At 37.2% G+C, this 61,988-nt stretch overlaps 6 protein-coding genes across 7 annotated transcripts; 4 read left to right on the top strand and 2 right to left on the bottom strand.

Moving 5' to 3' along the window:
• Positions 1 to 3,200: 3,200 nt before the first annotated feature.
• On the bottom strand, positions 3,201 to 5,834 carry LOC117615191 (peptidyl-prolyl cis-trans isomerase CYP23-like). Its single transcript, XM_034344232.1, has 7 exons — positions 5,634 to 5,834; positions 5,266 to 5,528; positions 5,084 to 5,156; positions 4,884 to 4,973; positions 4,346 to 4,385; positions 3,717 to 3,799; positions 3,201 to 3,645 (listed from the first exon to the last, which is right to left on the bottom strand). Exons 1-7 carry the CDS (start codon positions 5,787 to 5,789, stop codon positions 3,625 to 3,627), a joined length of 726 nt encoding a protein of 241 aa, XP_034200123.1. The 5' UTR covers positions 5,790 to 5,834; the 3' UTR covers positions 3,201 to 3,624.
• Positions 5,835 to 19,741: 13,907 nt separating this feature from the next.
• Positions 19,742 to 22,653, top strand: LOC117615192 (F-box/kelch-repeat protein SKIP11-like). Its single transcript, XM_034344233.1, has 2 exons — positions 19,742 to 20,021; positions 20,703 to 22,653. The coding sequence occupies exon 2, from the start codon at positions 20,858 to 20,860 to the stop codon at positions 22,178 to 22,180; it is 1,323 nt and encodes a 440-aa protein (XP_034200124.1). The 5' UTR covers positions 19,742 to 20,021; positions 20,703 to 20,857; the 3' UTR covers positions 22,181 to 22,653.
• Positions 22,654 to 32,978: 10,325 nt separating this feature from the next.
• Positions 32,979 to 34,065, top strand: LOC117612562. The gene has a single exon (XM_034341251.1). It carries the CDS (start codon positions 33,209 to 33,211, stop codon positions 33,788 to 33,790), a length of 582 nt encoding a protein of 193 aa, XP_034197142.1. The 5' UTR covers positions 32,979 to 33,208; the 3' UTR covers positions 33,791 to 34,065.
• Positions 34,066 to 43,832: 9,767 nt separating this feature from the next.
• Positions 43,833 to 46,050, top strand: LOC117613873. Its single transcript, XM_034342479.1, has 3 exons — positions 43,833 to 44,588; positions 44,965 to 45,154; positions 45,614 to 46,050. Exons 1-3 carry the CDS (start codon positions 44,050 to 44,052, stop codon positions 45,821 to 45,823), a joined length of 939 nt encoding a protein of 312 aa, XP_034198370.1. The 5' UTR covers positions 43,833 to 44,049; the 3' UTR covers positions 45,824 to 46,050.
• A 542-nt stretch (positions 46,051 to 46,592) lies between these two features.
• Positions 46,593 to 48,521, top strand: LOC117614600 (pentatricopeptide repeat-containing protein At1g26900, mitochondrial). The gene has a single exon (XM_034343468.1). The coding sequence runs from the start codon at positions 46,649 to 46,651 to the stop codon at positions 48,416 to 48,418; it is 1,770 nt and encodes a 589-aa protein (XP_034199359.1). The 5' UTR covers positions 46,593 to 46,648; the 3' UTR covers positions 48,419 to 48,521.
• Positions 48,522 to 48,709: 188 nt separating this feature from the next.
• LOC117613921 (PH, RCC1 and FYVE domains-containing protein 1-like) lies at positions 48,710 to 55,709 on the bottom strand. Of its 2 annotated transcripts, XM_034342536.1 has the most exons (9): positions 54,892 to 55,709; positions 54,512 to 54,598; positions 54,348 to 54,437; positions 54,019 to 54,099; positions 53,619 to 53,783; positions 51,413 to 53,506; positions 50,377 to 50,523; positions 49,210 to 49,499; positions 48,710 to 49,067 (listed from the first exon to the last, which is right to left on the bottom strand). In XM_034342536.1, exons 1-9 carry the CDS (start codon positions 54,937 to 54,939, stop codon positions 48,974 to 48,976), a joined length of 3,096 nt encoding a protein of 1,031 aa, XP_034198427.1. In that variant the 5' UTR covers positions 54,940 to 55,709; the 3' UTR covers positions 48,710 to 48,973. The 2 variants fall into 2 exon arrangements, 1 of the variants encoding a protein (XP_034198427.1); XR_004583807.1 differs by lacking the exons at positions 48,710 to 49,067; positions 49,210 to 49,499 and adding an exon at positions 50,766 to 50,861 and having other exon boundaries at positions 50,418 to 50,523; positions 54,892 to 55,700.
• Between the last annotated feature and the right edge of the window lie 6,279 nt (positions 55,710 to 61,988).

Here is a 61,988-nt window from a genome sequence, read left to right on the forward strand (position 1 = left end):
TGTTGTTTGAAAGCTCCAAGATGGGTATGCAAGTGTGACATTGTTGAATGTTGACCAGTTCCATGTTTGGGTTTACCACACGGCACGTGTGGTCTCGTCTCTGTCAAATTGTACCGGATTCCTAGGCTACAATTTATCTAATTAACTACACTACTTATTCTAATTCATTCTTTAATTATTACACTTTAGCATGCTTCTTATCAATTTGAACCCCCATTATAAACAAAACAAAACAAAACAAACCGACGAACAAAAAGTGAAGTATGCTTTTTACACACGTTTAAAAAGCCTTTATGTAATTAGCAAATATTCAGAATATTATTTATCGTAATTAGTTATTAACCATACTAGTAATCAACAATCATGTATAAATACGTAATTGTCGACAATATAATATGGCTGGAGCCTGGCGGGTTCACAACACAAGCTGCAATTAAGCGGGATTTTCTACTTTTTCCAAGAAACAAATAATCGGGATGTGCTCAACCTTTTTTGTGGCGTGATTCCTGCTAATTAAGTTCCTCTGTCGATCGATGTTTAGCAGAGGCTTGGGGATCATCGCTGTAAATCCTGATTGCAGTTTTTACTGCACCTGTTTGCACGTAATTTGTACCCCAATACCAATACGTTGTTATTATTATTTTAAACATGAACAGAAGAGAAGGGTAAACAGAAGCATACAGTCGCCAAAGAAAACCAAGTCATGCGCAGGCATGTGAAGGAGTTGTAGATAGTGAGCAGCCAAAATTAATGACCCCCACATAGCACAGACCAGTCTTGGTGGCTTCTACACCTTTCAAATTTAACTAATATTTTATTGCATATGTATTGATTAAATATTAAATAGGAACAGAAATATTATTTGTTTTGAAAATTTTGAATTTACGAACCAAAAAGATCTGGTACCAACATCACACCCGGTCTCTATCTCTCAATATAATACAATTAATTATATTTTTATATATAGATTATATAATAATTAATGTATGTCCATCTCAAGTTGCTTGCTTGCTTCCATATAGACCTTAATTAATTCTACTTTCACGTGACATGAGGAAACCCTTGTACGATTGACAAATGTCCCATTTTTAGTTTTTCTTTTCATACATTGGAAATAATTTAGAACATCAACTTGTCAAAACAAAAACCTCATACACATTGCCAACATAAGAGCGGAGTAATTTGCATGCCGACGGCAAGTTGGAAGCCTGATATATATATATATATATATATATATATTCACATGCCTTTTCTTGCAAATTGCAAACAGCAAACAGCAAACAGCAATCATCATACTTTCTGCATACATTTACATGGTGATGAATAAGTGATTATGGTACGCATCAATCAAACATTTGGGATCGAATCTGACTTAACCCGCCTGAGGTTTTGCTTGGATTTTCACGTAACGCCAACTTTGTGGCCTGAAAACAACCAAAAATTTATTGTTTTTATTCTTGCAATGATCAAACACATCGCCAAGGCACCAACCAACAAAAGAAGAAAGCTGAAACTGCGGAATAGCACTGTGGTCGCCAAGGCTCCGGCCTCTAGAAAATTTAAGGCAATTTGGGTAACAAATTGTAGGACAGTAACGAGTTTGTGTTGGCAATCTACCAGCGTGGTGGGCTTTCGCTACTAATTTGTGACCCCACTCCACTCATATTAATTATCTCACACTTAACTACTTAAATGAAATGCAATATTATACATTAATTAATTGTTGACAATTAGAAAGATGTTTACCTTCAATTAATTATCTCTCGTCTTCATTTATTTTTTTCATAATAACATCAAGAATGATCCATAAACGAAGATTTGAAAATTAAACGATTCGAATCATTGCAACTTATTTTGTTTCCATTCAACTGTAGTTGAATTGTGAGAGCTCGGAAGAACTTGGATTGATATGGGACAGGGGCACAACAAAACAAAATTCATAAAAACGTTGGTTCTCCATGTGATAGGTCGAGTGAATTCCAAGAACAAGGAGGCAGAAACCGGAGCAGCAAAGGGCCAAAACATAAAAATTACATCATGGGGTTAAAGATTGACCCATGTTCCATAGACCTGTGCCTCGTCTCGTGTTGGCGTCTATAGCCATGTGGGCATGTTTTCCGCCCATCCGTTGAAGAAGACATAGCCATGTTTGTGAAACATCCTAAGACTTCATCGTCGTCCCCAAAAGTCAGCCCAGTTGATGGGATGGGACACAACACAACACAGCACACCGTTTAAATGCCAACCCTAAAATGCTGGAAACCGAATACAGCTGCTACCAAATTTACCATGTGCTCTAACTCTATCCTCCTAATTGTGTTCATACCAAAACCTTTTAATCCTTGATTAATTAGAGGGTACTAATCTAAATCCCATTTCGGCTTCATCAACGGCAGGGGCAGCACATGTTATGTTTCCAAGAAATTGAAATTTTGGAACACACGGGATGGGAGGAAATTGATATGACCCAAACATATTCAGACACGTGACGATGATCCCCCGTCACGTTCTAATGTTGTTGTTGATCATGCATGGTAAAGTAGGTTTTAACTTTTGACCATGTTTTGTTTTTGGTGGATAAATTTCACCATGCATGTAGCTGACTCATGACCTGCATGCTTGTCCGTAAGGCCAATGACACGTTTTAACCAAATTGACTGACAATTGAATAATGCAACTGTATGTTTTGTTCTCGTCTAAGTCTTTATGGTCAAGGGAGATGAACACTCATGGATCTTTCCCCCACACACTCTGTTGCAACCAAATTGACTTGATGTACTATAATTTTTACAATCTAGAAGCGTCAAGGTATTTCCAGTTCGTTAGATACGAGTTTGACATATTTCCTATTGCGAGTTTGACATATTTCCTATTGCAAGTAGAGGTAAGCAAGCACAGTCCAAGTTAGATCAGTTTTATCTCAAAATTACAGCCAAACCAACGGTTTGGTTCGGTTTGGCAATAGATATTGCATACTCAAACAGTGAAAACCAACGACTGTTAAGTTCAGTAATACTTCATATTTTTACCCACCCTCAAACACGTCTATATTTAAGGTTTTCTTTCGGGGGAAGGGGGGATGGTGGTAAAACTCTCCTACTTTCTTGGGTTATTACATTACAAATAGAAAGATACCTAGCAGCCCAGCCCCAACTGCCTGCAAACGAAATCATCGGCTGTTTACATGTGACGAATCAAAATTATAAAACAGATCCTTTCATTTAACGGTCCAAACTAAAGAGCCTCATATCGTTTGTATCTTAAATCTATTACGGGCTTACCCTTGCACGAAAAACACTTTTCACCAGTTTCACAGCTAACATTAGGTGAAGGTCTCCAAAAAAAAAATTACATGCGACCATTTATCAACTTCCAGTATAATAATTCACTCAGGTTTGGAGATTTATTTTACAGAAGCAGTGTTAGTTTCAGAGGAGTTCCAGTATAAATCTACTCAGTGACACCACAAATGTTGTCTGAGCTATTCACATGAAAGATAGTTGGGTTCTTGTCTACGAACTGGTCTTTAATATTTTCTCACCATTTCCCAACTTTTGTCTCACAAAATACAACGGGTATCTGGCTGGTTGAAGGCAACCGCAATGCTCATATTTACTTGCTATATCATGGGAAGCATTTCATTCTCTGCAAAATGACACTGGATAAGTCCATGTATAATGTCTGAAAATATCATGTTAAATGGAACTCCCTTTTACCTGTCTTTCAATTTCAATAGCAGATGCAGCGAGCCTCCGCTTCATAATTGACCTCTCATGTTCACAACTCTCCATCTCGGTATCTAAAAGTTACATAACCAAGCCATAAACACAATGTAAATTCAACCAATTCAAATGTGATAATCAACATCTCTAATGCAACAAACACCAGATCTGTCTTCATTTGGCGCCTGTAAGACATGTATTAACAAGGAACAAGTAATGAAGCAGAAAATTCAGCAATATACATGGTTCAGCCTTTGGTCTCAAACTATTCAAAAACCTACTGATGCTTCTTTATCCAGTCATTGAAGTTAATAGTGCCAAGACATATCTGGATATAGCCAAAATAGGTGAATAAGTAATTCCAAACAGAATACTGGAAGATATTTAAATGAAACCAGGCTTCTTTACAATTTGTATAGTCCTATATCCCCTCCGTCCCCACCCACCCCCCTTCACTTTTACTCCCTTCTCAAAGCCTCATTAAGTTTCTCAAGCACAGTACTAAACAAAGCAATTTTACAAAATGGTTCTATATGTATCATTCATGCACCACATTCCATCAAAATTATTTCATATGAAACTAGTACAGTCAAAGACAAAATTAACAAGTGCTTGATTCTCACCATAGTAGTATGATGACAGAATTGTAATGCGCTCAGTAGGCTGGGGAAAAAGAAAAGAAAAGAAATAAAGTTAGAAATAAAATAATAACCATTTCACAGCCAAGATTGCAGTGATGATAAATCTTCATCAAAATGATGTACAAGTGTTGAGACACAGAGCATATATGATAAAAGCATAACTGGATGCATAAATAGACCAGTAAGCTGGAGCAAGAAGTAAGGCTGATTAACCACATGCAACTAATGAGAACCCTGTATAAGGAAGGAAATACTAATATCAGAGACACTGGTCTTTATTGAACACTACCCTTGTTGCATAGAGTCAAAGTACAACAATCCAACAGTTACACAGTCCTATCCTATCCAAGCATGAAGATAAAGCATTCATACACCAGAGAATGATAATCAGATGACTCCACTAAATTCATTATGATTAAAGATTACCCATTGAAGGAAAAATTATAATTCTAAAGTTTGTAGGACTGATACAATACTATTGAAAACAGGAACTGGTGAAAGCACATGCATATGAGCATACCATCACAAAAATCCCCTCGCGGCGAGTAGGGAGTTCCTCAAGCGCTTTCAAGGTCTCATCACCCTTAGTAACTTTCCCAAATATTGCATACTGGAAAGGATTCGTTATGTGAACACATTATTAACAATCATGTGAGATGAAATGCAATGCTGAATTGGTGTGCTCGAATTGTGCTAGCAAAGTGTAGTTAGCATACAAACCTGACCATCAAGATGAGGGGAATCTCCAAGAAGCATTGAGAAAGAGGATGCGGCACTATTTGGGTCTTCATATCTACCCAAAACAAAAGCAAAATCAAAAGCAAACACAAATAATCACAACCCAGAAATTGAATTTGATATAGAACTTAAAAGCTAGAAACTTTAACAGTAGCAAGCATCACCTTCCCATTGAGAGAATGCCCCTGACGTGCTTAACTTGACTGAACTCACCGATCACCGTCTTCTCAGCTTCTCTTCTCTGCTCCTCGTTCATGGGAGCCAATCTTCCACTGGCCACGTCAGCCACTTGGGCAACGAAGCCCTTCTCAACCCTAAAGAAGTGGTTGGTGTTATAGCCTCCGAGACGAACCAGCTTGTAGATGTGCTCAACGGTTTTGGGGGCGACGCTCGGGTAGAACCCGAATTCGATGTCTCCATAATTGGTCTGCAAACACACACAAACCAAAATCTGAGTGCGTCATCATAAATTCAAAGCTCTTTTGACCATTTGCACTGCTTCTGCTTCATTTCAATGTTCTTTTCTTTGTACCTGAAAAACAACGCGAGCGGATCCGAGTAATGGGTCGTGAGGTGAAGCAGCAACAATACTACCACTGAGAAATGTGGAAGAAAAACAAAAGCAACTGATGAATCCGATCAATGCTGATCTACGGTTCAACATTTCCCCCCAAAATGTGCCCTTCATCGGATTTCAGCGTCAACTACCAAAACAAAATGGATCTCTTTTTTCTATTTTTTTTCAGAGTTTTAGGGTTATTTGGGCTTTAGAGCAAGTCCAGCAACCATGGCTGGACTCGGGTTTGGCGTCAACTACCAAAACAAAATGGATCTCTTTTTTCTATTTTTTTTTCAGAGTGTTAGGGTTATTTGGAAATTTGGAAATTTTTTTTCTAAACCAATACTCTTCACTTTTTACACCAAATCCTCATACATTTTCTTCTCCTTCTACTATTATTCACTTTCTACTCAATATTTTTTTCACTTTCAAGTTGTATTTTGGGAGAAAAAGACGTTTTTAGGGTTATTTGGAGAAAAAGATATTTCCAGCAATAAAAGGCAGCCTGTACAGGAGGTGGGGGCCACTAGACTGGGCTGGTCCAAGGTGGAGTTCGGCCTGAGTGAGAGCCCGACGGCTGTGATGTTATTGCTGACGCCAGGCTAGTGTCAGCCATTCATGTTTGAATTTTTTTTTACCGTCGCGCGCCAATGTTAAAAAAAAATTTTAAGCTCGAGCTACAGTAGCCACCAACAGCTAGCTTCCACGTGTCGGCGTCTTGGTTCTCCGATCTAATTTTTTCCTTCAATCCAACGGTAGCCAATTTTTTTGCAATAAAAAAAATTGGAAATTTTTTTTCTAAACCAACACTCTTCACTTTTAACACCAAATCCTCATACATTTTCTTCTCCTTCTACTATTATTCACTTTCTACTCAATATTTTTTTCACTTTCAAGTTGTATTTTTCTCTATCATATTATGGGTTATTCTAGTGAAACTGGAGGAGCATGGAGCATGATGGAAGATGTTAGCTTGTGTGAGGCTTTGGTCCAACTTAGTCATTGTCCCATAACAGGCAATGAGATGAAATTCTGTCATATGTGGAAAAAAAATTCATCATGAATTTTGTGAAAGGGCAATTGGTTTGACCCGTACGGAAATGACATTATCTAGTATGTGGAAAATTCTTAATAAAAAGTTGGCGAAATGGAGAAATGCCTTGGCAAAAGTGATGGACAACCATAGAAGCGGGGAAAACCTTATCAGTGAGGTAAATTATTTGTAATTTTCATTTTATTAATTTCTATGTCATATTAATTTTTATTTAAATGTTTCTTGCAATTTATATATTTTGTTAATATTTCTTGTATTTTCAATATTAATATGAATGTTTCTTGCAATATTTATATTTTGTATTTTGTTTTGCATTTCTAATAAATTGTTAAAATTTATTGCATTTCCATTATTTGTTTTTTTATATATATTGCATTTTTTTTTAAATTTATTGCATTTGCATTATTTTTTTTTATTTTTACATGTTGCATTGCCAATATTATTTAAAGTTTGTTGCATTTCCATTATTATTTTTTTTTTTTACTTGTTGCATTGCCAATATTTTTTAAAGTTTCTTGCATTTCCATTTCTTTTTCTTATAGATTATGCAAGCACAAATGTGGTTTGGTGCTACTGGGTAAGGCAAAAAAAGTTTCAACCATACCCTATGTTGGGAGGCAGTGAAGAATTGTAAGAGATTCCAAATTATTCCGAAAGGCCCGACGGTAATGTTGAATGAGACGCTACTCCATGAGACACTGGCATCGGATTCACCTATGGATTCCCTGATGAGTCAAGACTCACCCATCGAAAAGGAGCCAAGGCCTATTGGGAGGCAGGCGGCGAAGGCGAAGAGAGGGAGTAATTCTAGCAATAATGCATCTAAATTTTTGGAGGAAATTTAAAAGCACCAAGCCATAAGAATTGAAATGGACATGAAACAACAAGAGCACAATAGGGCAATTCAACTAGAATATGCACAAAAAAAAAGGAGTATGTACGCAATGAAAGGGAGTATGTACGCCAACAAAACATTGAAAAAAATGATCGGGAAACCATGGTCATGGATACAAGCCATATGTCCCCTGAAACAAAACAATTTTGGAAGCTAGAACGAAGGGATGTTATGAAACAAAGACTTTTTCGTGACGATGGACCTAGCAACATGGATTGGTTAAATGATGAAAACCATTAAAATAGTTTGGTTGCCTTTCATTTCATTGTATTTTTTGTTTTGTTTAAAAAAATGAATGGTAATTCATGTATTTTATTTTATTAATTGTATTGATTTTCTTTCAGTGAATAAAGAAAATATTTAACAAAATTCCTTTTTATTCAAAATATTCCATACATAAAAAGCAAACCACAACCAAAGCATAAAAAATAAACAAACCACAACTTAAGCATAAAAAAAACAAAGCATAACTAAAAATACAACATAAACATAATAAATTAAAAAAAAATCTTCACTTCACTTCATTCACCTTCATTGCCTTTCACCGCCCATAAATGCTCCATTAAGTCAACTTGACGGCGTTCATGAATATACGACAATTGCATCTCCGTATAGCGATCAATCATACAGGGCATGAAACAACCGTCTCTAACCAACGGTTCATGCTGCACTGGTTCCCCATTTGGCCCATGAGTTTTTCATAAATTCGTGTTAAGATCGTGTCCATGGGATCTAGTTCATACACTTCATCAGCATCGTAATCATACTTATCTTCCACAATAATGTTGTGGAGGATGATACAAGTCATCATTATACTCCTAAGCACCTCCTCGTCAAATAGACGCGCCGCGCCCCTAATAATAGCCCACCGGGCTTGACGGATACCAAAGCACCTCTCCACATCTTTTATGTACCCTTCTTGATAAGCAGTAAAAAAAAATTTCTTATGGGATCGGGGATGTGGAATTGATTTCACAAATGTTGTCCATCTCGGATAGATGCCATCAGCTAGATAATACCCGTTCTGGTTGACGGTATTGTTGATTTCATACGTGATATTTGGGGCTTCACCTCTCAAAACATCATTGAACACCGGAGATTGACCCAAGACGTTCAAATCGTTTTGAGATCCGGCAACTCCAAAGAAGGCGTGCCAAACTATGTATAAAAACCAGCAACTGCTTCAAGGATGATACTTTTCTGCCCTTTTCTATTTTCGTAATCCCTTGCCAAGCAGTTGGACAATTTTTTCATTGCCAGTACATGCAATCAATGCTACCAATCATTCCAAGAAATCCACGAGACTCAGCTTTTTGTAGAAGCCGTTGCAGGTCCCTGGGCGTAGGTCTGCGCATGTAGTTCCTGGTGTACAGAGTTTCCACTGCATAAAAAAATCGCACCAAACTCTCCTAAATAGTGGACTTTCCCATCCGGGTAACCTCATCCACCTGATCAGCAAATTACCCATATGCCAATATAAGTATCACAGCTGTGAACTTTTGCTTGGGAAGAAATCCCAAATTTCCAGCACAATTTTTCTTTTGAACAAAGTATTTATCATAATTGCAAATATCATGCATGACTTTATTGAACAAATAGGGTTACATTCTATATCTCGCTCGAAAATGAACATCAGAGTATACAGAATGTGGGATAAAATAATCTTCCAGAAGATTCTTACCCCGAGAATGTCTATGTCTGTCCACATTCGGGCCACGACCTTCTCGTGAACCACATCACTCTGGTTTTCTTCCTCCAGCAAAGCAACTGCTATGCCAAGTTGCTCATCTAGAGAAATGGAAATGTAGAGAAGATCTGGTGTTGGAGGTATGAGCTGAACCTCTAGTTTTAAAAAAAAAAATTAGGCAAATAGATATGACACGTGACGCAACCTTATAAGGTGAAAATCTTATCTGAAATTTGAAATTTATCTGAAATTTGAAATGTATTTGAAATTTGAAATTTATCTAAAATTTAAATTTTGAAATCGAAAATCTTATCCGATATGAATAGTATTAACACGTAGGAACCCAAAAATCTTATCCAAATTAATTATTTAAGTAAACAAAGTTGTGAAAAAAAAAAACAAAAACAAAATGAATAGTATTTGCCATGGCAAAGGGCAACTGCTGGAAACACACTTTGCTTGGGGGGTTAGGGCAGCCACTATTCATGTGAATAGTAGCTGTCCTAGGACTCCCCTTGCCATGACAAGAGGCTAACTGCTGGAAATGCTCTTAGACCCAAGTGTTGCTGGATTGAGCCAATGGTAAATCTCAGGTTTACGGGTGTTATTATCACTGGCTTTTTTAACCAAGGATGTGACCAATGCACTTTGCATAAATAAATAAAAATTCTAAAACCTTTTTTCATGCGTTTGGGTGTACTGATTAAATATCTTTAAAAAATAAAAGAATGTAAGAAATTTAAACTAAAGAAATAGGCAAGGTTAGCCATTTTGAGCTATTGGGTGTTGAAAGTCCTCCTTGCTTTTGTTGTTGGTCATGAGTTATTTTCCTTCTCTTCCAGTATCTCTTGTATTGAAAAGTTCCTTCATATTTTTCAGGCGGAAAAATTTAGTTGCGGATGGAAGCCATGGCCCACATCTTTGTTTCAACTAGGCCCGGCTGCATACTTTTGGTAGGTAAGCACTGGGCCCAACAAGTCTACGACGTTGAGCCTTCTTTTTCAAATGGTTAAAACCCAAAAGTTTCCTTGAGTTGTCAAACCACACATGGGCTTCTCTTATTGACTATACGGCCCACACCACAGGGCAGGAAGAATATCTGTCAATCACCTTTTGAGGCCTAACTTGTGTTTCAAATGCCAAGTCCTAGTCACCTCTCACCATAGTGGACTCTCAAACACTTCGATGAAATGTCAAATTTTACGACTTGAAATCAATTGGACCAAACCAATTAGTTTGTGAATGCATTTATTCTTTCGACGGCTTCTCTCTCTGTCTGTCTCTCTCTCTCTCTTAGGTAATGGATTCCTCTCTTTGATATCTCGTCAAAAAAAAAACTGCATCATTTGTCTGTCAATCAAAATCAATGAATTGAATTGGATCCCCCCACAGAATCCGATTCTTACGCTTCTTTCATAATCTCCAAAATTGGTTCAAAATCATTAGGCCCTAGCAGTCGTGCATGTTTTCTAGCCCAGCCCACTTTTGTTTTTTCACATTTGTTTAATCTGACGAGAAAAGAAAAGTTAATTAATAATTAAGAATAAATTAATAAAAGCACAGCACACACAGCTATCAGCTATTGGGCTATAGCCAAACTGTGAAAGTCTATATTGAAATTGGACCTATCTTTTTTTCTTTCTTCCACCTGTATAATCATGATTTCGGCTCCGTCCATGACACCTTTTGCTTACAGCCTGTGTTGTGGTGTTGTGGTGTTGTGTTGTTGTGTGTGTTTGGTGGATATAGATATCATCAAATGCCCTATTAAAATTATCATCTGTTTCTCATATGTCAATCTTCATATTGCCTGCCGACCATATGCATGTTCTAGAACCATAAACAATTTCAGAAAAAACTTAGGTATCCATGGGAATCTAGAAAAGAAAAGCATTCAACTCTCTCTCTCTCTCTCTCTCTCTCTCTGTGCATACACAATCAGGCAAGAACAGGAAGAGGTCCAAGCAGAATCAAAATTGTCTGCTCAATTTTCTAATACAAGTTACACAAACTTCTCAAAACCACATCCAATATCGATATTGGATGCAAGGACTTTGAAAAGAAGAGCTAACTTAAACTAACCATGCACAGGAAGAAAAATCAAACTTGACTAAAAAGAGTGGGTGCACTGTCTTAGCCAACTAACTGGAATTTGTTTCTTAATTAAAAGGGCATCTAATCAAAGAAATTGAAACCTCATCAACTAAAACACTAGCTATATAGCTGATCATATCAGGACCATGTGACAAGAAACTGCAGAAGATGCCCCACTTCTGCAATGAGGTAGACATTTAGAATGGATGCCATCTCACGTAAAAGTTTGGTAACATCCACACCATTAAATTGACCTAAAAAAAAACCAGAAACAAACAAAAGCAAGCAAAGAAAGAGAGAAAGACATAACCTAGACCTATACGCATATATAAAAATAATTGGCACTTTCAAGTTTCAACCACCAGTTATTCACACGCAAGTACTTCACTTTCTCAGCATTAAAGTTGCCGCAGAGCCTTTGATAAACTTGAATTCGATTGATAATGTAATTTATGATACATTTTCATATAGCGTGCTCATAAAATTAAAAAAATTAATGTATTTATATCTTTTCAGCTTTGAACATTAAAATTCAGTGTGGAAATATATCCACAGAGAGAGAGAGAGAGAGAGAGAGAGAGAGAGAGAGAGAGAGAGAGAGAGAGGGAGAGGGCTTAAATATATATGTATTTAAATGGGAGATCATCATCTTCATCATCAGCATAAAATTCTCCCACTAGAATCATGTACATGAAGAAAAAAATGCTAAAGAAAAAGTAATTGCAACATGGTTTGTCTCTCAACCCCACTTGATCTATCATTTTATGCAAATAATGCTTCTGGGACACTAGAATTCTTATAGTTTAATTCGAACCCATATACATATACAGGAAACCCAACTAATCTCGCATCTCCACCTGTCCTCCGGGCTTATTAAATTTGCAAGATTTCATTGACAAATTGCTCTCATAGGAACATGCAATATTCGCAAATTATTTAGCATATTATAAGCAAAAAAGGAATAATGCATTTACCAATATCACAAATATAATTAATAACTTGATTTATCAAATATATAAATGCGGTGCATGTCACAAGCCAGAATGATGCTCCTCCACTTATTATACGAGCAATCCATGATTGAGAGAGAGAGAGAGAGAGAGAGAGAGAGAGAGAGAGAGAGAGAGATGGGTTATTTGAGGCTACTCTATCCTTTTGAAAACCCCTAATTTGGAGAAAAATTTAGTTGCAACAAGAATGACACTATTTTACTATCATCGATCCATAATGTTATAACACATAAAAGTGTTATCACGTGTGTGATAAATTTATTGGCCAAAAATAGCAAAATAGTGTTATCCATGTTTCATAGAAGTGTTTGTCCCCAATTTGACACCAAAAAATACTTAAAACCAAAAACAAAAGGAAGGGCTTCGTTTGGTTTTGATAGGCAAATGTTCTTAGGCCCAGTTTGGGATTGTTGTGACTTTAAAAAAAAAAGTTGTTTCTATTGTGCTTTGACAATAATTAGATGTAAAGTAAAACAGCCCCATATTTGATAAACTATACTTTTGAAGTGGTGTTAGTACAAAAAACAGTGACAAAACCGTTTAGTAAATTTTAATATAAAACTGTTGTAACTGTGGATAATGACTAAAATATACATGATGTTGAAAGTGTTATGTGCTAATTATGTGGTTGTTGTGGGGTGGATGTGGTGGTGAAAGAGATGGAGGTGAAGGTGGTGGTGGTGATGAATATTTTTACCAAATACCTTAAACTGCTTAACTTTAAAATGAAGTAAGTTTTTGGTCAAAAAAAAAACAATCGCAAAGGAGACCTTGGTTATATGATTAGCTGAGGACAAGCAGCTAAATCTTTGGCTTTTTTTAACAAGTAATAAAAGGCAACTAAGGGAAATTTGTGTTAGGTAAAGTTTAAAAATGAAAAAGATTCTTGTTTTTTTTTTTTTTTTTCCTTTTTTCATAAATATATGTAAATGTTTTCCCGCTCCCTTAATGGACCCAAGTCATTGTCATGAATGTGGTCATTTTACATAGTATTTGGTTTTTTTTTTTTTGGGGGTAATGGAAGTCGGTTGCTTTGGTTTGGCGAAATTCACGGATTTTTTGTTCCCCTCTTTATTATGTGTGAATACGACATAAAGCTATCATATGCATCTACAAAGAGTATGTATAATGTATCAGAAAACGAAGATTGAGAGAAAACGAGAGATGAGGTTTTTGAGGGTGACGTTTGCCTAACAACAATGTTTTTCTTTTTCTTTTTATTTATGGATTATATTCATTCTTGTGGAAATGGGAGGAAGAACAACACGGGGAATACGTCTCTTCTGTTGACCTTTCCATTTGGCTTGTTATGCTCATTGTTGACTTAATTGCTCTCTATTTACAGATTAGAGAGAGAGAGAGAGAGCCCCATTAAACTTGTAATCTCTCTTTAATTAATAATTAAACACATCTCATCTTTGTATCCACCATCTTATTGATGGGATTGCAAACTGTGAGTAATAAATGTACAAAATCATATGTAACACGAGATTGTCACGTCATAATATGCAACTATATAATATATATACAAACTCCTTTTGCTCTAGAGTTTTGTTGATTTGAAATCGGTATACAGTTCGTTGTTTGTAAGGTAAAAAAAAGTACAAACTAAAATAGTAAGAGAAATACTTCACTATCAAATCAAAGTGAAGAACAAATTGAGAGAAAAGTTACTACACCAAAGTTTTTGTGTGTTGTTAATACTTGATATTTGCAGATTGCTTTATACACCATAAATGATGTGTTCTAGTGTAGTGAGTTTATTTCGTAAATGATGTGATTTTTCATCAAGCTGCATGCATTGATTTTAAAGCCCTTGCATATTTGAGATGTCGTTTGTTGTAAGGGGCCCTTCACATATAAATAACCCAAACTAACATGCATGCAAAGCTACATGTCTTGCAAACAGCCATACATGTCACATGGGTTAGCTTAGCCTCCTCCACAGTTGCACTACTTCTCTTCCGCTCCAGAGCAAAAGACTCTTAGCAGATTTGGGCTTAGTTAAGTTGGATAAAGTTGATGTGCTTCTCATTTTGCATTCGAGTTTTAATCCCTTTTTTATAATTTAGATTATAGTAAAATAGAATATCGCTTGTATAAAAATAAAAATAGAGCAAAAGACCCTTATTGATATTATTGCCTAAACCATTAATTGCAAATATCAATTACAAAGTCTTCCCTCTCAACAATTGGGTGAAATTAGTGAGTTTAATTAATTTGCATTGCCCTCCTAATTAGCCCCAACAGCTAGCTAAAACACCTCAGTGGTTACTAGATTGCGTGCTCAGCAACCCTACACATATAAAACCACAAGTAATATACAATATGCAAAGTTACAAATAAAACACATGTATTTATAAAATTATAAACGTTAAAATCAATCACCTAGACAAACATCATATTCTTGACATGAATTGAACAAGAGAATAAAATTATTTATTTATTTATCTGGCCGGGCCTGACCTAGGCATCATCTTTTGGAATGGAAAGGTGTATTTTCTTTTTCTTCATTTATTTTTTAAAAATGAATTAGTAGCTATTAAAATGTAATTAATTTGGTAATGAACAAGTTAAGTTAAGTTGGGGGCGCAGAGTGCGGAGTGCAGAGCACTTTTGAAGTTTGAGGTGTGTGTGAGTTGCGATTAGTGAGTGATTAAACAGCTTTCTCATCGTCCAATAATGCTCCACATGACCACACGTCTTTACACAAATGACCGACACGTGGTCGGGCCGCATTGGAGAAAAGACTTGCCTCGGTTCGTGAATATTATTATAATTTTTGTGAGTGCACGCCAGAATCTTTTTGTTTTTGTGGGTTCTTTCTTTGGAGGAGGAGGAGGAGGAGGAGGAGGAGAGATAGTGGAGTTGCTTGGTTTTGAAGTTTGTTTCTTTATCCCATTCCTATTCCTATTCGACACATACATTTAATTTTTATTCATTTATTTTTCCTCTTAAGATCCTTAAAGATGATGTTTGCACGTGGCCGTGTTTACACCACTTTTTCCTATGTTTAATTAATTAATTAAATAAGTAATTAACAAGTACGATATCTACTTGCAAATTACAATAACAAGGTTTAATTAATTGATAAATATATATACAGTACGATCTCTACTTAGCTATATATTCCACTTTCAACCACCTTTATCTTTTTATTCTTTTGCATATCTTATTTATCGTTTTCTGTTTTTTTTAATAAAAAGTTTCGAGCACATCCAAGAAAAACACAATTTCTTTATATTTTGTATTTTCCAAATCAATCGAAAATATAATCAATTACATTTTTTTTAAAGGCTGCCTACCCGACAATGAGGAGAGTTATTCAGGTTGGATTTTTGGGTTTTAATTTCTCTTACTTCCAAATGTAAAAAAACCATAAAACAAAATATTGGACACCTTGCGTTTTGTTGTTGTTTAATGTTGGTACATTCATGCGTTTATCAATTAATTTAAATTTCTGATTTGCCAAAATCGCCTTGGAAATCTCAATCTTTGCATAAAAGAAAACGAGTAAATAAAGCATTATATAAATAAAAAAAGTAGCTGAGCAAAAGCGGTGCAAAGTTTGACACTTGGATCTCAAGGGATAATGTTAATCTCCCAAAGGATTTAGAGACCAACACCTGGAAGAAAAAGTAGCAATGTTAGTCATAATTCCTAAACCACCAAAATCTCCACTTTCATAATCATGTGACTCATCATCATTATCACCGCCCATCATTTTCCTTCTTTTTTTTTATATTTTAAAAAATACAACTAAATTGCTTTGGAGAAATTAATTTTCAAACACAAATTAAGGCACAAATTACTCATAATTTTCTTCGTATAAAAAGACGCAATACGAAGTTTTGTGATTTAAAGGTGTATGAAAAGCAAAAGTCGGGCTAGGACTTATAACTTAAGTAATCGTCTAATAAGAAACATTTTGGTGGTTGAATATCCTTTCGTATAATATATATATTTATTTTGTAAGAAAAAATAGAAAAGAAAACACAAAACAAAAGCCGGTACAGGCGGACATTCTCCCACGTGTTTAGCTTGGTATTTTCCGGCTTGACCAATATAATAGAAGCGGCCGTATTAATTAAGTGGTAAATAACGTTAATTTAACAGAGAGAAAGATAAAGCATCGAGGCTTTTCGAACATTTTAGCGTCCACTAATAGCCACCCACGTGCTTTTCAAAAAAAAAAAAAAAAACAAAGAACCACCCACGTGCAAACGCCGACACGTGGCTCGTATTTTCATATCATTGTCTTTGGCCTCAAATAGGCGCGCGCAAAATCTATGGAAATATTCTTTACACAGCTTAGCCTATCGAGAAGAAACAAATAATTTTGTATATAATTTAATTAATTTTTTTGTTTTAACTTAATAAGAAGTAAAAGTGATTACTAAACTTAGAGCATTCCCCCGCACGTGCATCAGTGCGTGTTTCAGAACTACTGGATAAAAAATGTTTTACATCTCAATTTAAAAAAAAAACTTTTATTTTATTAATTTATTATTATTTTGGCATTACTCATAATATCGTGAAACTCATAAAATAAATTGAGAGAAGAAAAAAAAGGAACAAAATCTTTGCCATTCTTTACCCATGACAATACCATCAAGTCATACAAGCAAAACCCATGCATTCAGAATAAAAGCTTACCCACCCTATTAGAAATTTGTAACAACAAATATTTTGCTTAAACTCCCAAGTTACGTTTTTTGAATGGAGAAATTATTGTAAGATACCGAGTCTTTGTTTTGTCAAAATAAAACTACCCATCCACATACATTTAACTTTTATTTTTAAAAAAATCAAACTTAAATTTTTTTTAAATATTGTAAAGAGTCGATAATGACGGAATGATGAAAAGTCTGTGGGAGTCCATTAGGATTTGGAGCTACTTGTTCACATTCAGGTGATCAGCTCATAGGTGACTCAAAAATGTTTGTCACGCACACAGAGAGCACAGAAATGCTGCAAGTTTTTTGGTTGTGAAATGTGAAAGGTTTATAATGTAAGCTTACCTGTTTTTTGTTTGGTAGTCGGTGTGTGATTGATGTGAGAAGAAATTGAATGTGAGAAGAAATGAATGAGGGGGTTCATAATCAGATTATGACACGTCCAATCCAATCCATTTCACTATCCTCATCACAAGATAATCTAAACTAATCCAAACCCTACCCTTTTTTGGTTTACCTTGACGTGGTCAAATGAGGCTCTTTTTTCCTCTCTTTTTTTTAAATTTTTTTATAAAGAATTTTGGTTATCTCCAAGTTCTTATCCTATCCAAAGGGACAAAGGGCCCTTCTTTTTGGAGGTTGAAATTTGAGACTTAAAGACCAGTAACAAATGGCAGATGATGGTTTCCACCCTTCATGTGATTTGACTTAAGCTTGGCTACTTGGAGTTTTCCACCAAAAAGGCCAAAAAGCTTGTTTGGTTTTCAATTTTTATTTATCTTTTTTTTAATTTGCAAAAGTCTAAGACAGCTGCTGGAATTAAGAGGAAAAATAAAAATAAAATAAAAGGTACATATGATGATTAAGTTCATGGTTATAGCCTAGGTGGGAAAACTTCCTAAGCCTATTGGTCCTGAGATAGTTTATAAATAGTGAAAAACCCATAATTAAAATTTGAAAGTGATCATCCCGAATCTAGGCATAGTGAAAGTTGATCAAATGCAATGGATTGACCCGTCTCTCTACGTATGAATTGAATTGTTCTAATTTGAGCACGTCCACACGTAATTTTAAAGTGCAAGTGTCTAAAATCAAATTTCAAAGCTAAGGAATCAAAATTGATTGCAATGTTTGGAAGTAGGAGCGTTCATTGTCGGTGTCGCTGATTAGTAATGTCTCAATAATTATGCGGTTCTATTATTAATTGCCGTTTTAATTAATACTAAATAACTTTTTCTAACGCTCTTTCCGCCATTCGCTATTCCATCTATTGATGAAAATGTTAGTTAGGTTTTACCTAATTAACATAACAACAATCTAACCCTCATATATGGATCAAAATTTCCCTTTCTTGCTCAAATAAGTAACCATAATATACGTTTGGCAAAATACCCAAAAAAATGTAAATTTCATACCATTTATCTAGTGTGTGATTGATGGATCAAACATACTACTTTATCTGAAGAAAAATAAAAGAAGCAATCAATGCTATAACTTATACGTTACACAATTAAATCTAATAATAGAGCAACTAATTTGCCTAATTTAGATAGAATGCAAGAAAATGACACACTGATTTTGATATTAGGGGAAGAACATTGAATAAGAAATGCATCAAATGGCAAAGGACCCACTAGTATAGTGGTTTGGAGTATTTAATTCATCAGCAAGGTCCTGGGTTCCAGTTTTAGCATCCGTGTAGTGTGTGTGAATTTAGTATGATATCGCCTCCCTCAATAAAAAAAAGTTTTAAAAAAAAAAGCATCCAATGGGAGGACGTTTTAAAGGGCCACAAACCCAACAATTCTCTTTTCACATCAATGGATGGATCATGGCTCTGCCTGATAATTTTTTATTTAATTGAATTAATCGATTGTCCCCTCTATAAGTCTATGGCCGTATATACCTTAACACCCCCTTACCCCTTACCCCTTACCCCCCTTACCCCTTACCCCTTACCCTTGCCCCTTGTAAAAGAAAAAGAAAAAAAAGGGATTTTTTTAAATTAAAATGGGTCGAATCTCTCATAAATCTTGATGATTTAAAAGTGGCCCTATCATAGGTTTCCAAGTAATAATGAAATTAACAACCATGCATGAAACTGAAACCCAAAATTAAAAAGGGATTTGACCGGTCAAATATGGGATAATTACACCCGCCGTTTAAAACAACTCGTAACCACCAAAAAAGCAACGAGTGTAAGAAGCTCCTCATCCCATGCATCGCAGACTATCGCAGCCTCCAATACGAAAGCCGAAGAAGCAAACCGGAAAGTCCGAGAAATTGACTTAAACGCACACGAGAGAGCGAGAAATTGGATCTTTCGCGGGCTGCAAAAGACGTAAGAGCTACGGAGTCGTCTCACAGCCCGTAGACACCAGAGACAGACAGTCGCGAGTCTGCCCCCAGTCAACACGTGTCTCTACCGGCCTTAGCCTGTTGCCGGTTTCATAACGGCGACCTCAGCACAAAAAAGAGAACCTCTCAGGCTTTTAGAGGGCCCCACCTCCACCTCCACCTCCACCTTCTGCATCACATCTTCTTTCTCTCTCATCCCATCTATATTAACCAATACGATAATATTATTTTAGGATCTTAAAATTAACGTAGAAATATTAAAAACAGAGAAAAAAAAAACAAAAATTTGTTTTTATTTTTAAATTTTTTTATAAATGTTAAAAAGAATGGTTTAAGAGAGATAAAGAGGGGGCCTCACTAAAGATTTCGCTCCAACGCCGAAGCTCAGAGCTTTCTCTGATTTGCAGAGAGAATCCAAAGGACAACTAGAGAGACAGAACGCGAAGAACAGAAACAGCAAATACACACGACACAGAGTTTAAAGGGAGAAGTTAGGACTGGAGTTAGAGAGAGAGAGAGGGAGGGAGAGGGAGAGGTTGCTAAATTTTGAAAATTCCAACCGGCTTCTTTTTCTTCTTATCCAATCCGTAAGTCACTAAGTCCCTCGCATTTCTTTACTCATTTCCTTTTTTTTTTTTTTTTAATAAATAAATTTACTTGGCTTTGAGAAAATTTGTTGGATAAAAAAGTTTGTTATGAATCAGCAATTGTGAAGAGATCTAATTTGGGTTTTAGGTTGCTTATTGTTTTTGGTTGAATTGGAAGTTCAAAATTAGGTTCTGATATTGATAAATTTTTGCTACTTTGTATCACTGGATTAGGTTTACATAGCAACCCAATTTTCATTTTTTTTTCATATACAAAGGATAAGGATTTTTGTTTCTTATCCTGAAAAAAAAAAGTTGTCTCATTTTGTTCTTTAACCTTTGTCTTAGATTTTCTGGGAATTTCTTGTTTTGCGTTTGTTTCCCATTCCATGATTTTGGCTCCAATATAGGCAATTTGACTTTCTCACATATATAAAAAGGCAAAAAAGAAAAAAAATTCATTGAAAGATTAGGTTTTTTTTGTTATCCTGAATATAATTGAGCTTGATCGTTGGTTGATTGGATTCGGAAAGCTGAAAGTTTGACAGATAGTGCTGAAAAAGTTGGACTTTCTTCATTTAATTCAAGCAATCAGTGATAAACATTGTTTAAAAAAATATTTTTGAGAAAGAAAATCCAACATTCGTTTGAACTCAATTTGTTTCAATTCTGTCTGAATAGGTTGCCTCTGTATTTTGACCGAGTTTCCTGAGGGACTTGGGGGCTTGGATTGTTAGAATTTAGCTGTGGACTTTGTCATTTTTACCCAGAAAGAGGCTTTGGTTAGTATTGGGTCTGTGAATTTGGTGCCTTTCCATTGATTGTTTCACGGAGACATGTTGGAGGGTCGGTCCTGCTTGCTTTCGAGGGTGTTTTCGAGCTCTTGCCAGCCAGAAAGCAAGTGGCCTTACATGAGTTACCGTCGGCTCGAAGATTTTGCAAATGGCAAGCGTCCATTAGGATTTGATGGTGAAGATGACCAAGAGCGTCGAGAAAGGAAGTTGTGTAAGCTATTGAATTGTTGTGAGATGGTGGAGACGACCCAGTCTTCATCTGAGCAATCCGAGGACCAGCAACAAGCTGGGGTTCCTTCGGATTCAGATTCCCTTATACATCGGATTGGTCGGGACAACTCGATCAGCTGCCTGATTCGGTGCTCCAGGTCTGCTTATGGACTTATTGCCTGTTTGAACAAGAGCTTCCGCTCATTAGTTAGGACCGGGGAGCTCTATAAACTGAGGAGGCAGAATGATGTGATTGAGCACTGGATTTATTTTTCGTGCCACCTACTTGAATGGGAAGCCTTTGATCCCAATCAACGCCGGTGGATGCACTTGCCGAGAATGACGTCCAATGAATGTTTCATGTGTTCAGATAAGGAGTCTTTGGCTGTGGGAACTGAGCTTCTTGTATTTGGTAAGGAGGTGACTTCCCATGTAATCTTTAGGTATAGTGTTTTGACAAACTCTTGGTCTTCTGGAATGAGGATGAATGCCCCAAGATGCTTGTTTGGGTCTGCTAGCCTTAAGGAGATCGCAATTTTGGCAGGTGGTTGTGACTCACTGGGAAGCATACTTAGCTCCGCAGAGCTATATAATTCCGAGACCCAGACTTGGGAGACACTCCCGAGCATGAATAAACCCCGGAAGATGTGTTCTGGGGTTTTTATGGATGAAAAGTTTTATGTTATTGGTGGGATTGGGGGAAGTGATTCAAAGGTTCTTACATGTGGGGAAGAATATGACTTAAAGGCGAGAACATGGACAGAAATACCTAACATGTCTCCTGGACGTACTGGTGCAGCCGGAGAGCCTGATATGCCTGCAACAGGTGAGGCACCACCTCTGGTTGCAGTGGTAAATAATGAATTGTATGCGGCTGACTATGCTGACATGGAGGTGAGGAAATATGACAAAGAGAGAAGATTGTGGCTGACAGTAGGGAGATTGCCTGAGCGGGCAGTCTCAATGAATGGTTGGGGTCTTGCATTCAGGGCTTGCGGAGACCGGCTTATAGTTATTGGCGGGCCTAGGGCTCTAGGTGAAGGTTTCATCGAGATCAATGCATGGGTTCCCAGTGAAGGTCCTCCACAGTGGAACTTACTTGCGCGAAAGCAATCGGGTAACTTTGTCTATAATTGTGCTGTGATGGGATGCTGAAGACTGGGATGTATAAGATTGGTTTGTCCCTCAACACAGGAGTCTTGCTAATTGGTAATCCCCCCCTTTCTTTTTTGATTGTTAAATCCCTTTTGGGGTGGGGGAGAATGGGGAAGAATTTTGGATTTTACTCAAGATTCAAGTGAATGTTTTCTTGGAATGAAATCTTGAGTTTTTTTTTTTTTTTTTTTTTTTTTCCCTTTTTCAGTTTCATTTTCAAACTTCTATTGATTTTCCTCCGATGGAATTTGTCTTCCCCCATTTTTAGTGACATGAGAAATTTTAAAGGTTGGCATCATGTAGGATAGGAACAGGTTCAATAATATGTTGTACCAACACATTGGTAGGTTGTCAGTATATTGCTTGCTGAAGCTTTTTAAATACACACAAGTAGTTGTATGAGTTTCCCTTTCTTAATTGTATTTGTGTTGTCTTCCAAAGAGGAAATAAATCCTGATAGGTTTTTTATCTTTGATGCTGGCTTATGAACTGATTACATTACTTGATGAAATCGATAGGCGATATATATTTGCAACTTTCCGTTTTAAAATTTATGCGAGTATAAACGTTTATGGCAAGAAACAAAAAGTAATATGATGTAATGTGCCATATGTAAGCTTTGATTCTATCTGAAGAACAAAATAATTGAAGGTGTTTACGAATTGGAAGGCAAAGAAAGCCGTTGTCGAAAGATGTGATGATGTATGCAACATTTCCTGTTATTGGCAAAACCAAATTACTCCGTTGGGAAGTTAGACTGTCTCAAGTCAGCTAATTGTGGCCATTATGGATTCCGAGAAGCTGGAGGAGGAGGCTACATTGGAGTTCCTTGTATAAAATTTTAGTCGTGATAAGACTAAATTTTAAGAAACAGTTATTTTTCTTGTGTGTTAGTGTTACTGTTGCTTCTAAATATAGTTGTCTACATATCTTGTTCGATGCTCTTCTCAAAGAACAAAGAGTTATGGTTTGCGACTCTAAAACCAGACGTGTGGAATTATACAAACAAACAAGTTGCTATGATTTCATTTTCCTTGTATCTTCATCCAATTTTTATTTTGTTTCGTCCACGATAATCGTCTTACTTGAAGTTTCGCAAGAGGGAAAAATGGATTATGCTCGTCTTCTCTTCACCGAGTGTTGATTTTTGCAGTATGATTCAAAGTCGAAAACCCAGTTCTTCTCTTTTTGCTATGCATTTTTCTGATTTGATTGGTAGGTTTAGAATTTCCATGAAGTAGCACGCGTTGACTTGCTTTTTTTTTTTTAATCAGACAAGATATAGATGTGGTCATGTCTATGCACGTTTAACCTGCTTGACATGATAAGATAGTTATCTGTTTCTTCTGTGTTGATTAGGGAACTTCTGTGTTGATTGGGCTGCCATGGTCCCTCCCTTTATCTTTTGTCCTGTTTAGTGGACGATAAAGTAGGGTGGCGTCTAATCTATTTTTTTTATCCTTTTTCCCGGAACGTTGTTTTGAACAAACAACAAAACTACTTGCAAGCTTTAAGGTAAGACCAAAACACAAACAATTCGTGGGCTTTTATAATGTGTGTGCACTCCTAAAATTGACCATTACATTGCAACTTAGTCCAATAGCTCCAAAATGGGCTTGTCACCTTCTTATATGTTTATCATACAACCAGATACATGGCCTCTACTTTTACAGCCCATGGAAGCCTTCTAATCAGACTTGAAGCTTGGTTGGCTACCAAGCTTGGAATCTCAATAAAGCCCAATACGATTTGTGCCCCTACAAAAGATTACTATCAATGCTAAATGAAGTCCGGTGGTTCGTACTTGCCTAATATATAATTTAACTTTCACGGGAGAAACTTATATGAAATGGGAATAGCACTGTTTTGTTATCTCTGCTAATCACAGACTATTACGTGCAGCTAAGTTAGGGACAGACCCATGAATCTTGTGTCATAGGGTCATAGTGTAAAACTTCAACAAATTTTTTTTTTTGAGGTGGCGGCGCTAGTTGCGGTGGCAATAGAGGAGCTAGGACTTAAAGGTTTGATGGGGGAGAGGGTTAAAGGTTTTTGGGGAGGGGGGGTGGTGGTGGTGTGTGGTGGAGATTGAGAATTTAGGTTTGGGGGTTTTGGAGATGCTGAAGTTGGGGAGAAATTATAGAATAGTACGGATGTACCACGTTAGCGTATGATACTTCCATTCAAATTTTAACATGTGTCCATTTTTGAAAAGAAATTAATTATTTTATTACAGCTGGACTTACTTAACTTTTATCTTTTAAAATAAAACTAGAAAAGTCATAAAAAAGAAAATTAAAGAATTTTCCAACCCTCCGTCTCCAACTCAAACCTGCTCCACCCCTCTCCCTTGCCCTTCCTGTCAAATTCCTAGGGTGGCGTCTATAGCACGTTTCAGAGTATGCTTCACCTCAATCCACATCGGCTGTGCCTTCCATTGATTTTGTGTTGCAAAGTGAGAGTGTACTAGAGAGTGTTTGTTGCAAATTCAATGGTGCAAGTGAACAAAGATGTGTTGTGTTTGGGATTTGTGGATGCTGGGCTATGCCCAAGTAACCCAAGGTGCTGCCATTGTGATTAGAGCGCATCAATTGGAGGACAATCTTCTTCAATTTGATTTGGCTAATAAAATACTTGGGTTCAAAACAGGATTCTAAGGTGAATTGTCTGCTGAGCATCCGATTTTGAAGAGGAAAAGCAAGGAGAAGGGTGGCACAGGTTGGGGATTATGGGTGTTTGGGTTGGGGACGAAGGGTTGTTGGAAAATTCTTTCTTTCTTTCTTTCTTTTTTATTTTTCTAATTTTATTTTAAAAGATAAAGATTAAGTAAGTCCAACTGTAATAAAGTAATTAATTTCTTTTCAAACATGGACACGTGGCGAAATTTAAATGGGAGTATCATACGCTGATGTGGTACATCCGTACTATTCTATAATTTCTCAAAGTTGGGAGGGGTGTTTTAAATCTTTTTTTTTTTTTTAAAAGACCTGGACCAAAATGACGTTGTTTTGGTCCGGTATTTTTTAAAAAAAATTCGTTGGGGCTGGGCCAAAACAACGCTGTTTTGGCCAGCATGTTATATAAATAAATAAAAACTGAAGTGCGCTGGGCAACTTCTTCTCCTTCAGCCATTCATGTGGTCACACAGCCATTAAAAGGGACCTTCTAGCTTGCTTTTATAGGGTCCATAAGGTCATTTGACCCCACTGTGCATACCGCGATTGGCTAGGGAAAACATATCGAAGTGGTAACAAGTTACTGATCTTGACTCCAACCATATGGTATGGATATGGTCTGCACTGTTAGCAAATAAAACACACAACACGTATGAAACAACACAGTTATCAACTTGTGTCTTCCTTTCTGGTTTTTGTCTAATCAAAAGCAGGTGGTCAGGTGTCAAAGGGAATATAAATTATAATGTAAATCATATGTATCAAGAAAATCGTCAGCTGAGTAGCTAATTGGCCCTTGTGTTGGGTTTCTTCTATAATGTCTAAATTGACCACTTTAAAAAAAGTCCATGTTTTCCAGGAGGAGCAGTTAACAACTGTTAGTGCATAATGCAGGTGGCCCATAATCAAACGTAAAGTTCAAATGCCACCTATTTCTTTAGTGGTGGATAAGGCCACCATCACCATGGATTTAAATTCCTTTTGATGCCCTAATAATGGCTTTTATGTCCTTCTCCCACTAATTGAAGAACATGGGATGGGAGATTGTAGGAAAAAAAAAAAAAAAAAAACAGATTTCGTTTCTCCTTTTTATAGTATCTTTCAAGACAATGGTGGGTGGTGGCATAAAATATCTGATCAGAATTAGCGGTTTAAAATACTGGATTGGATGGCCCATTTCCTCCAAAAGTAACCCCCATAAATATCCCAATCTTTTTTCTAATCTTCTCGTAATTAATTTATGGGAAGCAGCCCTTACTTTTTCTTTTTTTAAAAAAAAAATTTTAATTTTATACAAGCGATAGTCTAGATTATAGGTAAATGAGAACTTCTCACACACAAACACAATTATGAGCAGATGCAACAATGAGGAGTTTAAAGTGACGAGGCTATTTGAGGAGGCCAATCCTACCATCAAAACATTTAAACTGTTTTAAGTCTCATGATTTCTTTACATTTGTTGATGGTGAGATTGACCTCCTCATTTTAAACTCCTTATTATAGTCCCTCCACACAATTATCATGTCATAAAAATTTAAACCTAAGTTCTTTGGTCTACAAATCAAAATAATTTTTCACCAGCCCTTACTTTAAACTTCAACCACACGCATTAAAAACCCACGTAATATATATTAGGGATATTCGAATTTGCAGAGGCATCTACCCTAAATTTTGTCCCCAATTTTACCACAAAGAAAAGAGGAGAGCATTGTCATGGGAAGAGCATATAGCACCTATGCTTAGGTGACACCTCAATTCTATGTCGGGCCAAAAAAAAGTGACACCCACATTTCTTTTTTTTTTCTTGGGTTGGTTTTGGACTTTTAAGATCTTCAAAGATATGATCACTACACTTAGTGCCTAATAATCTAGAATGCTATGAGCCTATGTGGAATATCAACTCAGCTATAAATCATGTGCTGAGACTAGCTACAAGATTCGCTCCAGTGATTGAAAGAATGAATGAAATTGACATCAACGACGGAGAACCTTCAGTGATGGTGCCACATGATTATTCTATAATTAGGAATTAACAGCCTGAATTGTTAATAAATCATAAAGAATTCCAGTAACTCAATTTCATTTTATTTCAATGTATTATTGTTTAGAATTGTCCTAATTACAGTCAATATTGTCTTAATTTGTAGCATCTTAATTAAGATGACAGTCATACATGCCATGTTCTAAGAGCATTCACAGTTGTTGGGGGGTAAATTCGGGGTGTAAAGCCATTTTACATTCCTTTTACACCTTCAGAAGGTGTAAATATGTTTTTGCTCCAAGAGAAAAAGATGTAAATCTAAGATGTATAATTGTTTTGTTTGTCTTAATTCGTTTTTGTGTTAAATTTGTATTTTGTGTTTACTTTATAAAATTATTATTTTTTTTTTGTATTAGGTTAATTTTAATTTTTCGAACAAATAGACCTAAAAATATTTAAATTCGGAGAATATATGATTTCATCCAAAAACATTGTAGGGGAGCATGAAAACCACAAATGAGCAAACAAACATGTGATTTTTTTTTTCCAGCAATTACCGTAGCCGCGGGTCCCAGCATTTTATGCTGATTTTTTTTCATTTTTCTTCTATTTTCTCGAGTGGGTCCCGCCTGCAATAAATGTAAAAATAGATGTAAATGTACATTTTATTTTACATCTCCATGGTGGTAATGTATATTTACAACCTTTTACATCTCCCCATTGGAGACGATTCCGGTGACAAATGGTGTATATTTAACATACACCCCCATATACACCCTCCCATTGTGGATACTCTAACATATGTTATGATTTTGTCATTTGTTTTAGCAAGTAAGAAATCGTCATTTGTGTTGCTACGAAACTTCTTCTACAATAAATTTTGGGCCACATTGTTTTTTGTTGTTGTTGTTGATAAAAAGTAATATTAGAAGAGGGGGATTCAAATATAAACTCTTGAGTACATGAATAATTGCTCTTAACATTAACTACTTGAGCTATAAGTACGTGGCAATATTAGGCTACCTTGTTGAATTTCATTATCGTTGAAGTTTCTAACGAAATTGTGTTGCTAAGAATATTCAACAACTCTGACTTGTCGCATTTCTTTATCTTTGAATTTCTAGTAAGATTTTGACATTTCCAAATTCCAAATTCCAAGCATAGGGGGGTTTTCTCCATTATTAGTGGATTTTCTTTTCCACGAAGATACATATTCGTTTGGCCATATCCATGAAAGCAATGGTTTTCCTCCCTTTTTTTCCAATAGATAGATCTCCGATCCCTTTCTCTGTTCTGTGTGCATTAATAAAATGATGAATAATTTATTTCTGACCTAGCTAGAAAGACATCATGTGCATTATTGAACACAGTAGTGTGTATATATATGTACCAAAATATAGCCATAACCCCAGAAGCACAAGACAAGAGTGAGTGACATCATTGAACCCTGCAAGCAGAGAAAGCCCATGCAACCAACAACATAACATGATTATAATCAGAAAAAAGCTAGGAATAATATCATATGGTGTCCTTATCTGCCAAGTGGTTGAGGCACACACATTATGGAAACTTATAACCAAATTTTCATGCACCATTTATTATGACTCAGCATTCGACAGACCACCTCAAAACTAAAATCAAATTTTATTATAAGCTTTTCTTTATTTATTCATTTCAAGATACACCTAATGTGTGTGTATGTGTGACAGCTCAAAGCCCTCAAACGCACTGCGACATGTACATAAATATATATATATAATCAGTTGTTGGGAATTAAGCCAAAGGAAAGGAGATCCATGTTACGAGGATTATGTCATGAAGCACTAATTAGAAAAGAAAATGAAATTAGGTTCACTCACCACGTGCTTTGCACCAGCAGATGACTCAGAAGATGACCTCCTCCCACACCCACACCCACATGGATCTTTCGAGTTTTCCTTTTGGCAGATGTCGCACGTTCCTCTCTCTTTCTCTCTCTCTCCTCTCCATCTCAAAATTCGGATATATCTATCTATAAATCTATTCATGCCTTTTGTCCCCACTTATATTCATTCTTTTATCTGCCGTTGGTGCTTTTTTTCTGGTCAAATCTCAAGCTGGAAGGAGAAGAAAAATCTTCCTACAAGGCTAGTTAATTAATGTTAGAGCTTTCTGCACTTGTGATTATGATATGAGTTGTTGATAATCTCCATTATCCGATTTAGAACTAAACCCCAAACTTAAATATAAACAAAACCTCTAAGTATACAAGCAAGCGAGCGAATGCTTTTAACGACTTCAACTAAAAATGTATTACAAACTATCAACTTTTTACTATATTCGATGACATGTTTTTTTTTATTAGCAGGGGCTCCCAACTTAAGCTCGCCACGAACAACAAGACTTCAATTCTTAAATCCTCCATTTTCTTGAATAGAACTGAGAAATTTATCAGTTGAAGTGATAATGCATTCATGGCATATTTTTAGTTGGAATAAAAAATGCCGAGGTCTATTGGTCAGAATACGAATTTTAAAAAAAAATGAAGCGGGGCGATCCAGCATAATCCAGACAAAGCGAAGTTTGTCCCCATTTTCTTAATCTTGATTGTTGCTTGGGATGCCTTTTACAAATCGTAATTATTTCATCTCAATAATTAAGTTGAACATCTAAATCTAATATATATATATAAGACACTGCCAGGGATTAGAGGATGACTTTAATTCCTGCTCGACAACTGTTCATAATGAACGAAACAAAATAATATTATTTGGGGTTAACATATTTAAGTGAGATTAATTTAACGCAACAGTCCACGTGATTAAGATCCCATGCCCCTATATTTGGGGTTACTTTAACTAAATAATTTGGTCAGGCATGAAGCATCAACTCTTCAACATGAACCTTCTCGGTTACTTAAACATTTATATATTTTTTCTTGGGTCAGGGTGACTTTAAAAATTCAGTAATTAATTACATGAAAATACTATATTCTATACACTATATACATACGTGCAGTCTAAGATGCAGACTTTGGTACTTTAAACTTATTTGCGCAAACTAAATGGTTAAAAAAATAGACAAGATAACATAATGATGTAAGTTAAATCAATGAAAAATAACTTGGGGAAGTTGGCATCGGTGCTAGGCTTTTGTCGTCTTTACTGAAATTCATGAGCAACTTCTTCAATATGGCCGGCCGGCCTAATATAAAAACATAGGGCATGTACATCAAGATTGATTATTGATTATTAAAGCATGACATAATCTAATTAGAGAACCGCCCTTAACATGGCAAGTGGTGCGTTGATTATTGATTTAGAAAAGAGGAAAAGAAGCGTGACAGAAGTTACGTACATATATATAATTGTATGTCTATTTCTCTAATCACATGATTGAACATATTTTATTTTAATTTGTCATTTCAGTTTAATAATAATAAAAAGAAACTAAAAAAAAAGAATTATTATTATAGACCCGTGTAGATGAATTTCTAATGAATCACAGATTTTACAGGAAAAAAACTAAAAGAAATTTTTTACATCATGATTCATTATTCTTATGTCCAACAAATTTGTTATTCGTGTTATAAATGAATATATGGTTGCATGCTTAACAAGTTTTCTGAAAACAAATGACACATATATATGTTATCATTATTGAACAAGATCAAGTTGTAAAGATGAAAATGACCAAAAGTATTGTTCAAACTCCAATTCGAATTCGAGAATCTAGATCCCTGATTTCTTAATGCCTCACAAAAACTGTTTGACCCGACTTGTTCATTTTTCTATCACTCAAGAACAATAGAAAAGGTATATTAATTTGACTTTAATGATAATGTTCGTCCACCATCTATCTTGTTTCATGGGATTTATACCAGAAGGGTAGGGATGGTAATTGAGCATCGTTTTGGGAGGGTTTGTTTGGTTGGCTGAGTTAGGGCCGGCCGACCGAATGAGGATACCGAGTAAATGTGAACTGGTTGAGAATGCATGGTAAATCCACCAAACTGGGGTCTTTGTTGGGAGCTCAGCCGCTGTCTCTTTTGTGCCAAGAAAAAGATAAAAGAAAAATGCACATATTGTCTCTTTGAAGTCTAAAGTTTCAAAGTGTAAACCAAACCGATAATTTTCTTTCTTTAATTCCCACTTTGTCTTGCCGACTGGGGCTTGCTCTCTTTTTCTAGTTGGAAGTTTTGAAGAAAAACCCTAGCGACAGAGACAGTCCAAAACAAACAAAATTGCAGTAATTAAAATAGAATAATTTGGATTTTATGCGCTGCAACATTTGAATACTGCCTTTTAGTGACCATTAATTCGTCTGGCCCATCGTTTCTTCAAATCTTATCTTCATCTTTGTGGTGTGTGTTCGTCTCGACATGAAAAAATCAAAGTGTCGCAGCTGTTGCTCAACCGAGCATCTCCAAATGATATGATAAATTGTCACATAGATATGAAATAATAAAAATTAAATATTAAAGTTGTTCTAATTGAGTAGTCAAATTATACATGAATTTGAAGGCTGAAAGAGATATATTAAAAATAATATATCAAAAAGTTTGATATCAAATATTATTTTAATCATAGACCGTACTATCATTTCCTCTATTTTAAATTTTATGCATCATATGTGTCCCATTTGCTTTTAAAATATAATAAAATAATATGATATTTGATATTTCGAGCATAGTTCATTTTTTTTCTAAAGTGTCAAATTGCCATATAAGCCATTAAATTCAAACATTTTGCATTTTAACATCTTCCTTAGCAAGTAATTGGAGCTAGATATATTAATTAATTAAAACAAGGTTAATTAGGTTAACAATTTACTGCCATTAAATACGAGAAGAACTTACATATAACGAGAATGCTGCCATCTCAAACTTGAGGAATACTAGCAACCTTCTCTCTAACTTTCTCTTTTTTTTGCTTGACATGTGTCATTCTCTTTACACTTAAACAATGTCATTAATATATTATACAAATTAACTTTTGCTTTCCAAGTTTACCCTTATTAAATGTATTCAATTTATCCCAAAAAAGTTCACAACTTTCTTACCATCTTATTAATTTTTTTCCAACGTCAATTATTTTTTTAAAAGAAAATATCTGCTTTTAAGAGGAAATGTCCCTTTTTTTTATTTAAAAAAAAAAAAAACACAACGGGTTTAGATAGAAAAAGAAAAAGGAAAAAAAAGTCCTTTGTGTTTTAAAAAAAAATGGACATTTCCTCTCTTTTTTTTAAAAAAAACATACATTTAAAAATAATAATAATTGAAGGTTAAAAAAAAAAATCATAATATGTTAAGAAAGTTGTGAATTTTTTGGGATAAATTGAATACATGTAATAAGGGTAAGCTTGAAAAGTGAAAGTTAACTTGTATAATATATTAATGATATTGTTTTAAGTATAAGGAGAATGACATATATCAAGCAAAAAATAGAAGAAAGTCCAAAAAAAAAAAGTTAGAGCCTCTCAAACTTATTACTTATTATCATGTAAAAAAGCCATAAAATAAGTCACTGTAGTGTCCCCCTTTTATAAGTTTTTCTCATGAAACACGTCAGATCGCGTGCCTGGGCTAAAAGCTTACACCGTTTTTCCTGCTGCCATGCCATCCATGGCAAGCAAAAACAAAAAAACAAAATTATTAAGATCCACCGTCAAGGTAGATTAACGTCGGGACACGTGGCTCGTAACTACTATTTCATATTCAATAAATATCGTAGCCGTTGTGAAAAAACCCAAAAATAAAAATAAAAGTAAAAGTATAGTCAGCAATATCTATTAATTTTAAAAATAATAAAGTTCACATTTTTTCTGCGTCTTAAAATTCGGGACCATTAAAGAAACAATTTAAAGAGATCTGCCACTCGTACCACTCGCAGCTGACATGTCATTACTCTCTTTTTCCTCATTGCTTTTGTCATTATCTTTGGGGCCTCGATATCTTCCTCCTCCTCATACAAAACCCCATCTCAATCACCCACCGCACATTTTCCTCGACAACACCAAAAGCCAATCCAACGGTCACGCAGTAAACAATATCATTAATTAATAATATTTCAGCTATTTGTAATGACTTTTTATATTTTATATTTATATTTTAATGAGTTTAGTAGTTTCCCAAGCATCTTTTTCCATCCAACACAACACAACACCAAAAAATGCATTAAATAATCGCAGCTTCCATGTTTCACTTATTTTGAGCCCTTTTGACCGGACCTCCAACTTTCCCCCCTTCTCTCTATATAAAGACTTTCCATCCCCTACTCTCTCTCTCATCAAAGCCTTTTCTTCCTCCTAGCCACTTGGTATTTCTATTTATCTCTGCTCTCCCTTCTCTCTCCTTCTCTCTCTTGCAATTTACTTTCGCTGTTCATCTCTGTCATGGCTATGGCTGACCAAACACCTTCAAAGCGCCAAAGGGAAGAAACCCTAGCAGACGACTGCGAGGACCCTAAGCGCCACAAGTCTTACAACCACATACTCTCTCTTCTCGATGAAGAAGAAGAGGAACCCTCACAAGACTTGTCCTCCATTATCACAACCCTTCAGCAAGAGCTCTCCTCTGACTCTGCCTCTGACCCTCTCACTGCATTTCCAAACTCCGACGCAGACCAAGAAATTAACCAGTCCTCAGATTCCACAGCTGCTACAGCCTTTGAAGGATATGCCTCCTCTTCCTCTGGCTCTTCTTCACCTTCTTCTTCGAATACAAACTCAGGGTTTTTGAAGGAGGGGGATGAGCAAGAAGATGACGGCGAGAGGGTCATGAGACACCTTCTAGAAGCTTCTGATGATGAGCTGGGGATTCCCCAGAGAGAGGAAGTTAGTAGGTTCGATGATGCAGAAGATGCTGGGTTTAACGGGCTGATGATGGATGGGTTTTCTTTTGGTGATGGGTTATGGGAGCTTCAAGATGAAGCTGCCAACTACTACACCCTGGTGCAATCTGAACTGTTCATGTAGTTCATTGTGAAGGGTCTGGTGGGTAGGGGCCAAAATTGGAAAGAAAAATATATCTTTAGGGGAGTTTGGTTGTATGGGCAAAATGTTTTAAGAAGTAAGGAGGGACAAGATAGTAAAAATGGAGAGAATTTTAAATTTTCATTTTGGTCCCTCTTCTTTTGTAAAAATATCATCAAGTGTCCTCTGCCAACTATTTAGAAGAAGATTTTAACTTGTAGAAGAAAAGAGATTCAAATTCAATGACCTTATTTACCATCAACTGTCCGTTTTATTTATATTTATTTGTTCTAATTACTCAATTTTTTCCATAAAAATTTCGTTCAAGAGGATGTGATGTGACCCCCAAGTTGAATCAAATTACCATCAACCCTTATTTAACATTAGTTTCCCTCCTTTTTTTTTTTTTTTTTTTCTTGTTTAAAATAATTAAATATCCCACCGGTGAGGTTTCAGTTGGGAGGTCGTTAAATTACAAGAGGGGGTTTAGGCTTTTGGTGGGAAAGTAATGGCTTAAGCAGGAAATGACGGTTTTGGGAGTTTGCTAACATGAGCTATGCGCGCTACGCACTCGATAAAAACCAAGAAATCTGTATCTGTATTATTGTAGAGCGTACTGTACATATGGTGTACGTAAAACCGACCAAAGTTGTATTTAACGTTGTGACTCTTTTTTGAACATCGGATTCTCCATGAGTTTGTTTGTTCCTTCCTTCTCACGGGTCACTTCTTTCGAGCGTATGGGTCACTGCTATCTTTACTGATTGGAGAGTGACGACACACCGTTTCGTAAAGGTAAAAATATAAAATAGAAATAAAATATGGGTAAATCGGTTGGAGAGTTGTGGTGAAACACGATGCGAGTGCGACGAGTCGTACGCAAAACAGAGGCTGGTCCAGATGTGGGGTGTAGGGTCCATTCGGGAGATGAAAGCAAATCTAGTGCGACAAACTATTTCCAAGGGACCCAGAGAGTGGGGCCGGAGAGGAGCGCCCTCGATGCGAGAGTTGTGGGGCCCACTAATAAGACAGTGAGATACTGACGAGGCAATGCGTTGTCTGCCATGGCCACTGCATATAAAATATATGCATCTCAGGATATATTTAATAATGATGTGATGTGATGTGATGTGATGTGATGTGATGTGATGTGATGTGGAGGGTGAAGATATTATAGGGAGGGGATGGTCCATGGAGGAGGGAGGGCTGCCATGATTTTAGGGCCCCGCAGAGATATTAACTGGGTCATAAAAGTAGATATCAGCATTTATGGTGAACGTCACGTACCAAGAAAAACTTAATTGAAACGGCAAAGCTTCTCGACCAATAATGTTATATTACGTCAAAGAATTATTATGTGTATCATAACATTTATATTGTTATTCCAGTTTTATACTCATCACATATCATGTGTGGCTTTGAAGGTAAATGAATTTGGATTTGATCTTTGATTAATCAATAGTATATTTGTGTCTTTAGCATCCAAGTAAAATGTCTCCTTATCTTTCAGGTGAACAAATAATATTGAAATTTAAAATTAAGAATGTCCATTTCTTAATTATTTACATTCAGAGTCTGATTGCTAAAATATGAAAACTATGAGAGAATATTTGTTTGTGGGAATTTTCTGTGTATTATTCTCCTTGTATGAGGTCATATTTATAATACAACGAAACCTGAATGAGCAAGTAAATAATAAATTCCTAAATCTATTTGCAGTAGGAAATCAGGAATTAAAGTAAATTAATTACAATTATAATAGAAATTCTTGGTGTGTAAGGAAAGTAAGTCAATATCCACAAGTCACGCCAACACTCCCCCTCACGTTGGTGCATAGATGTCGCCAATGCCCAACTGATCTAGTGAATTGTGGAATGCTTTACTGGAAATCGCCTTTGTCAAAATATCCGCCAATTGATCCTCGGATTTCACAAAAGGAAACTGAAACACTTTAGCCTCAAGCTTTTGTTTGATGAAGTGTCGATCCACCTCAACATGTTTAGTCGATCATGCTGAACCGGATTCTGTGCAATGGCTATAGCAGCCTTCTTGTCACAAAAGAGATTTATTGTGGATGCAGGTTTATACCCAAGTTCAATAAGCAACTTTCTTAACCAAAGAAGTTCACAAATCCCTTTAGTCATGCCTCTAAAGTCGGCTTCTGCACTGGATAAAGCTACTACATTCTGCTTCTTGCTCCTCCATATCACCAAAATACCTCCCACGAATGTGAAGTAACCTGATGTGGATTTTCTATCTGTTACATTACCTGCCCAATCTGCATCTGAATAACCATCAATATTTAGATGACCATGCTTTGAGAACATAAGTCCTTTTCCAGGCGCAGACTTCAAATATCTAAGTATCCGAAGAACTGCATTCATATGGTCTTCACTTGGAGAGTGCATAAATTGATTGACAACGCTCACCGCATAAGCAATGTCTGGTCGAGTATGTGACAAATAGATCAATCTTCCCACTAACCTTTGGTATCTTTCTTTGTTAGTTAGAACTTAATCCGGATATTCTCCAAGATGATGATTCTGAACAATAGGAGTGTCCACAGGTTTACAATCTAGCATTCCTGTGTCTGTCAACAAGTCTAAGACATATTTCCTTTGAGAAAGAAATATGCCTTGCTGCGATCGAGCCACCTCAATTCCCAAGAAATACTTGAGTCCACCTAGATCCTTCATCTCAAACTCCGTAGCTAGATAGTCTTGTAGCTGTGATATTTCCTGTTTATCATTCCCAGTAATAATCATATCATCAACATAGATTATTAATGCTGTTACCTTCCCTTTTCGATGTTTCAAGAACAGAGTATGATCTGAGTTGCATTGTTTGAAACCATTGTTCTTCATTGCCATGGTGAACCGTCCAAACCATGCGCGTGGTGATTGTTTCAATCCATACAATGCTTTTCGTAACCTGCAAACTGTTCCAGTCTGAGTAGTATTATATCCAGGAGGAATGTCCATGTACACCTCCTCCGTGAGTTTGCCATGTAGAAAAGCATTCTTTACATCAAACTGGTGTAGTGGCCAATCCAAATTAGTTGCAAGGGACAATAAGACTCTGACGGTGTTTAACTTTGCAACTGGAGCAAAGGTTTCTTCATAGTCTATACCATAGGTCTGTGTGTACCCTTTTGCCACAAGTCTTGCCTTGTATCGCTCGATAGATCCATCTGCATTGTGTTTTATAGTAAACACCCATCTACATCCGATAGTCTTTTTTTCTCGGGGTATAGTCTCCAATGTCCAAGTCTGATTTTTCTCAAGGGCTTTCATCTCCTCTTTTATAGCTTGGACCCACTTAGGATCTTTCAATGCTTCAGAGACCTTGGTTGGAATATGGATAGCGGACAACTAATGCACAAAAGCCTTGAGTGGTTCAGACAGCTTCTCAGTGGATACATGATTTGCAATTGGATACTTGGATGTCTTGCCAATATCAGGTGAATAACGGTTTGGTGGTTTCCCACGATTTTGCCTGAAAGGTAATTGATATCCAATAGTTTTATCATCTAAATGCACAAGTCTAGTAGGAGTAGTTACCTCAAGGATATTCTCAGGAGATTGGTCTGTTGGTACTGTTGAGTTAGAGGGGGGTCTTCATCTTGTTGTTCTATATTGTCTGTAGGTGTGAGACTCGGATCAGAAATATCTTCGCATGGATCAGGTGGGTCAGGCAATTGATCGCTATGAATGGGCGATTGGTCGCTTTTTGACAGAGAGTAATCTCGTGCTCCAGACTCGGAATGATCAATCATTTCTGTACAAAGGAGAATTTCTTTATTTTCCAAGTTGCTCCAATTCTGCTCTTCACTTCGTATCTCCTCTTGAAGTGTAGAATTGGATGATGGGTCATGGAAGAACAGCTCAGATTCTAGAAAGGTCACATCCAAAGTGACATAGGTTCGTTGGGTAGGAGGGTGATAACAGCGGTAGCCTTTCTGATGAGTGGCATAACCCACAAAAACACAACGAAGCGCACATGGATCAAGTTTGCTACGTTGATTTTTGTGGAGATGAACGAAAGCCACACATCCAAAGATTCGGGGTGTGAGTACCAAAACAGAAGGCAGATGTCTGTGTTGTGCAAGCACCTGTAAGGGAGTTTTAAAGTTCAGTACACCAGAAGGCATGCGGTTGATCAGATGAGCTGCGGTGACAATAGCATCATCCCAGTGATGGCGAGGAACATGAGCGCCAATCAGAAGTGCTCGGGCGGTTTCAAGAAGATGTCGATTCTTTCGTTCAGCAACACCATTTTGTTGTGGTGTCTGAGGACAAGTCGTCTCATGGATAATTCCATGTTGTTGGAAGTAAGTCTGAAAGTCATGATTGACAAATTCTCCACCATTGTCTGAGCGAAGAATCTGGATTTGAGCATTAAGCTGAGTTTTCATCTGTTTGTGGAAGGACTGAAAACAGGAAAACACTTCGTTTTTATTCTTCAGCAAATAAAGCCATGTCATCCGTGTACAATCATCGATGAATGTGACAAACCATCGAACACCAGAAGGAGCAGTGATAGGAGAAGGTCCCCGGACATCAGAATGAATTAACGTAAATGGAGTAGTACACTTGTTCGTACTCAACGGGTAGGGCACACGGTGACTCTTGGCCAAAATACAAGTATCACATGTGAAGTCAGAGTCCTTGAAACCTGAGAATAAATCTGGTATAAGATGCTTCATATAACTAAAAGACGGATGTCCCAATCGGCGGTGCCACAACCAGATTTGCTTTTGTTTGCTATCAAAGGGATGTGTCACGCTGTTAGCCATGCCGGGACTGAAGTCATCGACATAATATAGCCCCCCTCTCTTAGTACCACGACCAAGAATCTCCTTAGTGTGAATATCTGAAGCAAACAAAAACTCGGGTAAATGAGTACACAACAATTCAATTGTTCAGTAAGCTGACTAACTGACAACAATTTAGTGGATAAAGATGGAACAAGTAAAGTATTAGACAGTGTGAGAGAGGATGAGAGTGCAACAGTGCCAGCCCCTGTCACAGTATAAGTAACACCATTGGCATTTGCAATACAGGTTCGTCGAGGTTGTGTAGTATTCAGAAAATCATCAGGATCAAACGTCATATGATCAGTTGCACCGGAATCAATTATCCAGCTCTTGGAATCAATCTTATCGAAAGTATGGAATCCATAACCAGTACCATTACTGGTCATATTGCATTGTCCTCGATCTATAAGAGTAGCCCACCAATTGGGGTAGCCATGCGATTTAAAACAAGTCTCACAAGTGTGTCTCGGATCACCACAATATGCGCAATCTGGTCCATGTATCGGGGTCGTTAGTCTAGAAGTCATAATCTATGCAGCGGAAGATGCATAGGATACAGGTTGAGTAGGAATTGGGATCGGAATCTGAGCCTGAGTCGGGGCCAGAGTCGGAGTCGAAATCGGGATCAGGGTCTGAATCAGAGACAAATTCGGGGTTGGGGTCATCATCGAAGTGGGGGTCGGGGTCGTCTTCGGAGTCGGGGTCGGGGTCATCGTCGTCATAGTCGGAGTCGGGGTCGGGGTCGTCAAAAGAGGATCCTGATTCTGGATCGGGTTCGGGGTCAAAGTCTGCATCTGTAGGAGCGGAGCCATCTGGGCACTCAACTCAACGATGGTTGGTGGAGAATGAGAGAAGGAGTCGGTGGTGCTACCTCCATGAGGGTTGAAAAAATCATCAACCCCATAGTAGCGGCGGGGGGTTGAAACTAGAGTCAACAATTCCAAGATCGCCGCTCTGATACCATGCTAAAATATAAAAACTATGAGAGAATATTTGTTTGTGGGAATTTTCTGTGTATTCTTCTCCTTGTAGGAGGTCATATTTATAATACAACGAAACCTGAATGAGCAAGTAAATAATAAATTCCTAAATCTATTTGCAGTAGGAAATCAGGAATTAAAGTAAATCAATTACAATTATAAAAGGAATTCTTGGTGTGTAAGGAAAGTAAGTCAATATCCACAAGTCACGCCAACAAATTATTTACATTCAGAGTCTGATAATCTCATAGTGGAGTTTTCATGGGAACTCAAAAATTGTCCAATAATCGTAAATTTATTTGGATGGAGGGATGTCAAATCTATAGATGATATTGTATGGTAAAATTGCATATATAGACTATTACAATTCATGTATGCCAACATTTGAACAAGAAATAAATGATGCAAATAAATAGATTTCAAATGACTCATTACATATAGTTATTTTAAATGCAGTTCTTGTTAGCATTAATGTCAAATCCAAATCATTTCATTGAAATTCCTCATCTAAATGGAGTCTCAAACGGTTTTCAACCTCGTTTGATCAAAACATAAGAATTTGGGAATTGAATTAGAGATGCCCTAACAGATAATGCATAGTTTGAGAAATGTCCAAAATATAAAATATTATTAAAGATGTCATCAGACAATAAGATTGGAAGTATAGAGAATAAGATGCATAGATTGAGAAAAGTCCAACAATGACATGGCTCAATTAGGCCTACGCTCGTTGTTTAGATGCTGAGATTAAGAACAAAGTAATAAAGACAAAAAGAGATCGACGTGGGTGGATAGATAGATAGATGGATGGATAGGTAGATTATTTTGAAAATGACATGTGGGTGTGGCTGCTTCTGTCATAGAAATTAGGGTACGTATAGTTCTAGAACGAGTAGAAGAAAAGAAAGAAAGAAGATTTGATTTGATTTCTTTTATTAGCCCATTATTTACTCAAATCCAGTTTGAAAAACTGACACCATTTTTATTAGTGCGCCTCAGGAAAATGGAATGGACCCGGTTTAGAAGAGTAGACTTGACGACAATTTGCAAGCATCGTGCCGTACCCGTTATCTTCCAACAGCGTCACCACTTGGCGGCATGACTTGAACACTTCAAATTTTATTCCAAAGTCTTTGAACAAATGACCCGTTTGTTCCAATTTTGAATTTTAGAACCGCATGTTGGATTACGTTTTTCATACATTAGTTTTGTTCTCAAAATTTTCTTCAGGTGTCTTATGATTCACGTGAGAAATATAAACACGAAAGATTTATAAAGTCATTATGTTGAAGTCTTATTCTAATATTGTGTTGCGTGAATGTCCTTAAATGCATTTCTTACGAAGGTAAGCGACTAATATAATTTCCTTGACTTGCTTATTAACGTTTTTTTGTTGGATTTTGACTACTTTATATTTTTATTGATTTAAACGATTCAAATAATAATTTGAGTGTAAATGATGAACCATGCTTGCATAATTCTATTCATAGTCAACCTTTTACAAAATGATGAATTATTAGTCGTGGGATGAACTGAGACTGCTCCACTCCACAGACAATTTGTGGCAGCCCAATCGTACGGCCGCCGGGCCAATTAAAGCATACTTGCGTTTACATCTACGCATAATGAAAGCTCTATAACAATCAGAGACTCAATCTTTGCTCTCAATAGTATATGCCGGCCACTTGGTCAAAATAAAGGCTGTCCAGCTAACTTAATTAGCAACACAAAGTAACTTTTTTTTTTTCTTGTTTTATTATTTTTCAAACATAATGGAATCCAGTAAGTTTTTATTTTTTTAGTATCGAAGAAAAAATATTAATCATGTAGATCACGAGCTCACGAAAAAGCATAAAAAAATATAATGAATAAAACGAGGCACCACAACGCTAGTGTCTAGTCAAAAAGAACCATCAACATATTATTCCATTTCATAGTTTTCGTTTATATTACGATAAAGTCGTACACCATTGTTTAGGTCTTAAAAAAAGAAATTTGTACCAAAGTAAGCATCATTGTATTGTATGCACAATAATGTATGATAAAGATGGGGATGATGGGTGAAGCATGCCATTATCACACAAAATTAATGAATAAACAAGGACACACAAATATAATACCAATTATACAAGTCATTGATTGAGCAGTGGTTGGCTGAGGGTTTATTTGGAACAGATACTTAATCTCCCCCCACACAAATATAAGTGGAGAGAACCATTACCAAAGTACGTGTACGACTTTGTTAATTAAATTTAAAGATACGACTAAATAGAGAGCTGAGTTGAGGTGTGGGACCCATCGATGTGGGATGTGGTAGGAAGCTTCCTCAGACATGCATTTGTTTTTTTTCTTAAATTTTAATGTAAGCGATGCTCTGAATTATTCCAATAGAAAAATTCAAATTTAGAAGTAAAAAAGACGGACTCATTGTTTTGATATGTAATGTCGAAATGCCGTTGCCCCCACCACTTTTTTAATTTCTTCCTTGCGTTAGACTCAACTCACCACCTTAATTATTTCCAACTTGCAGTTTGATGGCGATCAACCCCATTTTCCAGTCTATTTCTCACTCTTGAATTTCCACTTTTAAAAAAATCTTAATAAGTTGCGAACAATACCAATCAAATCCACAATTTCTTCTTTGGGGCGAGGTGTTTCCACATCTTCAATAACAATGCTTGTATTGTCAACATCGTTAATCTACACCAATAATCAAATTTGATTTTTATTTGAATATGTATTCTAAATTCAATATCCTAGCAAGCAACCACATATAGGCGTATTAAGCTAACTAATAAAGAGAACTGTTATTTGTCAATCGGATCTACCCAGTGAAAAACGGCTTTAATTTGTAGATTAGTGATTTCATGATCGAAATCTCCCCCCCCCAATCCCCCCCCCTTTTTGTTTTTAGATTATTACTTGTACTCAAAAAAGAAAAAAAAAAGAGAAGTGTTATTTCTATTTTACAAAAGTCATTATTTTGCATCAATTCTGAAAAAGTCCCTATTGATATTATTAATTTGCTCCATGGCCATGCATGCGTGTCTATAATGATGTCTTATCTCTTAAACGTTGGATTAGACTAACTAATTTGATTTAACGACTTACCAATTTGATCCAACGATTAAGAGATAGGGCCTCACTTAAGGGTCATATATAAAGCCATCACTATAGAATTCTTGATGCTCTAAAGTCCTATACATATGCAATATTCATAACCATAAGGCTATCTCCAACCATGCTGAGGCTAAACTCAAATTTCTACCATTCAAAATGCAACTATTCATGCTTTTTCACGGCTCAAATTTTTTTTTTTCCTCCAATATTGCAGACTCATTATTAAATTGTTTAAGAATGATTACCCCTTAAATTTTTGTTGTCGTTAATTTTTCTTGACATTATTTTTGTTTCAACATGCATGATTTAATTTTCTAAACATTTTAATCTAAAAATATTGAAATTCCGTAAAAATAACTTTTTTTTTCAATTAAAATTAAAATGAGAATACCATTTGTAGAGTTTGAGAATGGGATCTCATTTAGATAAATTAAAAATATTATTTTAACCATTTGATTTTAATTTCGACCATTGGATCTTCTTTTTCTCTTTAAAATCAAGTTGAAAAAAACATGGGCCGTTTATATCTATTTGAGAAAGCTTGAAAAATCACAAAAAGATGGTTCCCATTGCTTGACATGTGGCCAACTTTTAAAGGCTCCAAAAGATTAGATAAATAATTTTTTTTTTGAAAAAAAACAAGAAGATGCATAATTGGTTTTCAAGGGGAGCCGTTGGATTCCAACGTCCTTTTTATGTGAGCCTTCCACGCGTCTAGGAAGTTGGCTTTGTCCTGCCATTCCTTCACGTGTTGCGCAAGTTGGCTTCAACTTTGGGCCCATAGAAATTCTTCCTGGATTGAAAAGTTGGGCCAAATTCCGTCCAACATTTCAATCTGACCCAAATTACCACCCCTCCCCATACATAATTGAAGAAGAATTTTAAGGCTATAATATTAAAATTTGGATTTGGCCGTCATGGTTGAAAATGGTCTAACAACATATAAAATTCAGAAGCCAGTGGCCCATCCCGACTTACGTAAGGTTTGTAGTTTGAGGGGCACGGGGGCCCACCAGCCATGAGTTATTTGTTGGAGCGAAACAAATGAAAATGAAAAATGAAATACAAGTAGTCATCAAAAGACCTCATATTTCACAGGCTAATTGTGAAAAAATAATTGGATGGGTGGGTGTCTAGGGATTAGCCTTGCGTTTCCATAGAATTCCTCAAAATTGAATTTGATATGGCCCAATACGAAGAATTCAAGTCCATTGAGCATTTTGGGCTCTCCTTCCGCCTGTGTGGTCTTCTTCGTCTCTGTGTCTCTGCTTCTCTCACAACAATACAAGGGTTTAAGCTTTCATTTCTTCAATTTTTGCTGATTTTCTTCACTGGCTCCAAAAGCTATGCAGGCCCTTAAACGCACAGCAACAAAGACCGAGTTCCAGAGACTCTCGTCCACAATCACCAAAACCCATTTCATATCCAGCACCAATTTCAGACCCTTCTCCTCCAACTCAAAGAAAGGCGACGACGACTGGAACGACGCCTGGGAGACCGCCTGGCTTCCGCCCGACCTCTCGGGAAGTAGTAGCAGAGCTCCATGGGAGACCGACGTCAATTTCTCGTCTTCAGAGTCGAGCGTAGTGCTTCCGTCAGACGCAGACCTGGAGACCAAGGCGTTCGTAGAGGATATGAATGAGAATTGGAACGAGAGAAGAAAACCCAAAGAGGAAAATCCGCAGAAGCAACAGCAGCAGAGTGAGAATGGGTCGTCGCTTTATAGCTTGGATAGTATTAAGAAGGACTATAGGGTCAAGAAACAGAGGATCCATGCTGGCCTTTGGATGAAGGAGATTGAGAAGCAAGAGGAGGCTAAGTTGGCCGACTCGAATTCTTTCGGTGGCGGGGACGATATCGAGCGATTGCTCGATAGCTGCTCCGAGTATGCTCTCCTTCTGTTTTCTTTTTTATTTTCTCATTTTTTACTCTGTTTTGTATGCAGTTTGTGTATTCATTTTTAATGTGTTTAGTTTGTGGATTGGGTTTTGGTTCTTGTATTTGATATGAATACCCTGTGGGTTCTGTGTCAAATTTGAGATGTTTCACTTGCACACGTACCCAGTGTCCAGTAGTTATTTCATTTGTTATGATTTAATGCTTTGAGTCTGATTGATTGTTTTCCAAGTCATGATTTTTTTCTTGATGTTACTGGATTAAATCTGCATTCTTTACTATCTGCATGTGTTAATGTTCATAGAAAAAGTTTTGAAGGCTGCTTGTTAATTTACTTGCTGGGTCTACTATCGGGATACTTGCAGCATTTTTGATTCTGCCAACAACGATTTGGAAAACTCTAAAGTCCCAAGTGCTTCCGACTTCAAAAACAAACCGGATGGTTGGGAAACGACATCCAAGGCTAAGGATGGAAACGTATGGGAGATGACCCAGAGAGAAGAAGATATTCTTCTCCAAGAGTTTGAGCGTCGAATTGCGTACAATAAATTTCAGGTGTGTAAATACACCCAAACAGACTTGTATTTTCCTTCTTCCTTTATACAGTATGTTCCGAGTGTAAGCATAATATAAATGAAGAGCACAACTCGTAAGATTAATCCCAAGTTTCAGATTGTCAGTATAAATCTATATCAAATCTTAGACAAGGGTGTACAAGTGTTGCACATGGCTGTGGTGCATCAGACTTGGTAAAAGTGAACTTTTGAAATTTGACTCTTATGTATGGTATGATGCTACAGTGTCTCTCAGTATTTCTGGTTGTGAATTCAACCCCTTGTTGCCTGGTAAAGAAAGACTGTATATTCTGCATAATGGCACCACACCTACAGTTTTTCTGCCGAAAAGAGTTTGAATGTACTCTTTCATTACATGTATCTTAATCTTATTACCAACTTCTTCCTCTCTTACCTGTCTTTCCTTTCTTACTATTGGTTATCTGACATTGGCACGCAGATTGCTAGTTTTATCAAGACTCACATATTTAGCCGGAGGAGACCAATTGATGGGTGGAAATACATGATAGAGGAGCTAGGGCCAAATGCAAGGAAAGGGAAGGGTTCTGTTACAAGATTACCGAGTCTATCCGATGCATCAACCCAACCCTTTAAGGAGGAAAACAGTGCAATGAGCGGCAGCAGCATTATGCCCTTTAAGGAGAGGTAGTTTGCTTTTGGACTATGTTCATATATTCCCTTGTGCTTGGAGATTTCGGAGATTGGGCAGTAATGACCTTCCGTTGTTTAGAGATATCAGCCTTGAAAGTATTCATAGCTACCGTATAAATTCTTGCAATTTTGATCTCTGGCTTTCTCAATGTATGATCATAGCATCTTGTAGGCAACTGAAAGTGCAATTAATTTAAGTGAAAGAATGTGTGCATTTCCTTCAAACCTGCAGTTCCAACTTCTGAATGGCATATTATCTTATAAGCCTTCAATATGGTTTCGTAGTCACTCACCAATGACCAAAGGCTTCCATTCCATGATAACCCTTTGTATATTTGCTTGCGAAAAAGAACTTATGGTGCATCAGATCTGTCACGTTGACTTGTTACCACATGAACTTTTAGTTTAATGGTCCCAAAACAGGTGAAAAGAAGAGAGAGAGGAATCTCATTTTTGATGGCCTATCTTATTCATTAAGAATTGCATCACTTTTTGGGAGAGCAGTCATTACGCTCCATCTTCAATCCAAATCGAAACTCAAAATTAAAAACAAGATAAAGTGTGCAAAATGTCCGTCTTCGTGTCAATATTATGGATCATATATAGATAATATTTCGGCACATTTCTTTTTATGGCATGTTACATAAACAGACTTGATTTATTAGTTAGTTTAAGTAAAAAAGTACTTGATTTATTTTTTAGTTGGGGTTCAAGGCCTCTATGCAATTTGGTCTCCACTTTGACCCAATATATAGTGCCTAATTTCCTGGCCCCAGTTCGAAACAATTCAAACGCTCCCGCTGGTGCCTGCGCCGCATGGCTGATGACATTGTTAGCCAAGTCCTCACGTCTGGGGCATAGACTCGAGCTTTGGCCCAAACACCACTCTGTGTTCCTCGACGATCTGAAGGTCATTTCTCTATTAGAATCTTGCAAACAAACCTCAGAAATCTCTCAAATCCATGGCTCTATGGTCAGGACTGGTCTCGACTGCGTTCCTTTCACATTGAGCAAGCTTCTTGTCTCTTCCATTCATGACATTCAATATGCGGCCTCCATTTTCAACCACATACAAAACCCAAATCTCTTCATGTTCAATACCATGGTCAGAGGCTATTCCATCAGTGATGATCCAACGCATGCTTTTCGTGTTTTCAATAACTTGAGGGCTCAAAATATCACGCTAGACCAATTCTCTTTCATCACGACGCTCAAAGCTTGCGCTCGTGAATTGGCCATTGGGACTGGTCAAGGGATTCATGGGATTGTTGTGAGGTCTGGGCATGGGATGTTTGTCAATGTAAAGAATACCCTTTTGCATTTTTACTGTATTTCCAGGAAAATGGAAGATGCACATAAGTTGTTTGATGAGTTTCCTCAAGGAAATGACTTGATTTCATGGAATACTTTGATGGGTGGTTATCTTCATGTGTCTCAGCCTCAAGTGATTGTAGATTTGTTCAAGCAAATGTGTAGGAGCGGTTTTGAAGCTAGTGTTACCACCGTTTTGAACCTTTTGTCTGCCATTGGTGATTTAGGAAGTTACCTTGGAGGAGAGTCTCTTCATGGGTACTGTATCAAGATTGGCTTTTGTTCGGATTTACACGTGCTTACTGCTTTGATTGATATGTATGCAAAGAATGGGCAAATTGATTTAGGACGTCAAATTTTCGATGGAGTTGCTGTGAAGGATGTTGTATTATGGAATTGTTTGGTGGATAAGTATGCAAAATGTGGCCTGGTACAAGATGCAGTAGCTTTGTTGCGGTTGATGAAACTTGAAAGAATGAAACCCAATTCATCTACACTGGCAGGACTGCTTTCGGCTTGTGCTGCTTCTGGGTCTGTAAGTGTAGGGAGTTGCATTAAGGATTATGTGGAAGAAGAGAACTTGGTTTTGGATGCGGTTCTTGGAACAGCTCTGGTTGATATGTATGCTAAATGTGGGTTTCTGGAGAAGGCACTTGACATCTTTGAAAGCATGGAAAGCAAAGATGTGAAATCATGGACAGCCATGATTTCGGGTTACGGTGTTCATGGGCAGGCAGGCAATGCCATAAGGCTGTTTTATAGAATGGAAGAGGAGGGGTGCCAACCTAATGAAGTCACTTTCTTGGCAGTGTTAAGTGCTTGCAGCCATGGAGGGCTGGTGACAGAGGGAGTTAGATGTTTTGAGATAATGGTTTGCAAGTATGGATTTGTGCCAAAAGTTGAACACTACGGTTGTATGGTAGATCTTTTGGGTCGTGCAGGATTGCTGGAGGAAGCACATACACTAATTGAAAGCTTGCCCATCAAGAGTGACGCTACGGCATGGCGTGCATTGCTTTCAGCTTGCAGGGTTTATGGGTACGTAGCTCTTGGGGAAACTGTAAAGAGAGTGTTAATACAACTTAATGATGATCATCCCACCAATTCAATGCTATTATCAAGTACTTATGCGATTGCTGGAAGGTTGCCAGATCATACCAGAACACAGGACAGGGAGGATGAAAAGATGGTGAGAGGAGAGAAATTCAGGCCTGTTCGAAAAGAAGAAAACCTGATAAAGGAAGCTGGACGTAGCACAATTGAGATGGATAGTCAAGGTTGAAAAAATAAAAGTCAGCAAATGACCTGGTATATATTTATATATTGGTTTTCGTTTGTTCGAGAACTGTATTAATAACTTGATGCAACAAACCTTTCAAACAGAAAAAGAGATTTTGATGTAACAATTTTGGTACAAAATTTGAATCATAGTTTCATGGTATCAGCTAGTAAGCTTCTTAACGACTTAGGTTGGGCTCCATTGGATTTAACGTGAGAATTCTGGTTGGTTTCCATCAATTACAGTCGGGAGTACCAGCAAAAACACACATAAAAGGCCTTAAAAAGAAAAACATGAAGAAAAAAAAAAACAGCATTAACTGCAGAATATCTAGATTCCTGAAAACGTCTTTCATCTTATGGATTTATCTTTCCAATTTTTGGAAAACTATCCCCTACAGTTTTTGACATTCTAATACCTCAGTCTACCTGCGAATTCTGACTCCAAATACTTTGATCGAACCCCAGGGAATGATTTAGGGGTAAACAAATTTACACATTCCAGTGGAGAGGAAGAGGATGATGGGATGTTTGCTACTGGAGAGCTGACAGCATATTATTACTCTGCACTTTTTATATTGTGCCGCTCACATAACTTGGCCCCATTTTCAGCCCACCATCTCTCTGCTGCTTCTTCAGTGAAATGTCTCCGACTGTAGAACAACATTTGAATTTTCAGCACACAAGGTTAATCCCACCATATCTCTGCTTAGATAGATGTTAACTTGGTTGTATTTAGATACTTTGAAAAATAATGGTGCGGAAGGGAAAGCGGGGAGGGGGAGAGAGATATACCTGAAGCGAACACGTCTGAGTTCATTACCACCATCTGGCAAGGAGCATAAAGTTATATATACACCAGGCTCATCTTGTAGCACCCGCTCTGCCTTTCCAGTTTGTCCTTTAGTTCCATTAGCTAAGATTCGATCCATTGAATTGCCATTGGACAAGTCTGGAGTAGTTATGTTTGTCAGATGGCTATCTTTGGATAGCTGGTCTGCAAAATTGATTGCATGGCCAGCCATAGAACCTGAATTGCAGCTGCCGATCTGTCCTTCTGGCATTCTTTCAGCCATGTCCTTCAACTGTTTGAGAAGTAAAATCATTCACAACATCGGAAAATAGTTAATAAATAGCATAGCATAGTTGCAACCCCACGCCCCAACAACCAAATAAAAAGAGTGAGGAAAAAATGAAACATGTTGAGACAACATATTTAAAAAATAATCCTGAAGATGGGAATTGGTTTTATAAGTATCACAATTAGAGAATTCACCAGTTGATCTTGACTTTATCATTAATCTTAAGTTTTAAGAACATTTTTCCTGATTGACATCAAGAATCCACTTCGCAGTTAGACAATATATGTAGATTCTCTTACATATATGACACATTAGCATAGAAATGCCTGAATTGGAGACTGGATTGAGAATCTTTCACGTCCATTGCAAGCAATTTATGCCTTTTCATATTCAAATGGGAATGCATCTACAAATTTCTCAATTAAACCCATCAACAATATTTTTCAAGTGAAGCAATAAGTTTAACAACATGTCATCTGCACCACATAAAAACACATGAAATTTTTAAAAGTTTACAACATGATGATGTAGATCAAATGGTGTCTATCCTTAATAAGTTAACTTGCTCTCAGTTTATTCTTTTTAGGATCCATCACATATTGAGTTCGAGTCTGAAAACTCAAGATCTTCACAATATTGAAATGGAAACCCCTTATGGGGAGTAATATACTGCGTCTTTATTAATGTGTAACTAGTTGGACGACTCTGCTTGCTTCAAATTAGGGAAAATATCACATTGATAATATAAAATTGTATGCATGGTACTGGTCAGTCCCAGCCAATTCCATGTGAGGCACTTTGCTCCCAATTGAGTATATAAATCGCAGTTATAGTGCTAAAATCATAAAAAGCAGAATATTGAACAGAGAACATTTCCAACCTGAGCAGTTAGAGACTTAATAACTTCCTTTGCAGATTTGCATTTTTCAGCTTCATCTGCAGCTATTGCAGATACCTCCTTCAATTTCTTTGATGTTCTTTGCAGTTCAGCTTCAAGATATTGGGATTTGGAAGTAAGGTCTTCTACCTACATGGTTTTTTGGATCACTTTCAGCTTTGTGTAGAGCATGCATCACTTCAACCCATTTAAGGTAGAAAAGGGAATGAAAGAAATTAAAACCACTTAATAGTCAATGCAAAAATGAGAAAAGAAAGCCCCTAATTTTCCTATTGATGTAAACTTTAACCCATTGCCTCAGTTCATAATCCATGGTAGCTCCTCTCCCTTAGTAGTTACAAAAGGTCTAAGATTCAAACTCCTGAACTCACCACAAGGAGGTTCTTCTTGCTAGACAGGGAAAAGTACTAATAGTGTCCAAGTGTACTTTTTCTGCTATATTATGTTGACCTCCAAAAATGAACCACCTAGGATGAATTAATAGTTTGAAACTATGTTAAACTCTGTCAATAAAAGAAATAAAGGAGAGGACAAAGTAAGGAGGAAACTTAAATTTTTTTGTTTTGTTGAAGAACTGGTTTATAGAGGACGAAGTAAGGAGATAAAATCTTGTCAGAGTTTATAACTGAAGCAAAAAGCCTCAAGGATTAGGATAAATAATAATTTTGCAAGAAATTGAGATAAGACCTTTTTCTAGAAATACCCATGAATAATGATGTACTGTCAACAGTCTTCGGAGATCAATGATGGTCTACTTTTGGAGTGCTATTCCACACAACAACAAAAAAGAGTGTGTCCGGAAAGGGAAAGGATATAGGCATGAAGTAAAGAATACAAAATACTATTAACTCTTAGAAAATGAACGGGGAAAATTGATGTTAAGAGCATTTAGATCTCAGAAACATATATTAATCTCATGTTATGGCACTGCCTGAGAGTACACATATTTGATTAGGATTTAGCTGTATGGAGGGATTTAGTTGAAATATTAGATTGTAGTCACTAAAACCAGGCTTACCTGTGTCCTTAAGTTTATGATTTCTTGGCTCAAACTTCCATTTATAAGCTTGGAATCCTCAAGAATATCATCAGAAGACCGACGTGGGCTTGACTTTCCTGAAACAGGAGACGTAAACCGAGAAGCCTTTCTGGAAGCAGGAATTGAAGCTGATACAACTTTTTCTGAATCTCCAGTGAGAGAAGTTGATGCTTTTGTCAAATTAAAGCCCCCTAACTGCAACTGTCCATTCAGCATGGGAAAGACACGAGTATCATGCACTTCTGGTTTTCTGTCTTGCTTTGGATACTTGCTTTCACTCTGGTTGGTTGAGCCAAAAGATGAGAGTCTGGAGAGTGTTGCTCGTAACATAGGGACCAGAGTGTCTCTATCTGCCACATCATTGGCTTTATGACGTATATTTCCACTTTTAATTGTAGGATTTCGCAAAGCAGAACTAGTTTCTGCGGCCTTCTTTAGTTTAGCATAACACTCATCACACACCCGATATGGCTTGTTCATATTTGGAGCTAAGGCAGCTTTCAGAGATTTCTTGCTGCTGCATGCTTTGCAGAAGACTAGTCCACAATTGTAACAATTATGACGTTTTCTTCTGAAACCAAAGGGATTATGACAACCAGAGCAAACAGAATGGTCAGCACTAGATGCCCATTTATGAAGACAAATGACCGCTGTAATGTTTGGACCACATGTTACACTCTTTACTTGCTTATCCTTTATACAATCTACAAGGGTAGGTGAATTTCTATGATCATTGTCTCCATGGCCTAGTTGCCCATTTGAACCCCTTCCCCAAGTAAAAACCTCTGTCTTGGAAGTCAAAACTGCAACATGATAAGAACCACAGGCAATATCTTCAACAAAACTATCTGCAATTTTACCCTCAACCAGAGTGGGAACTTTCCCATCAGCTAAAGGACTGCCAAGCTGTCCATAAGCAGCACTTCCCATTGTATATACTTGTCCTGAGGTTGTAAGGGCAACTGTGAGATTATGGCCACATGCTACCTGACAAATATGTTTATCAACCAATGCAGCTACGCATTCAGGAACTAGTCTAGATTCTTGATCACCATGTCCAAGTTGGCCTGTATCTCCATCCCCCCAGGTGTACAGATTTCCAGATGAAGAGTTACTAGAAGTCTCAGGACTAGATAATTCATTTGTTACTTCAACAACTGCAGCAGTGTGCCAAACACCGCAGGCAACCCTTGTTGTTCTTAGCCCTCCCAAAGTTTCCACCTCCCGTGGAGTATTTGTGCTACTATGATCCCCATGGCCCAAGGCACCGAAAGAACCGTCCCCAAAGGTAAATAACTGACCAGCTGATGTCACAGCAGCTGTATGCCATGGTCCGCAAGCGATATAGGATACATGTATACCGTCCATGTGACCACTTACCTTTTTGGGTATCCAATGACTAACTTCACTTCCATGCCCAAGCAGACCAAAATTATGAGTACCATCACCCCATGTATAAAGATCTCCAGAGAGTGTAACAGCACAAGTGTGATATTCCCCGCATGCCACTAATTCAACATTAATGCCACTAAGAGTGTCAACGAGCTTTGGGTGGGAAACATCTGCCTCTACCCCATGCCCAAGCCTGCCTCCTGACTCCTCTCCCCAACTGAAGATTTCCCCTTGCTTGGTGACCAGCACCGCATGTCTGGCGCCACATGCAATTCCATGAACATCTACGACCACTGTTGATTCCAATACCTTAGGCAGAAGAGCATCTGTCCTGAAACCATATGAACAGCCTACTCTATCTACACCACCTCCTAGTACTCCACCGCCAATACCTTCACCCCAAATGAAAACATCTCCTAATGCATCAAAATCATCTTGACAAGAACCTTGACTTGACGAGCTTACAGCACTAGATAAACTAACTCGAAAACCTTCAGCTGCAGCAGAACTTCGACCATTTGAATTATCTACAGATGCAGGTGATAATGAGGAATTAGAAACTGATTCAATTTGAGTGGCACTCTTGGGGGTTGCAGTATATGTAATTATGTCAGCAAATGCCTTTCCTAATCTACTCTGTGGGATATTCTCCAAAGGCACTCCCTCAGTATCTCCTACATCCTGTAAGGTTTGCAGAATACCAAGAAATACTGTAAATGCTTGGTACATAAAAAAAATATGTTTATTTTTTTTTCTAAAAAGAAAGAATAAAAGATAAGTCACCGATACATACAAATGGTGTGACTGATGGAGAACTTCGTCGAGTACGAGTATGGGGACTATCTAGTGATGTGCTGTCCAATCTTGACTCACTTCTCCAGTTTCGGTAGTTACCTCGACTGATTAGTGCTTTAAGACCAACAAACCAAACTTCAGCTTCATCCTTGTCTTTACATATCTGTACAATAGGGTGGTAATGTATTAAATACAATTCGAAGTTTAAAATTTCAAGAAGCTCACAATACTAACAAATATGACTTCCGATGTTATTATTAATTTTTTTTTTCCTAGAATACATTTCTTAGGTTTTGATCTGCCTTGTACATGCAGTTGCAAGAATGAATCTTGAGCATGCTGGCTGTGAAAAGTTAAAGTTGCTTTATCTTGAAAATATATCCAGCAAATATACTCACCAAGTCCAAGGACCTATCGTTGTATAGGAGTGAAAATGATTGATACTCCTTTTCAGGCCGTGGATACCGCTGAAATATTGCCTGGAAGAAAAAAGCCACACTAGTACTTATCAATATTTTTGGAAAGTATGCAAACAAAGGATACAACAATTCAGTAAGGGAAAAATAAATTAGGATCAAGGTAATTGGTGTCACCATGAAAGAAAAAAATCTAAAAGCTTTTTTCAAAAGCAGGCATAAGCATTTAAGAACATTTTGACGGTTCAATAATATAGGTCAGCTTTGCGTTGAGATTTTTCTTGCAAAAGAGAATGAAAATGCAAACTTACTGTACGCTGGCCAGGAATAATTGTTGAAACATGACTGAGTTTAAGGTGTTTTTCTTCTTTGCCAGAGTACCATATCAATAAAGACTCATCCTGAAACAAAACCAAAATTATCAGAGTCAACAGAACAGAAATGAAAGAAGGCTACATATGACACGGCAACTTACATTAGAAAGCCGGAATGGGCAGAACTTTGGCTTCCCTCTGCGCCCATATTTTAACAAAGTTGCACCTTTCTTAAGTGCTGTTATGGCCTGTAAATAGAATGAAAATATGGAAGGGGTTTAATAATACAAGAGCACAAACTGCACTAAGGAGGCTAAATGCTTCATGGTTCAATAGATCATGTAGGCAAAAATAATCGTGATCATTCACTTGAATGTCTGCATACATAACTCTAGACATATACTCAATCAATTGCATGCATCATGTAATCAGTTCAAACCTCAAGTGAACAAAATGTTCAACTGACCAGGACCCAGCAGTCTCACAAGAACCGTTAAATTCATGAAAATAGTTTATGAAAAGAAATGGAAGCGGAGTAAACCTGCTCGATATCCCTCTCGACAGGACCGCTTCTCTGAGGACTAGCCATTCAAGTTGAAATATCAGGTTTTGCCCAGAAGTACAAGACCCAACACCCATTTGAACACCACCACCACCTAATATTTTCAATACCATAACCCAATTCCCAACTTCTCCCCATCAAATCAACAAAAAGAAAAAATTACTCTGTTTTTGAGCCACAAGAAAATTGATTTACTCCACCTCTAACCCATTATAATCACAAATTGGGAACAGCCCTCAAGAACAACCTTGCAGCTCAAGAAACTCAACCCCAAAGCCTCAGAATTTCACAATGCTGCAAAACCAAACCCCAAAATGCCACACAGGAAGGCTCCACTAATCAGCACTCAGCTCTGAAACAGCTCAAACGACTTCCTCAGAAATCAAAGAAACCCTAGAATTCACATACGCGGTCGAATTCCTCCGGGACCTTTGGATTTTCGCATTGTCCGACACCAAAAAGACACATTCTAAAGCCGAAGGAGCACAGAAACGAAGATTGAGTTTACCTACATTGCGAGAAAGTTGCAGAAATTCGCCGAATGTGAGCCATATTCCAAAAATCTGAGGTCGTTCAGTTCTAAGAAGAAAAGGGGAGAGAGAGAGAGACAGAGAGAGAGACAGAGAGAAGATTTGAAAAAAGAAAAGAAAAATGAGAGAACTAAGCACTTGGTGATGTCGGTGAGGTCGTCGTCAATGTCATATTCCCCAGAGCTTTGGGGATTGTTGGTGTTTGTTAACTAACGTGCGCACCTCTCTCTCTCTCTCTCTTTTCTTTCTTTCTTTCTTTCAAGCTTTAACTGTTTGTTTTGTCTCTCCTGATTGCCAAATCAATTTGGTGTCGCTTCATGCCACGTCACCAACTGAAATCTCCGGGATGGGGATGGTTTGCTTTTGTCTTTATTTGTGCCAATAAGCATGTGTTATTTGTTGACCAAAACAAAAGCTTGTCTTAATTAATTAATTAATTTGGTTTGCTTTTGATTTCTTTGTTGAATTATGTCCCCTAAAACTATGATAAAAAAGGATTATGTCCCCAATACTTTGAGAAGGAAAAAAAGTTTATGTCTCCTAATATGCTTTCTAATTTTTGTTGTTTGTTGAAAATAATCATATTCTTAAGAAATAATATTTTAACAATATAATATTTTGGGAATATTTGAGCTTAAATGCTAAATGAAACATTTGTTCCAATTTAAAAACTAATTTTTATTTTATTTTTATGTTTAAGGTTTATTACAAAATGAAAATTCAAAGTAATTTTTAACAAACTAATAATAAAACTAAAATTAAAGTTGTGACCTAAATTAAGATAACTTCCATCCATTTGCCATGACAAAGGATAAGAGCAAGTAAAGGTGGTTACTGTTCACGTGAATAGCATCTGCCATAGTAATTATTTTTTGCTTTTCCACCAATTGCAATGGCAATCCAAGAGCAATTACTATTCATATGAAATTCATTTTATTTATACGTATGAGATTAATAAATAAAAATTGCTAGGTATTTATTTAAAAAATTAATATATTTTGAAATTTTGGCTTTTCTTTTCAGAATTTTTTCCAATTTTTTCTTCACTAATGTTAGCGCCCTTGAGCAGCAGCTCAGGTTGCTCTTGCCTTCTAGCCTGCCTAGTCTTGGTGGAGCTCACCTCTTGCCTGGGTTGGGTTTGCTTGGTGGAGTGGGTTTTTGTAGCCCGGTGGCATTTTGCCCTGACAATTACCATTGGAAGTGCTCTAAGAGCAACTCCACCCATTTGCCCTTAGCCATGGCAAGGGTGGAGCTAGGGCAGCCACTATTCATATGAATAGTGGTTGCTATAGTGGCTGCCCTTGCAAATAGTAATTTGTGTTTCCACCCGTTGCCATGGCTAAGGGCAATTACTATTCATTTTTTTGTTTTTCCTCCTATTTTTTTAATGAAAATAATTAATTTGGGTAATATTTTTAGAAAAGATTTTCCGGTTCCTACGTGGCAAGACTATTCATAATCAGATAAAATTTCCGGATAAGATTTTTGGATTCAAATTTTGGATGAATTTCAAAGTTCAAATTTCAGATAAATTTTTGGGTTCAAATTTCGAATGAATTTCAAAATTCAAAATTCAGATAAATTTGGGTTCAAATTTCAGATGAATTTCAAAATTCAAAATTCATACAAATTAGGGTTCAAATTTCGGATGAATTTCAAATTTCAGATAAGATTTTCATCCAATAAAATCAAGCCACGTGGCATGTCTATCTTGCCAAAATTTTCTATAAAACCAGAGTCTCAGCTCATACCTCTCACACCACATCTTTCTATATTTTCATTTCTCAGAGTTTAGAATTCATACTTCATTCATTCTCAATGGAAGAATTTAGGAGATGCTTGGAGAGGCAAGAGAGAGAAACAAGAGAGAGAAACCGTAGAGCAGATGAAGTCAATGAGTTGCAGAGACAAGTCGATGAGCAAGTTCTCATAGCAGTGGCTTTGCAAGAAGAAGAGAACCAAGGTCGCCGCCGTGGTTCACAAGTCGGCCGCCGCCGGAATGTGGAAAGACATAGGCATTCTCGGGGTAAGAATCTTTTGGAAGATTATTTTATCCCAACTTCTTTGTACTCTGATGTTGATTTTCGAAGGCGATTTAGAATGCAACCTCATTTGTTCAATAAAGTCATGCATGATATTTGCAATTATGATGCATACTTTGTTCAAAAATGTGATGCTACTGGGGTTTTGGGGCTTCTTCCGGAGCAAAAGCTTACAGCTGTTATACGAATGTTGGCGTATGGAGCATCTGCTGATCAGGTGGATGAGATTGCCCGGATGGGGAAGTCCACTACGTTGGAGGCTTTGGTAAGATTTTGTCAAGCTGTTGAAACTCTGTACACTAGGGACTACCTGCGTAGACCTACTCCTAGGGACCTCCAACGGCTTCTACAAAAAGCCGAAGCTCGAGGATTCCCAGGAATGATTGGTAGCATCGACTGCATGCACTGGCAATGGAAGAATTGCCCAACTGCCTGGCAAGGTGATTATGGAAATAGAAAAGGCCAAAAAAGTATCATCCTTGAAGCGGTTGCTGGGTTCGACACATGGGTTTGGCATGCCTTCTTCGGAGTTGCAGGATCACAAAATGACCTCAACGTGCTGGGTCAATCCCCCGTCTTCAACGATGTATTGAGAGGCCAGGGCCCCAATGTCACCTATGAAGTCAACAATACAGTATACCAGACGGGATACTATCTAGCTGATGGCATCTACCCGAGGTGGACGACTTTTGTCAAATCCATTCCGAATCCCCGATCCCAGAAGCAAAAATTATTTGCTACATATCAAGAGGGATACAGGAAAGATGTCGAAAGGTGTTTTGGCATCCTTCAAGCTCGGTGGTTGATTATTCGAGGTGCGGCCCGTATGTTTGATGAGGAGATCCTCAGAAGCATTATGATGACTTGCATCATCCTCCATAATATGATTGTGGAGGATGAGTACGATTATGATGCTTTAGAGGTCTACGAACCGGATCCAATGAACACGGCTTTGACACGGATTTATGAAAGGCCCATGGGGCCAAATGGAGAACCGTTTGAGCCGGAACCGTTGGTGAGGGATGGTCATTTGATGACCCGAATGATAGATCGATATACGGAGATGCAATCTTCGTATATTCATGAAATGCGTCAAGTTCACTTGATGGAGCATCTATGGGCGGTGAAAGGCAATGAAGATTAATGATGGAGCATAGATGCTTTGGTTATGTTTTATTTAGTTATGGTTAGGTTGTGTTGTATTTTTATTTATTATGGTTTGGTTGTGGTTGGTTATTATTATTGTGCCTTGTTTGTACTTTTATTTTTATTTTTATTATGTTTTATTTGAAGTATGGAATATGTTGACTAAAAAGGTAATTTATTGAATGCTTTGTTTATTAAATAACGAAATGTAATACAAGTCATTACGAATTACTACTAAAATAAAATACATGAATTACAACAACTTTAATAGAAAACAACTAAAATACAAATACATAAAAGGTATGCTAACTAATTTAATGGTTTCCATCATTTAACCAATCCGTGTTGCTAGGCCCATCATCCCGGAAAAGTCTTCTTCTCATACATCCATTCGTTCTAGCTTCCAAAATTGTTTTGTTTCTGTTCACCCGTTTTCGTGTTCTACTCCTGAGATGGAAAGGCGAAGTTCCCCACTGGCTTGGAGACCATTTGTTGGTCGACAAGTCAGCTTTCTTTGGTGTGTGAGCGTGCCACTGCTAGCAATGTAGATCCTAGCAGACTTTTTTTTAGAGTGGATAACTTGCGCCCCAAGTTGCTGACTTCTAAAACAAATGATTGTGAATTTGGGTGAGGAATATCTCCCAAGTAAGTTCTTTTCTTGCCTCAGACTGGTGAAGACTTTCATAATTTATCTCAGTATCAAATGGCTGTTCTGGCCAGAAATATTTGATAGAAGTTGGGCTGGTTTAGGCAGAACTGCCTTTTACAAAACAATAAATATGCATATCGACGCTAGGAAGGTTAAAAGATGGCCGGAACTCCGTTTCTGCTTGGATGGAAGGTTCTAGTTTGGGCTGGACTGGACTCGCCTGGGCCGGTCCGTACTGCTTTGTGACTTCAGATGCTAGGCTGACCTATAAATCGATACCAAAGTTCGATTTTGGCATAGCTTTATGTTTACTTCACGCTTCGTGAGGCCTTTGAGTGGGCAGAACTGCAGCTTCTTCAGTTTGAAGAGGGCAGAAGTGGCTGTTCTCGAGGGTTTGATGGGCTAGGGATTGCACTACGAGCGTTGTTCTGCTTGAGTAGGACTCTTCATGAGTTCGCTGAGGTCTCCACGTTTGTGAAAACTCAAACTCTGCTTGCCTTGGCTTTCGCTGAACCAAATTTGTAACGAGAGATCTCGTTTTAGAAGACTTATTTTCTAAGTCTGAACTTTGGAATTCTGATCTAAAGCTAGTTTCTCTTGGAATCCAAGTGAGCTTTTGGTTGTTTTCTTCTTGTTGTTTTTTTTTGATTGATTGATGAATTGAGCGTCCTGTCTTGATAAGAGACCCTCTTGGGGAGGTGGTTTTAATTTTTAATAATGGGCGGCAAAAAGATCTCCTAAAGTGTAAAGTAAAAGGGATTTTTATCAATCATGGCAGATAGGCTCTCAGTAGTCACCTCCTAAAGCAATCTCTTCCCTGTTTTCCTGGGTGGCAGCTTTCTATTTCAACCAACGCCATCGTCTGTGTGGGCTAATTTTTATGGCGGTTTGATTTTTTTTTTTTTGTATTTTCTGAACAACTCCCTGTTTCCCGCTTTAGAAAGCGTGACCTGTGAATTCCTTGGAAGATGGTGTATTGCTTTGGAGCAAAATCTCTGAATACAAATGGGTTTTTGATCTTCTGCTGGCAGTGTTTCAGAGATGTCTCTCTCATATATTTTTTAACTTAGTTGGAATTGCTGACTTTTCAAAGCTGAGGTAGTCACGTGGGTGTGTTTTTAATCCCTTGGTTTTGGGCCCAACAAAAATTATGGGCTGATCCTTGAAGCCCTAATAACAGCTTCCACGTTTGGTCTTTCTTGGGCTGGGCAGGTAACTTTACCATGGGCCTGTTTTTGAACTTTTGGCGTGCTAAATTTAGGCCCAAACAGTTTCAGGGGACATATGACTTGTATCCATCGTCATGGTTTCCCGATCTGTCTTGTCCATTTCTTTTTTGCGCAAATACTCCATTTCTCGTGCATACTCAGCTTGAAGGGCCAACTCGTTATTTTGGCATTTTTGCTCCATTTATATTCTTATGCCGTTTTGCCTTGCAATTTCCTCCAAAAATTGTGAATTTTGATTGCTTGAATTACCCGCTTTCTTTGCCTTCGCGGCCTTTCAGCCAATGGGCCTCGGCTCCTTTTCGATGGGTGAGTCTTGACTCATAGGAGAATCGAGAGGTGAATCCGATGTCATTGAATCACGGAGTGGCATCTTGTTTAACACAACCTCTGGACCCGTCAGAATAATTATGAAGCGTTTGCAATATTTCACCACCTCCCAACATTCATGATGGGTGAAACTTTTTTTGCCACCCCCGGTTGCACCGAACCACATTTGTGCTTGAATCATCTATTTAACAAAAAAAATGGAAATGCAATAAATATTTAAAATATATTGGATATGCAAGAAATATTAACAACATATTGAAAATGCAAGCAATATTAACAAAATATTGAAAATGCAAGCAATATTAACAAAATATATATATTAGGAGATTAAACTTAATAAAACAAAAATTATAAAATACTTACCTCGTTAGTACGATTTTCCCCACTTCTATAGTTGTCCATCGCTTTTGCTAGGGCATTTCTTCATTTTCCCAACTCTTTATTGAGAATTTTCCACCTACTGGATAATGCCATCTCCGTACGAGTAGACCCCGGAATTTTTTCACAAAATTCGGCATGAATTTTTTTCCACATATGAAAAAATTTCATCTCATTGCCGGACACGGGACAATGACAAATTTGGAGCCAAGCCTCACACAAGGAAACATCTTCCATGGAGCTCCAAGCCCCTCTGGTTTCGATAGAAGAAGCCATAAAAATATGAAATCAAAATACTAGATGAAAAAGAGGAAAATGTTGAGTAAAAAGAGTGAATAATAGTAGAAGTATAATGAAATGTAAGAGTTGACGTCAGCAAACGCGGACTGGACCTCGGGCTCGTCTCGCCTTCGGGCTGGCCCGAGTTGGTGGGTCCCACACCACCCCCGGGCCTGGGCTGCGCGCTGGAACGCCTAATTTTTTTTTTTTCTCCCCTAGCCTCGGGCTGGGCTGTGCCGCTGGACATGCTCTAATGGGTTCAACGCAAGCAACCCAAGTGAAAAGAAAAAAAAAACAATATATGATTTTGTCAAAAAATAAAAACTCAAAGTAGTATTATCTAAAAAGTTAATAATTTTTCATTGGAGCCGAACAGGAGGAAGTTTTAAGTGGATGTCCTCATTGGTGTTGGATGAGTACCATAATGTTCTAGATGGGTTTGATTATAATGAAATTATTTGAGCATAAGAAAAAAGATGTATGCACTACTACAAAA

The sequence above is a fragment of the Prunus dulcis genome, chromosome 1 (genome assembly GCF_902201215.1).
Source record: "Prunus dulcis chromosome 1, ALMONDv2, whole genome shotgun sequence".
Lineage (NCBI taxonomy): Eukaryota > Viridiplantae > Streptophyta > Magnoliopsida > Rosales > Rosaceae > Prunus > Prunus dulcis.

What these genes read in the sequence shown, in the direction of transcription:
- LOC117615191 (XM_034344232.1), bottom strand. Translation starts at nt 5,789, where the DNA reads ATGAAGGGCACATTTTGGGGGGAAATGTTGAACCGTAGATCAGCATTG. An exon ending in GGCATTCTCTCAATGGGAAG is followed by an intron (nt 5,157 to 5,265) that starts GTGATGCTTGCT and finishes TGTTTTGGGTAG; the next exon opens with ATATGAAGACCCAAATAGTG. An exon ending in GCGAGGGGATTTTTGTGATG is followed by an intron (nt 4,386 to 4,883) that starts GTATGCTCATAT and finishes CTTTTTCCCCAG; the next exon opens with CCTACTGAGCGCATTACAAT.
- LOC117615192 (XM_034344233.1), top strand. Translation starts at nt 20,858, where the DNA reads ATGTTGGAGGGTCGGTCCTGCTTGCTTTCGAGGGTGTTTTCGAGCTCT.
- LOC117612562 (XM_034341251.1), top strand. Translation starts at nt 33,209, where the DNA reads ATGGCTATGGCTGACCAAACACCTTCAAAGCGCCAAAGGGAAGAAACC.
- LOC117613873 (XM_034342479.1), top strand. Translation starts at nt 44,050, where the DNA reads ATGCAGGCCCTTAAACGCACAGCAACAAAGACCGAGTTCCAGAGACTC. An exon ending in TTGCTCGATAGCTGCTCCGA is followed by an intron (nt 44,589 to 44,964) that starts GTATGCTCTCCT and finishes GGATACTTGCAG; the next exon opens with CATTTTTGATTCTGCCAACA. An exon ending in TTGCGTACAATAAATTTCAG is followed by an intron (nt 45,155 to 45,613) that starts GTGTGTAAATAC and finishes ATTGGCACGCAG; the next exon opens with ATTGCTAGTTTTATCAAGAC.
- LOC117614600 (XM_034343468.1), top strand. Translation starts at nt 46,649, where the DNA reads ATGACATTGTTAGCCAAGTCCTCACGTCTGGGGCATAGACTCGAGCTT.
- LOC117613921 (XM_034342536.1), bottom strand. Translation starts at nt 54,939, where the DNA reads ATGGCTAGTCCTCAGAGAAGCGGTCCTGTCGAGAGGGATATCGAGCAG. An exon ending in TCATAAACTTAAGGACACAG is followed by an intron (nt 50,524 to 51,412) that starts GTAAGCCTGGTT and finishes AAAACCATGTAG; the next exon opens with GTAGAAGACCTTACTTCCAA. An exon ending in CTCAGACGTGTTCGCTTCAG is followed by an intron (nt 49,068 to 49,209) that starts GTATATCTCTCT and finishes GTTGTTCTACAG; the next exon opens with TCGGAGACATTTCACTGAAG.